We start from the raw sequence: 72,089 nt of genomic DNA, 5'->3' as shown, positions 1-72,089 counted from the left end.
GCATCACTCCCAATAGCGCTGCAAATGCTGCAAATGTGGCCACACTGCAGCGCTGGTAGCTGTGAGTGTGGCCACACACCAGCGCTTTCCCTACACAGCTGTACGACCAGCGCTGTAACTCCCAGCGTGGCAACTCTCAAGTGTAGCCAAGCCCTAAGGCTGCAGTCTTCACTCGGAATGAGGGATCAGACACTAACAGAGTATCCCAGCTTCCCAGCAGGTCCTGGTGCCATCCTGGAGGGCTGGTTGTCCACAGTCACCCAGTCTGCCCAGACCATTCTCAGCTCAAAGCAAGGAAGCGAAGGGTTTGGCACCCTTTTTGTGCCCCATTGCTACGTTCCTTCCCAGGGATGATCCTTGGTTAATCATCAGACCAGGCTCACTTCACGTGTGAATTGTTAAGAGTCCATTAGATGAACAAGACAGTTGTTGTGCCCCAGAGCCAGGTGATCTGGGGTATGGCACTACAGTCAACAGCCTTCCCAGAACTTGACAATGCTTGCTCTAGCCGTCTGAACTTCACATTGAATTTCTCTTTTTTTGGAAACGTCACGTTGAGTATAAACCTTCAGCTATCGGCAGTTCTTATCAGAGCGATGCTTTCTACCTTGGCTAAGAAAGACGGTAATGAATTGTTTCAATATCTCAGACATTTCTTTGGTTCTCAACTACGATGTAAAGCGTGCTTATGTTGACATGTTTTCTTTAATCCTGTCTGCACTGATAATTCACCTTTTAGAAGTTCTGCTTCCAACACTTGTCTCATTCTCTTGTTCCTTATCACCTCCACTGTCTCAATCAATGTTACCCTTCTCCCCAGAGATATTTGTGTTTCAATTCACTTTCCCCCGTGTATTAACTTGCATTATTCTGACATGAAACTCATTTCATTTTCTGCCTTCATTTCTCACTGCTTTTACATTTTTCATCATGGCTTTGTTTTCTCTAGCGATCATAGAATCATCAAATCATAGAATATCAGGATTGGAAGGGACCTCGGGAGGTCATCTAGTCCAACCCCCCGCTCAAAGCAGGGCACATCCCCAACTAAACCATCCCAGCCAGGGCTTTGTCAAGCCTGACCTTAAAAACTTCTAAGGAAGGAGATTCCACCACCTCCCTAGGTAACCCATTCCAGTGCTTCACCACCATCCTAGTGAAATAGTGTTTCCTAATATCCAACCATTACTCCTTGTTCTGTCATCTGCCACCATTGAGAACAGTCTAGATCCATTCCCTTTGAAACCCCCTTTCAGGTAGTTGAAAGCAGCTATCAAATCCCCCCTCATTCTTCTCTTCTCCAGTTCCCTCAGCCTCTCCTCGTAAGTCATGTGCTCCAGCCCCCTAATCATTTTTGTTGCCCTCCGCTGGACTTTTTCCAATTTTTCCACATCCTTCTTGTAGTGTGGGGCCCAGAACTGGACACAGTACTCGACGTGCTGTGTTGTATCTGCTGTTCCTTTAGCGAGTGTGGCCTAGAGTCACAAAGGTTACATCTGTGCCTATCCCCACTGGGCCAGGGAGAGAGAGAGAGAATGACTCTGTAGTCCAATGATTAGGACACCTACACAGGAGACCCAGGGCCCACGCTCCCTGCTCCAATTCTCCTTAAATTATTGATCCACAGTGGAACAGCTTCAACAGGAGAGACTGATGCAGCCTCCTATCACAATGTTCCACAGTTCAGTGGGGAGAGCACTCTCCTAAGAGGTGGGAGACCCCTGTTTGAATCTCTTCTCCCCCTTAGTCAGCCTGGGAGGGGAAAATTGAACCCTGGGATCCGGTGTCACAAGTGAATGCTCTAACCGCTGGGCTAAAAGTCAGAAGGTGGGCACCACCACTTCCTCAGGCTGCTTTGTGGGGGGTGAGGCTGGCGCCTAACTCATCGCTGAAAGAAACACCTTAGGCACCAAGACTGTCTACTTCTAGGAGAGGGGTTCCCACTGGTGGATCACTAAGCAGAGGTAGATGCCTCCCTGTAGCCTGGACTTAAGCACCTCTCTCGGTGAGAGGGAGAGGGCTTAGCACACACCTCTCTGGTCAACATCTCCCATTGGCTAGCTTAGCTGGCACCCTGCCTAGAGCACTGGCTTTTGTGGATCACACGCTAAGGTGTCTGTCTCCCCACATTCATGCTACAGGGAGCCAAATCACCTTGCTCAGGCTTTGCGGATCACAGTGTGGTCCTGTGATTTTCTAGGTGCCTACAACTTAGGTGCCATGACACTCCGCGTTGCAATGCCGAAGACCCTTTGTGGACCTTGGCCTACGCTCCTTAGACATGCTCTACACTCCGATTTTGTACTGATTGGTCGGTGAGTGGAATAATTTTCCTACCAATATAGTTATACTGGTATAAAAGTGTCTTATACGGGTATAGTTTTCCCTTTCCTATGTGGTAGTAACCCAGTATAACTGCATCTACATTAGGGTCCTTGCACCACTTTAGCTATCCTGGTGTAGCTTCTGTGTGTAGCCACAGCTAGGCCCGCTAGCTTGAGTGCGCTCAGCACCTTCCTTGCACAAAGCCTTGCTGACATGCTTCACGCACCTCTCACTGTGCATACTGATGGTGCGACGGGAAGGTGTAACAAACAGTGAACACGTCACACAAGACCAGATCCTTTCTAGCTCTGATCTCTGGGCCCTGCCATTAGAACCTACCCTACAACATGTGCCAGAGCTGTCTGCCTCTGCCCTGTGTTTAGATCCCACAGCCCATTCCAGGTCATGTGACAGGGGTCTAATGGGGATTCATTGTTCAGGTTGTTGCCTGATTTATGGATTGTGTTTTAATTATCTTGATCACTTAAGAATTCCCAGTTAACACGCTGAGGTTGGCTAGGTTCATGTCCCAAGCTCAAGCCCAGTATTATTAGAATTACTGTTCAAATGGGAACCCTAAGTTGTGCATGGCTGCAACATTCACACTTAGGAAAAACCGTCGGTGTTTGTAACAGCTTTATTCACGCGGTTGACAAAGTCACCAACACTCCAGCCCAGCAAGGTGGAGAGAGAGAAAATAGAAGGTGCATCTGAGCACCCCATATACTCATACCATCCCTTGCAGAATGATGGGAAGTGTTAGTCATTATCTTCCTCCTCATCCTCATCTCCATCACCAATGGTTTTCATCCTGGCCTCTCCCAAGAGCGACAACTCCAAAGCACACAGGCCAGGACACAGCTGTTATAATGTGGTATCCTGACACCACTCGGCCTAATGCCTATTCAGGAGGGGTTTCAGGCCTTTTCCTTATTTGTAGTTCCTCCCCCTATTGATATTGGGGTGCCCTTCTCCAATAGGTTACTAGTCTATTTATATCAAGCTTATTATCATATACATCAGTCAAGTATCAGGGGGTGGCCGTGTTAGTCTGGATCTGTAAAAGCAGCAAAGAATCCTGTGGCACCTTAGTCTTTGCTGCTTATACATCAGTCAGTTACCATGGCATATTTGTGGTCAGACATCTGCCGATGTTCCTAACTTTACAAACCCTAAGCTGGCATAAAGTAGCATCGTCTGGTTACCTGTCAGCAGTTTAGTCCCTACAGCACTCTGCCTTGTGCTGTCCTCTGATCTAGGGTTACTCCCGGTTAGCTACTCCTGGTAAGGCTTTTTGGGCAATGTGCTTCAATTAGTGTAGCTAAGCTATTGCCTTACAGGCCTTGAGGCTTGCAGGATCATTGCGTTACTGCCTTAACTTATACCAATGCCTCACCTACCAACTACCTACACCTGTAGACTACAAGGTCAATTTTTGTCAAGAATAAATTTTCCCCAGAAATAACGTGGTGGTGGGTTTTTTTTCAAAATTAATTGCAGGTGGGTCAGTCAGTTCGTCTATTAATTCCCCCGCAAACCCGCTCAGTTCCGACTACTCCCACTTTCCCAAGCGCCCCAGACCTGCCTGTTCTAAAGAGCTGCTTTTGCACGGTTGGCATTAATTCCTAATTGTCCAAACTTATTTTCTTTGTTTTTCTTGTTAAGGAGAGATTTCAAAGACCAGCCGCTATTTCAGCTCATTAGCGTCATCATTAATTTCATCAGCCCCACAGTCTGTAAAAAATAAAAAAATTTAAAAAACTACTGTTTTTTCAAGTATTTTTCCCTCAACATGTTTGTGAAAACCCTGCTTATTCCCCTCTATGTATTAACTCTTTCTGGGGTTTATTATTTGGTTGGAGGTGGGCACCTTCTGGAGGTATTTTATGGTTTGGCAACCCTCATCCCTTCCCTACAGTCCTCACCTGAGGATGTACAATCTAATTTAGTCCTTTCTCTTTTTTCAATTTCCAGGACTTTTTGCACTGTTCTGTCTTAGGTTACCTCACTCTCTTGCCTTGTGTTCCTGTTTCTCCGAGCGTTTATAGTCTGCTTTGCCTCTGGGCCTGGTATAAATCCACTGATTTCCATGAAGTTGTGCCAGGGCCGAGTTTGGCTTACACATCTGCAAAGCATCCCGTCTCCCTCTGTTCTGGTGAGGTGTACCACTCCCTGTCATTGTACCGTGTTCACATCATTTCGGATCTGCCTCCTGGATCTCCACCAGCACCCTAGCACCGCTGCGGACCATGAACCCTCTCGTGGAATTCAAGTGGGTGAACTGACATCTGCAGGCTGAAACTGAGCTGCCTCAGTATCCTAACGTTAGCTCTTCCCTGTATGGTGGCTCCTGGGTGATCTCCTCCTTGAGGGAAAGGCCTCAGTTTCTGGGCCATGATATTGTCATCTTTGTAGCTTTTCGGAACCTCTGAGGATGCACGAGTCACTGTTCCTTTTAATGCAACAGTTCCCATCTGTAAAGGGGATTGTTATGGCATGTCCTGCCATGCAGGAGTGTGTATGGATAAATCCATTAGAGATTGTGAGGCAATCAGTTACTATAGTTGTGATAAATGAATGTGGGGAGGGGAGAGCTCCCTTTTATGGACACCCAGACAGCCAGTTAGCTATAAAATCCCTCTTAGTAGCTGTTCTCTATTTGCTTTACCTGTAAAGAGTTAAAGTCTCCCTGCAATGCATAAGTAAAAGGAATGGAGTGGTCACCTGACCAAAAGAGTCAATGGGAAGGCTAGAACTTTCTAAAATTGGGGGAAAACTTCCCCTTTGTCAGTCTGTTGTTGTTCTCAGGGAGAGGGGACCAAGCAGCGATGCTGTAAGAAGCTTTGGGCCAGGTACGAAAAATCATCTGTACCATACCTAGAAACTACTCATTTAAAACCCCAGATATGTAAGTAGATCAGGAAATGTCAAGGAAGATGCCATTAGGTTTATCTCTTTTCATAGAATATTACTCCAACCCTCTGCTCAAAGCAGGACCAACACCAACTAAATCATCCCAGCCAAGACTTTGTCAAGCCAGGCCATAAAAACCTCTACAGATGGAGATTCCACCACCTCCCTAGGGAACCCATTCCAGTGCCTCACCACCCTTCCGGTGAAATAGTGTTTACTAATATCCAACCTAGACCTCCCACACTGTAACTTGAGACCATTGCTTCTTGTTCTGTCATCTGCCGCCACTTAGAACAGCCAAGATCCATCCTCTTTGGAACCCCCTTCAGATAATTGAAGACTGCTATCAAATCCCCCCTCACTCTTGTCTTCTGTAGACTAAATAAACCCAGTTCCCAGTTATGGCTTACGGATTCCTCTATGCTAACCCTAAATGCTTCTGATTTGCTTGTAAACTTTAAGGTGGACCTCCAGAGAGTCATTCTTGATGTTTAATCCTTGTGGGTTTTTTTAAATCTAGCAGTAGCCTGAGATTCCAAATGTATTTTCTTTCTTTTTGTTTTTAATAAAATTTACCTTTTTTAAGAACAGGATTGCATTTTTGTGTCCTAAGAAGTTTGTGCACATGTCGTTTAATTAGCTGGTGGCAACAGCTGATTTCCTTTGTTTTCTTTCGCAGCTCTTCCCCGGAGGGGGTGTGAAAGGGCTTGAGGGTACCTGTAGACGAGCGGACTCACCCCTGCGGTGTCTCCTGCTGGTGATTTCTGGGAATTAGCTCAGTTCCAGGTCCGGAGCGCCTTCTGCAGGCTGATGATCCACCTGTCCTCTGGCCCCCGTGTCCCTCCCTGGACCCGGTGCCCTTTTACCTGGGGTGTTGCCCCCTGGCAGTAACCCCTTTCTCTCAGGGTCTCCCCTCCCCGGGGAACCCCCATCCTCTATCCCCACCTTGCCTCAGTATATGGCTACTGCCAGTCATCGTCTCACCCCCATGCCCTGGGGCAGACTGCAGTATCAGCCACTCATCACTGGCAAGGAGGGTTTGGACCTGCTGCTTTGGCCTACCCCTGGGCTGCACTCTGCAACCCCCACTACCTTTTAGCCCAATGCTAGGCCGCAGCCTGGGGCTTTCCAGGCTAGAGCTCCCCAGCTCCTCTGCCTTTCCCCAGCCCTGCTTCACTCAGGTACCTTGTCTCCAGCTCCCTGCAGCCAGACCCATCTCCCTCTACAAACAGAGAGAGAGTGTTTTGGGCTTCTGGCTCACAGCCTCTTATAGGGGCCAGCTGGGCCTGATTGGAGCATGGCCCCAGCTGAGCCTGCTTTCCCCAATCAGCCCAGGCTTCTTGCCCCAGCCACAGCCCTCTCCCGGGCTGTTTTAAGCCTTTCAGGGCAGGAGCAGGGGACCACCCTGCTGCAGTGCTTCACGAGAAGGAATTCCCAAGTACACCTTCTCAAAGGGGTTTTTGCACTTGGGTGGTGGCAGCATCTACCCATCCAAAGTCAGAGGAAAGCTGTAACCTTAGGAGTTTAATACCAGTCTGGAGTGGCCAGTATTAATTTTTTTAATCCTTGTGGGCCCCCAACTTCTGCACTCGAAGTGCCAGAGTGGGGAATCAGCCTTGACAATAGTAAAGGAGGCCTTGAGAGAATGTGCACGCAAGAGGAAATGTCTCAACATAGGAGACTTCTCTTCTCCCTTTCCACAAGTATGCATGACGTCCAGCAGAAATCCAAGGTGGTTTCTTCCCTATATGATTGTCATTCCTTATTTATCCAGAGTTTAAGCTCCCCACGCTTCACTGTCACAATGTACGTCACTAGCATCCTGACACCCATATGGTGCATCTGCTCCGCTCACCTTCCCTTTCTGCCTCTTCTTCCTACACAGCCTGTAACCAGCTTCAGTGTGTGGACATCCCGGTGACGAGACTCATCCCACCGGAGTTCTGTTCTGCCCACTCCATCTTTCAGCAACATCATCAATCCTTCTGGCTTATTTCCCATACTCCTTGCATTTGTTTATGGCAGAGACGGGCCCAAGGCTCAGTGTTTGCAGATGTTTGGATCCAGGACTTTGGTTCAGCCCATTATAGAGATAAGGGACATTTCTTTAGTTCAAATTTAGATTATTTGTTCATCTCCCCAGTTTGAGCTCAGGGCTTTCAGATTGTGGCCCTCGCTAGTCTATAGACACTTCAAATTTATAGATTATCTTCCTTGGCAGAACATCTCCTGTGTTCCATGTCGGAAATACATGGCAGATTATGGGAGCGAGACTGAAAAATTCCCTTCCTTCATGGAAACCCACCTAAGTAACCCAGGCCCTTTGGAACCCGGGAAGCTACTTAAGTGGAAACACTTAGTATAACTGACCCTCCCTTATCCCAGAAGAGTTCAGGAGAGCAATGGGACGCTAGTGAGACCAGCTGTGTACAGATCCAGTTAATCATCTCCCTGGTACTTTCATTCAGTTTGACTAGAGAACTGAATATGAACCTTGGCTGCGGTCCTGTGGCACAGCGAATGATCTCAGAGTCAGTCACTGTCCTGTCTGTCTCAGAGCTCGTGTTACAGAATTAGGCAAGATCAGACCATTTGGAGGGTGTGGACGCTACTGCTGGGGGAAATCCCAATAGCTGGAGAGAGGAAGAATCTCCCTATGGCAGGTGATTCCAGAATGGGCCATTTTGGGAAATGCTGCCCCTTCATAGGGAACAGCTGGGCCTGCCCAGGGTCTGAGCTGGGACACCAGCCCTGGGAATGGAGCCCAGTCTGGCAGTTCCTGCATCCATGTGAGAGGAAGGGCTGCCAGACCCCCAGAGGCGGCAGCACCTGCAGCTGCACCTCCTTCAGAGGCAGCAGCCATCTCGTCTCCTTGCCCCAGCCTCTTGGGAACAGGAAGCCTCCGCCCTTGCAGATTGTGGCAGCTCCTCAAGGGGAAATGGGGGAAGTGACATTGCTTGAGACATTGAAAACCAGGCTGGTCAGAGCCCTAGGAAACATGTGGTAGGGAAGAACCCCACATCAGCCCCAGGAGACAGACTGGATGGTCTAACAGGGCCTTCCCGGCTCTGGGATCTGTGATCACCAAGATCACAGAGATTAGCTGAGATGGGGAAGGAGCCTCATCTACAGAGCTGGTTGGACCATCCTAGTGAGAGTATCCAGGGGAGAGAAATGGATTAAAAACTAGTTGACAAGCCTCAAAATATAATGGTTAATGGGGAACCATCACCCAATGGAGGTGTTTCTGGTGGGGTCCTGCAGGGATCGATTCTCAGCCCAATGCTATTCCGTGTCTTTATCAAAGAACTGGACATAAATACAAAATCAGTGCTTGTAAAAATTTGCATCTAAAACAAAGATTGACAGAGTGGTAAATAAAATGAGGAGAGTCACTGATCCACAGTGATCTGGATCATACAGTATGCATGGCACAATCAGACAAAATATTTAGACTTGGCAGAATTAGATATTTTTTTATAATCTTGACAGATGATGTTTATTTTAAAGCTTTTTTATTATGTTTATTAATTTAAATTTTCACAGTTGCGCAAAACTATGGGTTTTAACATTTATTTTTATTGATTTAAATTTTCACAGTTGTGGGAAATGATATGGGGGGCAGACAATGACAGTAGACGCTGAGATTGAAAAAGTTAAAGCTCTATAACCGTTAAAGCACAAATTGGCAACATCATATGTCAAAATATAGAAAGTAAATAGCCTTAAATTAAACTCTAAGAAGTTCTTAAGCAGCATTTTTCTTACTTTGCCTATCAATAAATTGCTATTATTACCAATGGGTTTTTTTATTTTTGTCGGTTTCTGTGTGTTCGGTGAAATCAAAGTTTATCAACATTTACGGATAAAAATCCAATCCTTCGAAGCCAAAACATATTTTAATGAAGCTAAATATGAGGTCACCCATCCAGGATGGGGGACTAGATCCTGGAAACCAGTGATTCTGAAAAGTACTTTGTAGTGACAGTGATAACCAACTGACCATGAACTTCCAGTGTGATCCTGTAGCTAAGAGTTTGGTGTTTACTGAGTGGATTACCTAGTACGCTGCACTAGTGAGACCACAACTGGATACTGTGTCCAGTTGTGATGTCCACACTTTCAAAAGGATGTTGAAAGATTGAAAAGGGTTCAGAAAAGAGCTAAGTATGATCTCAGAGGTCTAGAAAATAGAGACTAAAGGAGTTCAATCTATTTAGCTTAACAAAGAGAAGGTTAAGAGGTGACGGTTGATAAATCCCCACACAGTGAGAAGGTTTCTGATAGTCGAGGGTGCTTTAATCTAGCAGACAAAGGCAGAACAAGATCTAATGGCTGGAAGTGGAAGTCAGTATAAGTCAGTCTGGAACTAAGTCACAGCTTTTTAACAGTGAGGGTAATTAACCATTGGAGCAGGTTACCCAGGAACCTGGTGAGTCTCCAGCACTTGCAGTCTTTACATTGAGATCGGATATCTTTCAAAAAGAGCCTCTCTAGCTCAGTCACAGGATATGGGCTTGATGCAGGAATTGCTAGGTGAGATTCTCGTGGCCTGGGTGCTGCAGGAGGTCAGAGGAGGTGATCATAATTGTCCCTTGTAGCCTTAAAATGTATGAAACCCTGCATTGCTGCAGGAGCCCCAGAATCCAAAGGGAAGGGGTAGAACTGGCCAAATAGGGGAGTTCTTGACAATGAAGGACGTGGAATCTAAGGGCTAATGGCTTGCCCCTGTCCGCACTCTTTATCAGGCAGAATGATGAATGGCCAGGCACCCTCTCTGCAACAGGCCTTTGGGAATGGGCTGAGAAACTGCTCCGATGAAGATGACCCAAGTGCTGCCTCCAGCAGAAGTGAGGCATGACCGCAAAGCCGTTGAGAGCATCAGCATGCTCTTGGGCAGTGCCTGCCCGAGCGACTTCGCAAGGGGCAGAGCTCTGCCTGCCGCCAGTTTAACAGAGCGATGCTGTAGCCAAGGCGGGCTGTTGGAGTTTGTCTCGGTTTTGTTCTCCCGGGTGGATTTAAGAAGGAGCTTGACGTACTCACTATCGGTCAGGAGTGAAAACACCACTCTGGGTGTAATACGGAAAACAATATGGACATGAACGGTGGCCTAGCTCAGCGTGACTCATTGTGGGGAAGCAGAGCAGGATCTGGGCTCACAGTCTGCTTGTGAATTTCCAAGCCAATGGAAGCTTGCAACAGCTGAGATCTGAGAGCCTGAGAAATGGCCTCTATGGAGGAGAGGCAGGGAGAGCTGCGCTACATGGAGCAATGGAACAAAACTCCCGCTTTCTGATATGCCAATTAACCAGCCAGCCAAGCCTCGAATCCAAAGCCAAAGCCATTCTGTGCCAGTGCCGTGGGCTCGCACTGAGGGTAAGCCTGCACCGGAGGTGGAGGAGTAATTTGCAGCTCAAGGAAACATATTAACAGTCTCACTGATCAGGCGAGCGCTCTAGAAATAGAAGTGTAGCCACAGTGGCGCGAGCAGCAGGAGGAACTTGCAGCCCAAGTGTGATCCCCTCTGAGATCTTAGGCACGTCCTTGGGGCAGCCAGCCCCGCTTGCCACTCACACCGCCACGGCGGTGCTTCTAGTTTTAGCGTGCTGCTCAATCAGAGCTAGCGCGGGTCTGTAGCCAGCTCCAGCACAGACGTGCCCCAAATCACCCTGCGGCTTCGCACACAGCGACCCTACGGGAGGAGCCTTCTCCTGGCTGGTTGCAGTGGAGAGAGGGCTCTGCAGCTCCCACAGCTTGGAGTGTTTGTTACTATTTCAGGTCCTTAAAACCTGCCAGTCAGAGCGCTGGGCTCCCTCCACTCTTCACACAAACAGCAGCCAGGGCCAACGGCCAAACGCTCCCTCACTCCTACCCCGCTTAGCCAGAGAAATGAGAGAACACACTGGCCTGGCCAGGTGACCCGCATACAGGGCCATTCATTCAGCCCTTGGAAAACCAGCAAGGGAAATGCATTCCACAGTGGAGAGTCCCCTGGAGGACTCCCCACCTCGGGCCCCATCCCCGAAAAGTTCCTGCCTCCAACCCCCTTCCCCACCCTGCTGGAGAACTTCCTGCCTCCAGCCCCTTCCCATTTAAATGCAGAGCCGGAGCTCCTCCACTTCTCCCCCGATGCGCTGAGGGAGAGACAGGTCTCTGGGTAACTGAGATCCGGCCTAGTGAAGGCTTTATAAGTTGGTGCATTCATGGCAAACGACACCAGTAAACACAATGGAAGCCAGCGCAAGTCACAGATCAGAGGCGTGATGGGAGCTAGAAGTGGCCCCTAACAAACAGGCAGCCACACGCCAGGTCCGCGGAAGTTTAGGAATCGTTTTCAGAGACAGGCCCGGAAACTGGATGAGCCAACAAGGAAGATGTTGAGACGTTGCATCCAGTACCACGGCTGCATCTCCACTGCCGCCAACGCTGCCCTGTGCCCCGTCTGCAAGGAAAGGACGGAACACGTCAGGTCACTCCGTCATATTCCTCCGTTCTGCTCTGACCAGGGGTGACTCCAGACATCGCGTGCGGCTCCTCTCCTGCCCTACTGGCTAAGCAGTTGGAGCCTTCGCTTCCTCAGGCAGCGACACAGAGCCAGGCAGGCAGTTGATGAAATGGCATTTCTATTTCTTTCAGCTCCACGTTCAGTCAGGGCAATGTCTCCTCCCTTTTCGGCCTGTCTCTCCCACTTGCTGTATCAGCTGTGACAAACACGCATGGTGGCCTTTGAGAGCTGCCTGAAGCCCAGCATCTGGGATGGTATTGAAAGGTTTGGCCACCGGGGGCAGTGTCAGCTGGAGAGTGGTCTCAGCCCCAGCCAGCCCAGAGATAGATACAAAGCCCCCTGCATGGCAAGCCCAGGACCCCTGGAGCTACTTACTGCACTCCCTGCGAGGCCATTAGACGGGCTGTAGACTGCAGTTTGGCAGGCTTGGCTGCAGCCATGTGTCTGCAATAGGCTTTTATACTGTATTTGAGGATCTTTTTTTGTTTGTTTTCAATTTGAAAGCAAAGCCCTGGCTGCCAATTAAGGGGACTATGCCATTAGGAGCAGCTCTGCAGACATTAGGAGAGAACCGCTTTGGCAATTGATGTGCAAGGATTTGCTGAGACTAAGAATACAGGGAGACCAAATTAACACAGGCGAAAGAGCCTGAACAGGAGCTGAGGGGCATCCTAGCTCCCCACTACATGCAGTTTGGATCCAATTAGCTCTAATAACTGTTCCTGTTTCCCATGTCCGACATTGTGGAACGCCTCTGGAGCAATCCCCACTCCTGCTGGCTGCTTGCAGCACGCTCTGTCTGCTAAATGTTCATCTCTCGCAGGTCGCTGATTCAGAGCGATCTGGATCACTTGGCAAACTGCGTGCAAGCAAACAATAGGCATTTTGATATGGCTAGACGTATACATCTGGGAACAAAAAAGGAAGGCCTTATTTGCAGAATGGGGGACTCTATCCTAGGAAGCAGTGATTCTGAAAGAGATATTGGGGTCATGATGAAAAATCAGCTGAACATGAGCTCCCAGTGTGATGCTATGGCCAAAAAGGCTTATGCAGTCCTGCCATGCATCAACAGGGGAATCTTAAGTAGGAGTAGAGAGGTTATTTTACCTCTATTTGGTTCTGGTGTCCAAAGGATTTTGATAAATTGGAGAGAGTTCAGAGAAGAACCATGGGAATGATTAAAAGATTAGAAAACCTGCCTTATAGTGATAGACTCAAGGAGCTCAATCTTTACTTAACAAAGAGAAGGTTAATGGGTGACTTGATGACAATCTATGAGTACCTACATGGTGAACAAATATTTAATAATGGGATCTTCAGTCTAGCAGAGAAAGATTGAACATGATCCAATGGCTGGAAGATGAAGCTAGACAAATGCGGACTGGAAATAAGGTGTACGTTTTTGAACAATGAGAGTAATTAACTAGTGGAACAATGTTGCAAGGGTCGTGGTGGATTTTCCATCACTGACAATTTTTAAATCAAGCTCCTTTTTCTGAAAGATCTGCTCTAGGAATTATTCTGGGGAGGTTCTCTGGCCCATGTTATACAAGAGGCCAGATAATAATGGTCCCTTCTGGTCCTAAAATTATGAATCTTCATCCAGATAAAGCCCCCTCAAGATGAAAGGAAGGAACAATAAATTATATTTTTCACACACACACAACACCCCTACACCTCTGTGTGGCTCAAAAGCTTGTCTCTCTCACCAACAAAAGTTGGTCCAATAAAAGATATTACCTCACCCACCTTGTGTCACAAAAACAAAAGGACAGACAAAAGAATTCTTAGGTTCGAAATAAGACTCTAGTTGAGGCCAACGTGGGAATGCTACTGTCACGCAGTTTGAGCTTATGACCATGAAACTTGGGGCAGACACCCCAAGCTGGTGGTATGTTCAATAATTAGATTTCACCCAGCCAGTAACACATGCGAATTCCTGGATCACTATAACAGTCTCACCATGTAGCCACACACAGTCCCCTTCCACTCTTCAGTTTCTCTTGCCACCCAGACAAAACTGGACCAAAAAAATCACAAATATTCCAGGATATTCCCAGTCCCAAGAGATGAGTCACTCACCCAGGTCAAGTTGCATTCTAGATCTCCTACCAAAGACAACACTGGTAGCCAATTCTATAGTAAACAAACTAAAGGTTTATTAGCTAAGAAAAGGAAAAGAGAGTTATTGAGAGGTTAAAGCAGGTAAAATATATGCACAGGTGAATCACAGTCTATAATTCCAAATAGTGGCAATAGTAATAAACTGCCAGCACTAATAAATCTGGACGTCGGTCCCTATTTCCTCCAGCACTGGCTCCCTCCCATGGTGCAGATGCATCAGGGGAACAATGGCAGATTAATGTGCTCCTATAACCCTGCCTATTGGTGGATGCATCCAAAATCAAACCTCACTGCCAAGGCACAATTACGTGCCGTCCAGACGGTGTGATTCACCAGTCATACTCAGCATCCACAGAGCAGCGAGAGCTGCCATCTTACTGAACAGCAAAGGAGCCATCTCGAGTCAGCTACAACGGCATCACAATCACAGTGCACTTGATTCCTTGTACTCTTCTCTGGTAATGTTAGTCTGTGTACAAGAAAGCAGAAGTACAGAATGACAGGGATATGCAAACACACAATCATAGTCACGTGGGGTGGAAGGGGTCTCATCTGGTCCATCTGCCCTGTGCAGAGGCAGGACCCAATAAACCTGCACCATCCCTAAGAGATGTTTGTCCAACCTGTTCTTAAACACCTCCAGGGACAGGGGTTCCACAGCCTCCATAGGTTACCTGCTTCCTAACATCTAACCTAAATCTCCCACGCTTCAAACTAAGTAGAGTCCTTCTTTTCCTACCCATGGTTGACATAGAGAACAACAGATCATCGGCCTTCTTGTAACAATCTTTTATGTATTTGAAGACAGTTTTCAGGTCCCCCTCAGCCTTCTCCTCTTTTTAAGACAAAACATGCCTCATTCATTCAACTTTTCCTCATAGGTCATGTTTTCTAATCCTCTTATCATTTTTGTTGCTCTCCTTTGGACTCTCACTAATTTGTCCACATCATTGTTAAAATGTGCTGCTCAAAACTGTACACCATACTCCAACAGAGGCCACACCAATGCTGAGCAGAGCAGAAGAATTACTTCCCATGTCTTATATTGACAGTACTGTTAATACACCTGAGAATAATATTTGCTTTTTTTTTTTTTTTTGCAAAAATCCTGCCTATGCCTGTTGGTCCCCACAGAATCCAGTTTGACCTGGTATATGGGCACCTCTCCAGGGGTTGAGGGGGAGTTCTAAAGCAGATACCAAAGAAATGCCACCATAACACCTACACAATTGTATTTTAATACAATGGAACCCAAAGGTGTTAACCCTAATTCTGTAAGGTTTCACTTAATTGGGTAAAGTTTACCTAAGGTTTGTCCAGGATATTACAGGATATTGTCAATCTGTCACACATGTCTTCTCTGAGATAATCAAGTTCATAGAATCATAGAATCATAGAAACTCAGGGTTGGAAGGGACCTCAGGAGGTATCTAGTCCAACCCCCTTGCTCAAAGCAGGACCAAACCCAACTAAATCATCCCAGCCAGGGCTTTGTCAAGCCTGACCTTAAAAACCTCTAAGGAAGGAGATTCCACCACCTCCCTAGGTAACCCATTCCAGTTCTTCACCACCCTACTAGTGAAAGTTTTTCCTAATGTCCAACCTAAACCTCCCCCTCTGCAACTTGAGACCATTACTCCTTGTTCTGTCATCTTCTACCACTGAGAACAGTCTAGATCTAGTTGCAGTGGGGGAGGTCTAGGTTGGATATTAGGAAACACTATTTCACTAGGAGGGTGGTGAAGCACTGGAATGGGTTCCCTAGGGAGGTGGTGGAATCTCCTTCCTTAGAGGTTTTTAAAGCCCGGCTTGAGAAAGCCCTGGCTGGGATGATTTAGTTGGGAATTGGTCCTGCTTTGAACAGGGGGTTGGACTAGATACCTCCTGAGGTTCCTTCCAATCCTGATATTCTATGATTCTTTGAATCACTAATGGTTCAGAGATTACGTTGGCTAGTTCCTCAAGTACTCTAGGGTGAATCCATCAGGCCCTGCCGACTTAAGTACATCTAACTTATCTAAGTAACCTGTTCTTTCCCTATTCTAGCCCAAGATCCTCCCCTGGGGTGTTAATATAATTGTGTTACGCATAATGAACACTGAAGCAAAAAAGGAATTAAACACTTCAGTCTTCCAGTCATCCGCTATTTGCTCTCCTTCCCCAGCTAGTAAGAGACCTGCACTTTCCTTCATCTTTCTCTTACATCTAATGCAGTTATAGAACCTCTTATCAATTGATTGATCACATTGTCTTTTATATTGAATGACAGCACTTCATGGAGACTTCGGGAGGGAAGGTTACCACCTGCCCCATTACCTAGTGTGGATTTTCATAGCTCAGAAACCATCCAAACGTCCATTCTGCAATTCTTGTGTAAAAACAGCCACAAAATAAACCCTAATTCAACTATATAAAAAAGTGTGTTTCTTTAGCAGGGACAACAACCTTATTCCACGGAGCAATATACCCAGGTCTTGCGCTCTCTCTGCAATGATGCCTCCTCCCCCCACATGGGGCCTCCGGTGTCAAATGGTTTTTTTTAAAATTCAATCTTGTTGATTTGTTGCTGCTTCATATAAGCGGACGATTCTGCTGCTTTGTACCATGTGTTCCCAGCAGAGCGCTCTTCACAGTTACGACTGCACTGCAGAGTTCATCCCAATCCCCTGATCTCAGCCACTTGAGCCTTTCTGAAATGTTCCTGTTTGGGGATGAAACATCTGATTCTTGATCTCAGCTTGAAGGTGGGTTAGCAAAAATGGTTTAGCTGGTTGTGAGGGAGTGAAATAGGACAACTTCTCTAGTAAAAAAAAATTGTGATCTTTTTGGGCCAGCTTTGCAGCCAAAATGTCTGGTGAGGAAGGCCAATGTGTTCTTGGAGTTAGTTTGCTGAAGTGTCATGGTGAAGTTCGCTCCAATCTCACGGCATTCTTCACAGAATCATAGAAAGTGAAGGCTGGAAGGGATCTCGAGAGGTCATCTAGCCCAGCTTCCTGCATTGAGACAGGACCACGTAAACCTAGACCATCCCTGACAGGTGTTTGTCTAACCTGTTCTTAAAAGCCTCCAGTGACGGGGATTCCACAACCTCCCTTGGAAGCCTATTCCAGAGCTTAACGATCTTTATAGTTACAAAGTTTTTCCTAACATTTTCTTTGCTGCAGATTAAGCCAATTACGTCTTGTCCTAACTTCAGAGGATGTGGAGAACAATTGATCACAGTACTCTTTTTTGAGCAGCCCTTAATATATTTAAAGACTATTATCAGATCCTATCCCCCTCAGTGTTCTTTTCTCAAAACTAAACATGTCCAGTTTTTCATAGAATCATAGAATATCAGGGTTGGAAGGGACCTCAGGAGGTCATCTAGTCCAACCCCTGCTCAAAGTAGGACCAATCCCCAACTACATCATCTGAGCCAGGGCTTTGTCAAGCCAGGCCTTAGAAACCTCTAAGGATAGAAATTCCACCACCTCCCTAGGTAACCCATTCGAGTGCTTCACCACTCTCCTAGTGAAACAGATGTTAGGATATAGATATTCAGGCCTGTCTGTAAAGGCCTATACTTTAAGAATGTAGGTATATGTTTATTATTTAGCTAGTTATAGAGGTATAAAAGAAAGAATCAAAATCACTGTCTGTCTGTGTAAGGGCCTTTTTTTACTGTGACAGTCTGAGGCCCTGTTCTTAAGATAAGGCCTTTGGCTAAGCCGCAGAGGCAGCCATAAGCTGGGAAACATATGGTCACATCCTTATATTTCAAACTAGTCACATTGAATAAGGCAATCTGGGGCTGTTAGAAAGGTGATCCGATCTATCACCTTCAGATAAAAGGAAGAGCCTAGAAGTTGTAAAAGGAAATTTAGTCTGATAGCTTTCTGTTTGGTAAGAACTCACTTATCAATAGACATAGCTTGGAAACCCTTATGTCTTTATAGATGTTGTTGTGAAATCCTCACTTCTGTATTGTTTTGTCATTACTGTATAGTTCCCACTCTGATATTGTTTATTTGCACGGTCTCTGTCTGGTTCTCTGATTGTTTCTGTCTGCTGTATAATTAATTTTGCTGGGTGTAAACTAATTAAGGTGGTGGGATATAATTGGTCAGCTAATCAGGAGAATGATTGGTTAAGGTATAGCTAAGATTACTACGATATAAATTAGGGGCAAACAGGAAGTAAATTGGGATTTGAAAATAAGGAAAAAGGAACTTGGATTTAAGCTTGCTGGAAGTCCACCCCAATAAACATCCAATTGTTTGCACCTTCGGACTTCGGGTATTGTTGCTCTCTGTTCATTGAGAAGGACCAGGGAAGTGAGAGGGTGAAGGAATAAGCCCTCTAACAATAGTATTTCCTAATATCTAACCTAGACCTCCCCCATTGCAACTTGAGACCATTGCTCCTTGTTCTGTCATCTGTCACCACGGAGAACAGCCGAGCTCCATCCTCTTTGGAACCCCCCTTCAGGTAGTTGAAGGCTGCTATCAAATCACCCCTCACTCTTCTCTTCTGTGGATTAAACAAGCCCAGTTCCATCAGCCTCTCCTTGTAAGTCATGTGCTCCAGCCCCCTAATCATTTCCATTGCCCTCCGCTGGACTCTCTCCAATTTACCCACATCCTTTCTGTAGTGGGGGGCCCCAAACTGGACACAATACTCCCAGTGTTGAATAGAGGGGAATAATCACTTCCCTTGATCTGCTGGCAATGCTCCTACTTATACAGCCCAAAATGCCATTAGCCTTCTTGGCAACAAGGGCACACTGCTGACTCATATCCAGCTTCTCGTCCACTGTAACCCCCAGGTCCTTTTCTGCAGAACTGCCGCTTAGACAGTTAACCACAAAGGACAAGTTTTCTAAACACTGATAATTTTTGTTGCTCTCTTCCAGGCTCTCTCCAGTTTCGCCACATCTTTCATTTAGTCTGGCACCCAGAATTGGACACAATAGTCCAGCTGAGGCCTCATAAGTGCCAAGCCGAGCAGGATGATTATCTCCCATGTCTTACATAAGACACTCCTGTTACTACATTCAGCAGTGATATTAGCCTTTTTCACAACCACATCACATCACTTACTCATTCAATTTGTGATTCACTATAACCCCCAGATCCTTTTGAGCAGTACGACCACCTAGCCAGTTGTTCCCCATTTTGTGGCTGTGCATTCGATTTTTCCATCCTAAGTTAAGTACTTTGCACTCGTCTTTATTGATTTTCACCTAGCTGATTTCAGAACAATTCTCCAATTTATCAAGGTCATTTAAAATTCTAAACCTGTCCTCCAAAGTGCTTGCAACCCCATCCAGCTTGGAGTCATTTGCAAATTTTATAAGCATATTCTCCACTCCATTGTCCAAGTCATCAATAAAAATATTGAATAGTACCAGACTCAGGACTGACCTCTGTGGCATGCCAATAGATCCCCCATACCAGTTTGACAGTGAACCATTTATACACTTTGAGTATGGTCTTTCTACCGGTTTGCACCCATCTTATAGTAATTTCATCTAGACAACAGTTCCTTAGTATGCTCATGAGAATGTCACTTGGGACTGTGTCAAAAGCCTGACTAAATCCAAGATAAATCACATTTACTTCTTCCTCCCGATAGACTAGGTCAGTAACCCAGTCACGGATGGAAATTAAGTTGGTTTGGCATAATTTGTTCCTGATAAATCCATATTGCTATTCCTCATTACCTATCCTCTAGGGGCTAACTAACTGATTGTTCCAGTATCTTTCCACAGATTGATCTATAATTCCCTGGGTCCTCTTTGTTCTCCTTTTCATAGAATCTCAGGGTTGGAAGGGATCTCAGGAGGTCATCTAATCCAACCCCCTGCTCAAAGCAGGACCAATTCCCAACTAAATCATCCCAGACGGGTCTTTGTCAAGCCTGACCTTAAAAACCTCTTTAAAAAAGGAAGGAGATTCCAGCACCTCCCTAGGTAACCTATTCCAGGGCTTCATCACCCTCCCAGTGAAAAAGTTTTTCCTAATATCCATCCTAAACCTCCCCCACTGCAATTTGAGACCATTACTCCTTGTTCTGTCATCTGGTACCAATGAGAACAGTCTAGATCCATCCTCTTTTGAACCTCCCTTTCACGTAGTTGAAAGCAGCTATCAAATCCACCCTCATTCTTCTCTTCTGCAGACTAAATAAATCCCAGTTCCCTCAGCCTCTCCTTGTAATGTACTCCAGCCCCCTAATCATTTTTGTTGCCCTCTGCTGGACTCTTTACAAGGATGTGGAAAAATTGGAGTGTGGGGTCCAAAACTGGACACAGTACTCCAGATGAGGCCTCACTGATGTTGACTAGAGGGGACTAATCACATCCTTTTCTAGTCCTCTGGGATCTCACCCCTCCTTCATGAATTCTCAGAAATAATCACTAATGGTTCTGTGATTACTTCAGCTAGTTCCTGGAAGATGAATTTCATCAGGCCCTGATGACTTGAAGACATCCAACTTCTCTAAATGTTCATTAACTTGTTCTTTCCCTATTTTTGTTTGCCTTCCTTCCCCCTTATTGTCAATATTAATTGAGTTACGTATCAGGTCAAAATTAGCAAAGATATTTTTAGTGAAGACTGAAGCAAAATAAGCTTGATGCCATCTGTTATGTCTATGTGATGTTTTCTCCGCTTAGCGGAAGACCAACACTTTCCTTCATCTTCTCCTGTTCCTACTGTTTTTTATAGAAACGCTTCTTATTGCCTTTTATATCCCTTGTTAGGTGTAACTAATTTTTGTGCTTTAGCCTTTCTGATTCTGTCCCTACAGGCTTGTGGTTTTGTATTTATCCTTTGCAATTTGTCCATGTTTGAGACTCACACCTGGAACATGTGCAGTTGTTGATGTTTGCTGAGCTCATACTGTGTGCATGTAGGGACAGCAGCGGTGCACTGGCCTGCAAAACTAACTCCATGGCTCCACATGGGTGCAGAGCTTCAGTCACACAGAGCTCAGGAAGTAACCAGGGCCTGAGCAATCTACAGGGCCATATCCAAACTGGTCAGGGCCTGGTAAAAGGAATAATCCTCTGCCTCCTTTGGAAATGCTGGATATTTTTTTTTAAAGACATGCTATAGTTCAAAAAGAAATTTCAGGGTTGTTCTGTGGCCTGTGCTATACAGAGGTCAGACTGGGTGATCACAGTGGTCCCTTCTGGCATTGGAATCAATGAATATTGTATTAAGGTTGCCTGTGCAACCTTAATTCAGCCCTCTTGGGTGTATGCATTGTGATACTGTCTTCAGTTGCATGATCATGTGCTATTTTTTCCACAGGACTCCTGCCTCATTCATTGCACAGGATGGATGAGGCTCACTGAATGAACAGCTAACATACGCTACACAACATTTTGATAACTCAGAAGAAAATGATCTTGAATGCTCATGGATCAATGTCCTAACAGATAAAGCACAAGGTGGGGTATTAGTTGGTGGCTGATACAGGCCGCCAAATCACACTAGGGAACAGGATGACTACCTCTTTATGCACCTATCTGTAACGTACGGGGAGGAAATGTGTGCCCATGGGGGATTTCAGTTTGAGCAACATATGCTGGAAGTCACATGCTGGAAGTACTAAAACATCACTGGCTTTTCTAAACATTAAGATGACAATCTCCTAACTCCAAAAGTGTGGCAACCTACACAGGGGAATTCTGTAATAGACTTCGTCCTTACTGATAAAGAGGAAATGATCACAGATCACCTTGCTAAATGCCCCAAAAGCCACAATCCTACAATTGAGGAAGAATCCTTGCTGGTTAAAAAACAATCTGGTTTAGAGGAGAGGTGAAGACCTCTGTAAAAAAAAAAGACAACAAATGGAAAAAAGAGAAAGGGAAAGTTGACAGTAATGAATATAAATCAGAAGTTAGGAATTGTAGAAAAATGATAAGGGAAGCCAAAGGAGACAAGGAGACATCTACAGCCTGCAGAGTTAATGACAAAAAGAAGAAATTTTTAAAATATATTAGGAACAAAAAGAATCCTGACAATGGTACTGGTCCATTACTAGATGAAAATGATAGAATTATGAATAATAATGCAGAAAAGACAGAAGTGTTCAATAAATATTTCTGTTCTGTATCTGGGGAAGAAACAGATGATATAATTTCAACAGGTAGCCGGGAATCTAGTAGTTGGATGTGGTGTTGCTCAGCGTTGCCAAACTTGAGTCCCTCTGTGGATCCAACACTAAGTGACTTTCCACACTGGACATATGAAGCAGATATGGGAACTCTGATCTCCTGTGTCCCAGCCCTACCTCCTTGACTGTTCATTTTCCATCAGCGGATCCCTGCCTCATTCACCACCATCCAGCTTCTACTGTGAATGAGGCAGATGTGCTCCATACCTCAGACTAATTCACAGCACAGCCATGCCTCATTCATTGTCCAAGCTGGGCACTGAATGAGGCAGGGGTCATGCAGGAAATTACCATGCAGTCATGTCTTTTAGGTTGTAAGCTTTGCAGAGCAAGACTGTCTCTGTTACATGTTTGTACAGTGCCTAGCACAATGGGACTAGGGCCCAAGACACTGCCCTAGTACAAATAAAGAAGAATGTTGCCCCCTGCTGAGCAGTTGCAGATTTCTGGGACCTTGCAGGAGAAACCAGAGTCCGGGTATAGTCTTAGGATAACTGGTTTTATCTACAGTACTGGAACAATGGTGCTCAAGTAGCACACAAGGCAATCCCTTCTGCCAGGGAACTCAGCCCAGACGCCCAGCTCCTAGGGAGTAACTCTGCCTCCAGAAATGACTCCTGTCAGAGGCCAAGGCAGAGAGCAAACTCTCCTGCTCACAGCACAGCACCTTCTCCAGAAGTTGCCTCTGCACAGACCCCCAAACCAACAACAACACCACGTCTCCCTAGAATGAACATTCGTCCCACTCTAGGAACTCGTGTAACAGCGCCTTCTGCTGACACCCACCACATCAATTATAGCGTCACTACCTGAAAGCCCACGCTGTTGCGTGCATGTAATTCATAAAGCCATGTATGTAAAGGAGCCAAAATGACTGAAAACTTACAAATTGGACAGTAACAGAGCACGAATCCCAGTGAAGACTGAGCCTGGCGGTATTCTGAAAAAGAGCGCACTCAACCCTGCCAGTAGCTGCTTTCGTTGCTTCACACTGACTCGGCAGACGTTCTGCGTTTCAGAGTGACACACAGAATGACATTCCTGGAATCCTGTTATGTAGATTAAACAGTACATGGTAACACACATGCTCATGGGGCCAGAGCAGAGATGACCTGGACAAATTTACTAATTTCTGAGTGCATGACTTTGCAACTGTGAGATGCCCGTTGCATGGAATGGCATGCGGTTTTCTGTATGAATTCTAAATCTAGAAAGACACCGCCGGGACTACAGCTATATCTGGTGCGGAGAATTGTGAGTTTTAAATGTCAAATACAATCTAACCCCATGGAAAACCAATGACAGAAACGTGTTAGGCACACGATAAACAAAAGCATCCACAATGCCTTACATTGTCATTGGTCCCTTTGTCTGGATCTGGGATCTAAAAAGCTACATCAGAAGTGAGGCTGTATAATTCTTAGCAGCTGTAACACCAAATCCTCCCCTTATCTGCAGAAGAGGAGGCACAGAGAGGAGAATAATTGTTCCGCCTGGGAGTGTCAGTGAAGTAAGGCCAGGCTGCGAGGAATAGAAACGTTATCTGGCGTGATTAAACTCCAGCGTTAAAGTAGGGAGTAGAGTGAGTGACAAGAGTTTAATGCAATTTGATTCATGTAGGCAGAAGCACTCTACCGGGAATGGCAGAGTGAAGCATGAGGAGAGGCTCTATGCACATAATTCAAACCAAAGAGCCTGCTCTATAAAATCCCAGGGGGCAGTCACACAGGCTGATGCTGCATTTATAGCCACTAATTGCAATGATCAAGGTTCAAGCTTTCCCTGGAAAATCCTTAATTGGTCTGGGGGAGAGATACACACGGAGGAAAGGGGAGAACTGGCATGAAATTGAGAGACCACCAGAAGTTTCAGCCCTTGGTAACTAGCAAAATTTAATCAAGTTCCTAAACCCTGCTGTAGGATCAGCCTCAGTTCTGGCCAAGGTCCCTGGCTCTGGGCTACAGTGGAATGGAGAGGCAGCAGCTTTGGGTACATTTAACATTGGAAGGTTTTTTCAATGAAATAGGAAAACAAATCACAACCATTGCAGCATCCCTTGTATCTGGAATTGCAGGCAGCGGCTGTGCAGAGTGAATTACATGGGGAAGGTTTGATGGGCTGTAGAATTCTGTACAGAGGCCCAGGAAGGGGAAGGGCTTTGGCAGCTGGGGCGGGGGCAGCTGGGACTCTTGGCACCTGAAAGCTGGTTTGGGATTATGGGAGAAGCAGGTTAGCTGGATGCTTCTGCTAAACTGATGAGCAGTGAAATAGTTGGCACTGTGGCCTTAAATACAGCCCTGGCTCGGTGCTTGCATTTGGAGATGAGACTGGTGTGTACAAATGGTACCAGCCCAGTGAGACTGGCCTGAGAACGCTAAGTGCTGCCGACGGACAGCTGGCCACGCAGGGTTGCAAGTGCATTTTGCAAGCAGCCGATACCTTTACAGCCTCCTTAGGGTCTGATCCTGGCCCCAGCACACACGGACCAGTCCGTTAGGACCCCAGCACACCCCAGGTAGTACCTTAGGGCCCGAGGAAGGGAGGCAGTCTCTGGCCCTAGTGAGGAACTGATAGCATCATGCATGATAGCAAAGATGCCAGGGAAGAAGCTGCTGCCTTGCCACTCTTGGCGTGGGGTGTACTGTCGTGACAGCCTAAAAGACTTAACCCAGGCACCCGTGAACGGTCGCCCCCATGGCCAAGCCAGCACACTTCACTCAACAGGATGGTGAGTCTCTGCTCGGGGAAGGGCCTGTGCTATAGTGATCTGTGACGTGCCACCTGCATCAATGGCACCACTGCCATCACCCCTCAGAGGGAGCCCCGCTCCCGCCCCTTCCCTGGCCTTGCCGTGGAGCATCCAGACTAGGCTATATCAGGGCGAGCAACAAGGGACTCAGCGCTGCTCTGTCCTCCGCTCCCTGGACAAGTGCAAATATTCATTCACCAAACAATGGAAAATCAGTCGCGATCATGTGACGGGGCCTGGCATGACCCCTTTCCCAGAGAGCTCCGTCCCTGCTTCTCCCGCTGACACCCTCCCACCCCACCCCCAGCTGCTGTTCACCTGCTGAAGGACCCTGCTGGCTTCCACCATCCCTCTCCGAAAGGACCCAGAGGGGATGGGTGGCATCAGCTCTTATCTCCCCAGGTCCCCACAGCAGCCTTCCGCTGGGATCAGTACAGTCTCCCCTCCTCTTTGGTGTCTACATGAGACCCCTGGAGAGATGGCACATTGAGCTAATGGCATGTCCCTTAAAGGCCACCATAGTGTTGTAACTTGCGAGCCCCAGCATGGCATTCAGTGCACCAGCTGGCAGGCTCCAATCACAGTGATAAGCCCGGGCCTGTGTGTGGACCTGGATTTACCTTCCGCCAGATGGGGCCACTGCCAGCAATAACACACTGCTGCCCCCAAGTCTACATCTCCCTCCCATAGCCAGGGCCAAGGTTGTGGGCAGTGCCTAGGTGCCTGCAAGAGATCGACACCAGGGTGAAGAGCAATTGCCTCAAAATTAACCCAGACAAGAGTGAAATGATGCAGCAGTGTCCTTTGAGGAGCTAGACAAGAAATTTAGCCCTCTTTCCCCTCTGAGGGCATCTGCCCTCCATTCCTTCAGGGAAAATAAGTCTTACTGGAGTTATAGCTAATCCTGGATACTCAGGTGGTAAATCCAGTGAGAAAATCCCTACTATGTCTAAGGCAGTGGTCTCCTACCTTTTAAAGCCCAAGATCAGTTTCTGAATCTAAGGGCAACCCAGGATCTACCTGCCCCTTCCCCAAAGCCCCACCCCGCTCACTCCATCATTCGTTCTCCCTCACCCTCACTCACTTTCACCGGGTTGGGGCAGGGGTTTGGGGTTTGGGAGGGGGTGCGGGCTCTGAGCCAAACCCCACACCAGCACTGGCTGAATCTCCAGCTGCAGCACCAGCTCTCCCAAATGCTGGCAGATGGTGGCAGCTGAAGAGTTTCCAGACACCCACTGGGTCAGGAGTATAATAAACCCCTTTGCTTCCCTTTCATGTTCATCTATCTGTCCAAGTGCTGCTTGACTGATCAGTGAGACGTGCTTCGCACACAAGCACCTGATAAATGCTAGGGCCTAGGTGCCAGGGTGGGTAGGGGCAGCATTGGGCTAATTATTGAACCCACATGGGAAGGGTGCCAACGGTGACTGTTCCACACTGCTCTGAGGCTAGTGTGCATTGCACTGTTTTAAGAAGTCACACACACACATTCTGTGTGGTGTATCAGTGAAGGTTGCTCTGTTCATACTGTAGCTCAGCCGGCAGCCCTGCTAGGACAGGCATCAAGCTGGGATGTGTTAGTTTTGACAGACATTTCTGATCAGCCCTCTTTGGTATGGAAAATTGGGATTTTGACAAGATGGGTTGGTAGGAAGTGGCTGCTTTCCTTGAGAATTTCCACTTTTCCACCACAAAACAGAAAACCTAAAAAAACATTTTTTAACCTGAAAACCATAAGAATGGTCATTTAAGTCATATGGAATTTTCTGCCTCCCTGATTGGATATCTGAGACTTTTAAAACAGGAGAACAACTAACAAATGATGAATAGTGACTAGTGAGTTGGCCTCTTAGCACACAAATCCCCTGGGTTACATATGAATTTGGGATCAGAATGCCTCAAACTACTTCACTGAACGTTCATAGAATCATAGAATATCAGGATTGGCAGGGACCTCAGGAGGTCATCTGGTCCCATCCTCTGCTCAAAGCAGGACCAATTCCCAACTAAATCATCCCAGCCAGGGCTTTGTCAAGCCTGACCTTAAAAACCTCTTTAAAAAGGGAAGGAGATTCCAGCACCTCCCTAGGGAACTAATTCCAGTGCTCCACCACCCTCCTAGTGAAAAAGTTTTTCCTAATATCCAACCTAAACCTCCCCCACTGCAACTTGAGACCATTATTCCTCGTTCTGTCATCTGCTACCACTGAGAGCAGTCTAGATCCATCCTCTTTGGAACCCCCTTTCAGGTAGTTGAAAGCAGCTATCAAATCCCCCCTCATTCTTCTCTTCTGCAGACTAAACAATCCCAGTTCCCTCAGCCTCTCCTCATAAGTCCTGTGCTCCAGCCCCCTAATCATTTTTGTTGCCCTCCACAACACATTCAGATAATTCACACACAACCAGTGCACTGTGTGTCAGTAGAAGTTGCTCTGTGCATAACATACCAACAGAAACCCTACAAAGCAAGGAAATGGAAAGGGACACCTGCCCACAATACCCTCTACACCCCCCCCACCTAGAGACACACCCCCACTGCTAGAATGGAGCACACACACCATGAAAAGTGCACCACAGCCTTAACTCTGCCCCAGTAGACATGCCAGCAGAGTCTTGAACCTGGGTTTTCCACAGCCAGACCAGTGCCCTGCTTTCTGCTCAGCTCACGTTTCGATCCAAAATGGCAATTCAGTCCCAGAGTCAGTTCTAGCCCACTGGGGGCCCTATGCAGGAATATTTGAATGCTCCCCCATACTGAAACAGTCAAGTTCTTATAATAAATAGTGAATATGCTCCCCCAACCCAAGTAACTGCTTAGTCTGCTTATGCCTAGTGCCAGCTCTGTTCAAACACACCTATTTTCACAAAAATGATATAAAGTTGAGGGGAGGGGTTGTTTTGTTTAGTTTTGGGGGGGGGCGTGTAATTAGCACCAATATCGAAAGAAAAATGTCCAGATCTGGCACGTTGCCGTAAAATCAAACTGGCCTCTTGCAGTCAGCACCAGCACAGGGCCGGCCGGTTCTGGAGACTGCCTAGAGAAGACCTGGGCATCCCTATCCCCCCACCATCCCATGGATGTATCACGCCCTTCAACCATGAACAGCCTATGCCCCCAGGTGTCTTCACATCTCAGAACACTCCCCCTTCTCCCTTTGAACTTCCCACTAGCCTCTCAGCTGATCCAGCTTCTCCTGCTTTCCCGGTTTGTAATTCTTGGCAACGTTACAAATAAAAAGATCCCTGAAGGAATGTGAATGAATATTCATGGACCTTGTGTCTAGAGGGTGAATGGGAGCTCTCAGCACAGCCAAAGGTGACCAAAACATCCCTCATGAAATTTACATTCAGGGCTTTCCCCCATACAACATTAAATATTTAAGACTAGAACCTGCCAAGGCTGTTCACAGTGTTATTCTAGGTGGTGAGCCGCGATGCAGATGGTCCTCTTGAATTACTCACTAGCAGCCAGCAGGCCTTGCTTCAAATTACAGCCCACTTTCCTGAGCACTCTTGGGGGACGCTGCCAGGAAAATAGCAAAAGGAGACATTAGGATTCTGCAAAGAATGATGGAAAAGACAACGACAACTGCAATTCAAAGAGGTTACATGGGCCAGGCAGCTGCCTGGGAAATATAATATTAAAATGGATACCACGATAGATCCTAAAAAAAAAAAAAAAATCCTTGCTTCACCATGAGACTGATCAGTCTCAGAGATTTTAATATTGGAAAACTTGAGGTCACTGTCCAGGCTGATCATGCTAGGGAGTGGGTGTAACTTCCACATACAGCAGAGCTGAGATGGAGGCTGGACCCATGGGACCTGAGAGGAAATCTGGAATGAGCATGCCTGCATTTGACAATGAGACAAATAAACGGGTGTCTTGGATACCCTATCCAGTGTGACAAAGTTCCTCCTCTACCTTGGTGGGTCCTGTGCTTATTGGCGGATTTGCTCACCTCACAGATTCACCCTGTGGGTCGGGAAACAGCCCAGAGACCTTCCCCTCTGGTAGAAACCACAGTCCAGGTCAATTCCTCCTGTGTTTGATCAGGAGTTGGGAGGTTTGGGGGGAACCCAGGCCGGCCCTCTGCTCCAGGTTCCAGCCCAGGGCCCTGTGGACTGCAGCTGTCTAGAGTGCCTCCTGGAACAGCTGCACGACAGTTACAACTCCCTGGGCTACTTCCCCGTGGTCTCCTCCCAAAACCTTCTTTGTCCTCACCAACGGACCTTCCTCCTGATGTCTGATAACGTTTGTACGTCTCAGTCCTCCAGCAGGATGCCTACTTACTCTCAGCTTCTTGCACGCCTCTTGCTCCCAGTTCCTCGCTCACTCGCTCGCACGCACTTCCTCTCCTCTGGCTCCCTCTGGCCTGACTGGAGTGAGCCCTTTTAAAGCATCAGAGGGGCCTTAATTAGAGTCAGGTGCTTAACAGTCTCACCTGATTCTTAGCAGGTTAATAGGAGTCAGGTGTTCTCATTAGCCTGGAGCAGCCCCTGATCTGGTCACTCAGGGAACAGAAAACTGCTTATCCAGTGGCCAGTATATCTGCCTTCTACTACTCTGCTGTTCCCAACTGACCTGGGTCTGTCACACCAGTTACTGTGGGATAAAACTGACCGAACAAAGCACGTGTAATACCCCACCAGGGAAAGACAGATCCAGCCGCTTCCCTTTTGTTATTCATTCAGCCCATTAAGTATGTCACGAGAAAGAGGATGATGCCTATGCCAGGCTTGCTTGGGTCAGACTGGAGCTACCAAGGAAGAACATGATGCAAGTCTCTGTCCCACAACGCAGAGACCCAGGGAAAACAGAGCCAAGTTAAATGCGTCACCAGAGCAATGGAAGTAAAATATTAGGGTCTTTATTTTCTTAAGTAATGGTACCAAACCCAACACTGATCAGTCCCGAGCAACATGTAATGGAAAAGCTTATGAGGGATACAGTTGAAAATTAACTAAAGGACAGGAATATAATTAATAAAAGCCAACATGGCTTTATGGAAAAAAATCTCTTGTCAAACAAAGCTGATTTCATTCTTTGATGAGCTTACAAGTGTGATGGATGAAGGTAACTGTGTTGATGTAACAGATTTAGGCTTTTGTAAGGCATTTGATTTAGTACCGCCGACATTCTGATTAAAATATTACTATTGTTCAGTATCAAAAGAGGACACATTCAATAGATTAAGAACTAGCTAAATGACAGATCTCAAAAAAAGTGCCGGTAGTTTTCAACAGGGAATCAGCACTGAATGGGAGGGTTTCTAATGAGGCTCTGCAGGGACTGGTACTAGGCTACAAGTGTGTCATTTTCATTAGTGGTCTGGAAGTCAGGGCCGCCCAGAAGGGGAGGGGGGCAAGTGGGGCAATTTGCCCCAGGCCCCACAGGGGCCCCCATGAGAATATAGTATCTATAATATTGCAATTTTTTTTTATGGAAGGGCCCCCTGAAATTGCTTTGCCCCAGGCCCCCTGAATCCCTGCTGGAAGCAAATATAAAATCACTGCCGATAAAATCTGCGGCTGGCCCAAAGATTGGCCGCGTGGTAACAATGACGAGGACAGGGAGTCGGACAGAGCCAGCTGGATCACTTGGGAGGTTGGGACCATTCAAACGAATGCCTTTTAATACAGCCAGATGCAAAGCTATACACGTAGGAACCAAGAATGCCGGCCACACACACAGACTGGGGGCCTGTATTCTGGACAGCGCTGACTCCAAAAAACAGATTGAGGGGTCATAGCGAACAAACAACGGAACATGAGCTCCCAGTGTGATGCTGTGGCAAAAAGGACTGGTGTGATCCTTGGATATATAAACAGGGAAGCAGGAGCAGGGAGGGGATTTCATCTCTGTATACAGCCCTGGACACCTTTCTGGAAGATGCTTTAGCCAAACACAGGCTCAGTACAGGGGTAACTGGATGAAAGTCTATAGCCTGTGCTATATAGGTCAGATTAAGTGATCTCATAGGCCCTTGTCTTGAACTATGTATTAATCTATAAGTGAGGCCACCGAAAACCATGTTGCACTAGGAAACACACCCGGGCTAGTGATTTAGCTGCCATGTTTATACCGCACCTACCAGATGTTTGGGATTCTGCCTGCAGCGGCGCATGCAACGCAGCACACTGAGCTATGAATGCACAGAGAGCAGGGCAGGGGCGTGCCTCCAGACAAAGACCTGGCCTGCGCTGCTGCAGGCAGAGAAGACCATGCTTTATCCAGCACCCTCTCAAACAGCTACAGAATGGAACTATGCACAGATGATGGGGAAGTGTCTGGGGTAGACTTTGCCAGTGAGCACTTCCATCAATATGCCCATGGGAGGAAATGGACAGTGGAACCTGACCATCACCCGACCATGGCAGCTAGGAAAACCTCTTGTTACTGCAGAACCAATGCTGCAAGGAACAGTGTTGCACCTATAGAAATATGATATCGTTATTAAACCCAGACCAGAAAAAGATGCCAGATGCTGACACAGATTGTTTTCTCAGGTCATGTGGATTTAGGTACCTAACTTCAAGCACGAGGCATGAGAATATTGGCCTTTGACTCTTTGTTAATGGTCCCTTTGAGAAGTTTCCATTTATATAGAGGGGGAAAAGGAGAGTAACACTACTGGAAATTACAGATGGCGCAATTGCAGATGGTCATGCCAGTTTTGTTTATCCAAACGTCTTGGATCTTAGAGACGGGACTTGAAAAAGTGCCAGCTGAAATGATGACATTCTTGAAGCTGAATTTATCAACAATAAAGTCTGTTCTGCTGGAATGTCTCTCGAGACCTTCTGTGACTCCGAATCATTTTATTAGCTCCAGCTGCTGCCTACCCTTTACCCATGTAAGCAGCCAACATTACATAGTCCAAAACATTGCAGAGGTGGGGTGGGGATTGGTGAAGGTGGGGAGTAGGGTTGAGAGGATGAGTGAAGACAATACAGCCGGTGGGACCAGTCGAGAAGGGAAGGGGAAATGAAGATGCTGGGGGACGGGGGGAGGAGAAGCAGTGAAGGAGGAGGTGATGCAAGAATGCGTGTGGTGAGCATTATGGGAAAAGTACTGTGGGATGGAAGGGGGAAGAGAACAATTATTCACATCTATCACATGAAAGGACAAACATCCACAGATGTGTCAACCAACACTGAAGCAGCAGGATCCGCTCAGGCTACGTCTATACTACAAGATAGGGCTGAGTCCCAGCCTGAGCACCCAGGAAGAGTGGGGTAGCCACCAGAAACCCGCCTGCGTCCCTGGGTACATGGTTCACAAAATTAAGGGTTTGTCTACACTAAGCAATTAGGTCGATTTTATAGAAGTCGATTTTTAGAAATCGATTTTATACAGTCGATTGTGTATGTCCACACTAAGCGCATTAAATCGGCGGAGTGCGTCCTCACTACCGTGGCTAGCATCGACTTACAGAGCGGTGCACTGTGGGTAGCTATCCCACAGTGCCCACAGTCTCCGCCTCCATTGGAATTCTGGGTTAAGCTCCCAATGCCTGATGGGGCAAAAACATCATCCTGAGTGGTTTGGGGTACATGTCGTCAGTCCCCTCTCCCTCCTTGAAAGCTACGGCAGACAATCGTTTCATGCCTTTTTTCCTGGGTTACCCGTGTAGATGCCATACACCACCAAAAGCCCCAGAATGCCCTTCTCATTACTCTAGAGCTGAGACCCTGCCACTGTCTCTCCTCCTCGGCAGAGATGGGCCTGCGCCATGATCTTTGTATTCAGCTCTGGGGAATCTGAGCTTCTCCCATTGCCGGCTGTCTGCACAGGCCCACACTGGTATTTGTAATGAAGCTTGACCAGGGCTGCTCTTCTCCGCATGCGTATCCACAGCCCTCGCCTCTCTTGTTTTTCCTGAGCTCAGGACTGGACTCCGGTCTCCTCCATGAGATGCTAATCACCTTCTCTCTTGCTGGAGTTTCACCAGCCACCGAGCTCCCCAAATCACAGTCACTGTGATTGTTGTCACAGTCACTGCTTTGATCAAACCCCAATTGCACGCCTAAGCAAACCTCCGGTTAGCTCCCCATGCATGAGACTCCCCCCCCAATCCCATTGGCTCCTCGGTCACTGCTCAGACCCATCATTGCTCCCAGCCAGGCTAAGAACCTCTGCTTCCCTATGTCCCCAGGGTTGGCAGTAGATTTCACCATCACCGGTTTCCTGTTTTTTCAGCCTTTACCTCTTTACAGAGGTTTGGGGGGGGAGGGGGCGCTGCATACATTAATTACACAAACAGACTGACTAGGCTGCCCCATCGTTAACAGTTCTGCCCAAATCACTGCTCTGAAGGCCACTAAATTAGCCATTCCTGCTCCTTTGCACAGACTCCTCTCCACTCAGCACCTGCCTGCCCTTGCTTCGGTCTCAGTCTTTTGACAGCCCCAGTTGCATATTAGTGCTTAATTACCATCTCCCTTCCAACAGCCTGCAAGGCTCACTGTGGTCTGTGCCCTGCCCGCATTACGGTGAAAGCAGTTTAACAAATGTATCTGCATGTCTCACTTCATCATCATAAACACACGATCGCTATTCAGGGAAGAACTCACTAATGAATATTCATACGCTGCAGCCGGCACAGGAGGGAACGTGTTACCCTTCTCCGCACAGGGCACCAGGCCTTGGCTCCCTTGGTTTTCGAGGAAATGGAAATGTAGCTGGCCCTTTGGCACTCAGGGCATGGGGCAATGAGGCAAACTGCCCAATGCCCCCAGCATTCGCTCTTACCGTCCAGAGGTGGTGACCGGGGAAAGGACACTTTTACCAGCTATTGGCCAAGACTGTGCAGCCCCTGCGGAAGAGCCACGTCTCGGCACTTTGTACGGCGAGGGGCATGTTGCAGGGGTTTATTTCTTGCACCCATGTAATACACACCACAAACATCCTTCTGCTCAGGAGATCCCACATGCTGGGCCGGAGAGGCGACTGCAGATGAATAGGGTCAGACCCTCTGATCTGCTACTCTGGTAGGGCAAAGAAGCCATAAATCTAATCAGACCCCTGAGTATACCTTGGGGGTGTAGCAGTGGCATGGGCTTTTCCACACGACCCCCATCCTGGCTATTGGAACGGGGCTGTGACCAGGGCAGCCCCACACCCAGTGATGAGCCTAACTGATGTTAGCCCACAGCTACTGGTTTGGGAGCAGGGAGGTGTGCACCAATAAGCATGGATATATATATAGCATAGAGTATTTATGTAAATAAGAGAAGGCATATTCATGCATGCAAATTAGGTGTATTTGCATACATGCTCCAGACTCCTGGCCCGTAGGTTTTCTCGCCTATATTTCAGTGGGCTGTTTCTGCAGGATTAACAGGAGGAAAAGGCAGTAACATTTTGTTTGTCACCGAAGTAACAAATCTGTCTCTCCTATTCATAGGGCCTGATGCAGAGCCCATGGAAGTCAATGGAAAGGCCCCAGCGAACAGATCTATTGAGTGAGAAGAGGCTATTTCTACAGAATTGCTTTTCAGCATAGAATCACGTTCTGAAATGGATCTGCCAAGCAGGCTGCAGGGCAAACTGTCTCAGGCAACTTCTGGCAAAGTTCTCAGCAAACTGGCACCTCTTTGTACATTACTTCAGCCAAAGCGACAGAAATCTGTCATCATCCCCAGGTCTGAGCTTTCATTCCCCCCCATGCCGCCCTTCCCAGCACCTGTGAGGGGAAAGAGAATTAACAACTGCTACTTTCCTATATTCCTCATCCTGCTCTTTGCTCTTCTCTTTTTCTTTGTCTCTCCCTCCCTTCCCCACCCCAGGCCTGCAGTCGACTCCGCTGTGACTTTTGTTGTCCCCAAGTTGACAAAGTTTGTACCATCATAATTGAAAACTGGTTACGTCGCTGCAACTGCCCGTGGAAAAAGATGGAGTTTGGCCTGTGCACTTTGTGACTGTGCATCATGGTGAAACGAATAGACTTTAAAATGCTATTCTTGTAAATACATATACTACCAAAGCCAACTGCACAAAAATATAACATGCCATAAATAATCCTCTCAAGAAGAAAAAGTGGCTACTGTAGTAAACATTGCACATAATAAAATTTCTAAGTAGACAAGTACATGCAAATTGGAAACTGGAATTTTCCATAAAGAGATATAAAATTGTACATGTATTTGCTGATATTAAACAGCACTAAGGTATTTAACAGAAAGATGTAGCGACGAAGCACAACTGATGGCGACAGTTATTAACATATTTTTATGTTGCAATTTCATTGTAGAACCCCTGTCTAGGTCTGCAGTTAATGCTGGATTATTGAAGGCTCTTCGAGTATGTTTCATATATGGACTCTGTTTGCCTGGCACATGGACAGTAATAGTGAGGATTGATAGGAGATGAGGCACACGTGCAAACAACTATCTGACAGCATCTGACTGTTTGCTGTCTCAGACCAAGGTTCAGCTGACCACCCTCACTCAGCAAAGCATTTAAGCCATTAACGCTGAAGCAAAACAAAGGCATGGAGGAATGGACTGGGGGATTGTGAAGAGTCCTGGCCTGCTGCAGAAACTCCCTCTTGACATTTCCGTGGGTGTTCACTCACTTGCTTTTGTTTATTAAACAACTGCAACTAAACCCAGATTTTTTCAACATTTCTGGGTTCACCTCACACGTTGTCACTCGGTGTCAACTTCTGTAATCATGGACATGGCCCCACGCAGCTGAAAGGTGGCTCCGTGCTGGAGGTGCTAAATCTACAAGGAATTTTGCCCATACATGGGGGAATTGCTATAAAATAAACAAATGTGGGGCCGAAATTACAAAAAGGGAAGCCCCCTGGTGGTAACACTGATGTCACTGGGCAGCTGGCCAGAGTGCAAGGTGCTGAACTGAGACATACCTTTGGCTCAAGCCTTTACCAGACTATGGGCAGGCACCAGTTCATGGATGGAAGGTATGTGGGGGGGGATTGAGTGAGACAGGAATCTTTGCCCTGGCAACTGAGACCACTTGAAATCAGTATGATGCTGCATTTAGCATTAGAGGTACACAGGTTAAGTGTCATGTTTACAACACATTGGTAAAAGCAGCAAAGAATCCTGTGGCACCTTATAGCACAAATCCTAATGTCTGATTTGTGTCCATTTATCCTTTTCCTTAGAGAATGGCAATATACAAAAACCTGTAGGAGAACACTTCAACCTCCCTGGCCACACAATAGCAGATTTTAAGGTGGCCATCCTGCAGCAAAAAAACTTTAGGACCAGACTTCAAAGAGAAACTGCTGAGCTCCAGTTCATCTGCAAATTTAACACCATCAGCTCAGGACTAAACAAAGACTGTGAATGGCTTGCCAATTACAGAACCAGTTTCTCCTCCCTTGGTTTTCACACCTCAGCTGCTGGAACAGGGCCTCATCCTCCCTGATTGATCTAACCTCGTTATCTCTAGCTTGCTTCTTGCTTGCTTATATATACACCTGCCCCTGGAAATTTCCACTACTTGCATCCGAAGAAGTGGGTATTCACCCACGAAAGCTCATGCTGCAAAACGTCTGTTAGTCTATAAGGTGCCACAGGATTCTTTGCTGCTTCTACAGAACCAGACTAACACGGCTACCCCTCTGATACTTGACACATTGGTAAGTCGGTCAGTCAGCTGATAACTAAAATCATCATATCAGAATCCCAAGAGTATGGTCTGAGCTGTCCCCTGGGTCCATTGTTGGAGTCTGGATAAAAATGGTACAGCTATTAGACAGCAGCGCCATTTGAAGCCTGGCAGGGAGGGCCAACCCCATGCCTGTTCCCCCAGTGTGGGGCACTCTGGCCTTGCCTGGAGAGCAGGATGCAGGCTGGTAAGGGAGAGGAGCAGCTCTGCTGTGCTTCCAAGACAGCTTGGCAGGCAGAGGGAAGGTGGCCCTGCAAACAGCAGTCAGAGCAGGGGAGAGGCAAGGCCGGACACCAGCTGCAGGAACCTTCACTCCTGCATCCCAGTCCCATAGACACCATGGACCAGCCACATGCTCCGATGAAGGCGTTCTAGGGTTTGGGGCTCCAGATTAGATTAAAGTGACATTTAAAGATGCACCCAGCTGATTTGTTCATTGCTTCTCTTCCTGGTGCCACAGCCAGGCAGAGTTAAGATGTCTGCTGAAGGCAAAATTTTCCGTTTGGAATAACAATGGGAGAAGTGAGTATTAATCCTAAACAATAGCCCCTGCCCATGATGTCAGGGAGGTTTCACTCTATGGGCGGTTGGAGGCATCTGTGACAGGGCAGATGTAAGGCTGTTTGGGTGCCAGAACTTTGCATTTCCAGCCCTTAGCACGTGTGGAGCTCACTCTCTTTAACCTTAAGGTGGAGTTACTGGGTATACAGTGCCTGCTTTGGGGATAATCACAGCATCCGTGTCATGGATTTTTACCCTAAATTAATGATACCGACTCTCAGCTTAACTCCACCTTAATATCTCACGTAGGTTCCTGACCCAGCCCTGGTGCCATCAGCTAGTTTTGCTGCCCATGCCCAGAGCCAGCTGCTGAGGGGTAAAACTGAGTTGCCCCTTGTGGGCAGCCAGCTCACTGCAGTGATGTCTGAGACAGAGCCCCTGGGGGTACAGCAGAGAATTAAGGTTTTCAACACTGGGTCTGTTCGGGGTCAGTGCTGTCTCTGCTCCTCATTTGGCTACAGAGCGAATAGCCAGGCCCTTGTAACGTGGCTGCACAAGTCGCTACAGACAGTGCCACATCCTGCCCCCAGTTACACTGACTCAGTCTGGGAGGGGCTTGGCTCAAAATGTTCACACACCGCCCCACGCCGTGCTCTCATTGACAATCCATTCATGCTGCACTGTGCGCTCAAAGGTAATGAACTATTTCTGACTGACTTAAATGCTCGTTGCATTGGCCATGCCACTCCGGTGTAATTAATGTATAGAAATTAGCAGTGGGTTTTATAGGTGGGGAAGGTAGAACTGCCTATAGTTATGTTTCCCTAATGCTTCCCATTATAAGATCCTATATTCAGTTGCTTATAACTTAACTATCCTTTAGCCACTCAGACGGAGATTTTTTCCTCCCAGGTGTCTGCTTCAGGCTGAATGTTTTTTGGAAAGTTTCAAAGAAAGTTCAGTAGTTTCTCAGGATTCAAATAGGGAAAAATATGTTGTTCTGCCGAGGTTAAAACTATTCTTATAATACTTTTGCTGAGAAGCTGTAGCACATCCAGACTGTAGCAAGGACTCGAAATTGGTGTGGGGGGAAAGGGGAGAAGGGGGTCACCCTGATATTAGAGATGTGCCTTTTGCAGATCTTATGAAAAGCTGCCCAAACTGTAATTTTTTTTGGCAAAATTACACATGCTCAGTAGAGATGTGTTACAGATCAAATTCTCCAAAGAGTCCATCTGCACTGAGCATGCTCCATCCCCTCACAGCTCCTACCTGTGGCTAAATTGCACGGGTCATCCCAGTGTTTTCCCCATGAATTGAAATTGGGTTGGGGAGGTGTTTGAATTTACGGGGGTGTGGGGGGGAGGGTCAGGGCCAATGAGGGGTGAGATCGTGAGGGTGAAGGGGGGGCTGTATCGCACCATAGTAAAAACTGAAAAACATTTAATGACCATTTTGTTAGATTTAACTCGTGTTTTAAAACCATCTCACAAATTAAGGTTGGCTACTCAAGCCTTCTATAAAGCACTACATCTACATCCTTCTTGGTTTCTTGTTATACTTTTACACAAGTCTGTTAATGAACTTCTTGAATGCAACACGTTCATCTTTGGTGGCTTCTCCTGTGTCTGGTACTTCCAGTCCTTCAACTGATATCCTCATTAGTTCATTCACATGATCAAGTAGAAGGCGACTTCTTTCAGAACACAAAATTCTATTCAGTGAGGCAAAAGAGTGCGCAACTATAGCTGTTGTGACTGGGAGTAGCAAGAGATGAATTCCTACTTCTTTCATCCCTGGAAACGTAGCACAAAGATCCCGTCGAGCCACTAGTGATGATAAAAAAAGAAGTTGAAGTCAAATCTTCATTCATTCATCGTATGATATTCCACTCTGTGTTCAAATACTCTATTCTATCCTGAGCACATGGCAGCCCCATTGCTGGGAGTGCCTCACTCCACTCAACTGTTGGTGTTTTATAGGACAGGGATCTGTAAAAGCTACATAGAGTTTGAGTAGAAACTAGTAGTCACTGTTGTAGAATTTTAAGAATCAAGTCTGTGTACTTTTTCAGTTGTCTTAACAAATACATCTTGTCCTCTTCACTTAAGGATTCAATATAAATACCTTCATTAGTCAACATCTGGACTGAAGTGTTTGCTTCTTCCAGTACTTTTTCAATGGATAGCTCTGATTGTCCAGCACTAGAAGCTACATTTGGATCAAAGATCTAATACTGTTGTAGCAGATGCCTGGCTGGCATTGTTTAATGACCCAAGTGGTTTCAACGGTAGACTTACAAGAGGGAGAATGGCAATTGTCTTCTCTGAACGTAGTAGCAAAAGTAATCCACCAGCCTCACTACGTAGATCCATCCCATCTTGGTAGATACTTTCCAAAGCCAGTAATAACGGCTGGAGTAATTTTAAGACAACAGCCAAGGATCGCTCAGGAGAAAGCCAGAGGGTTTTCCCAGGTTGGACTAATTTGAACTTCAGTCCCAGTGTATCTTCTATATTTTCCAAGATATTCAGTCTTTTTGGACTCTTGCTGAAAAAAGAATATAATGAAGACATTAAATTTATAGCTTTTTAAATGTCTTTTGAAGAGTCTGCAGCTCGTATTAGTGCTAGTTGGAGTAGATAGCCTCTGCAGTCTGTATAGGAGAGATTAGGGTTACACTTTTCTCTGAGCAAAGCTTTTACTCCACCATGTCTTCCAGAGAAGTTTGCAGCTCCATCAAATGCACAAGCAGCCATCTCTTTGGGGTCCAATTGACAAGCATTTAACTCTTCTAAGATGTGGGTTGTCACAGATGCAGCCAATGTGTCTTCTATAACTTGAACATCTAAAAATGCATCTACTGGCCTATCACTGACATCAAGATAACGTACAAATGACTTAATACTTGATGCCTATTTGCATTGGTGCATTCATCAGCTATGTATGCAATTTTTTTTGAATGTGGTGAGAGAGTTCTTCACTTTTTCAACTGTTGAGTCTTTTACTGTTGCACCACATGCTTCTAACACCATTAGAAGCCAGTCAGCTGAGTTTCTTGCTGGTTTTGTTTGGAACCAGTGTTCAGCTTCAGGATGAACAAGTGACAATGCACTTAACATTGGCCTCCAGTTTGTAGTGTGTGGTATCTCTTGCTTAAATAGAAAGTAGGATGCCACAGCCATGTTTGTTTGCATGAACGGTGTTGTGTCTCCAGCATTCTTAACAGCCTCATTAACACTCACTGGTGTTGTCCTTGGTCAGTGGAGACTCAGAGTTCAGAGGTGCTTTCACATGAGTTAACCTCCCAGGTGGGGAGCAAGACGGCACCTTGCTCATTCCTTCAGCTGCTCACTGTTTGCTCTGGCCACTGTTGTTTGTTGTGCCACTGTTCACTCCATCGCTCTGTTCCCAATGGCCCTATGCCATCAACTTCTGCTGCCACCTGCCACTGTGACCTCTGCAAGTTGGTTTCTTGAGGTTCCATCCAGCTCTCAGTGATTTCAGCTGAGCTCTCAGTGGAGGAACCTCACTGCTAGTGCGGACTGGGCCATCTCTTCCACAGAAACACTGTCCCACAGCAAGTCCAAGCACTTAGACCTGATTATCAGTGATTTCAGCTGTGGTGGTTACTTAACAAAACAAAAGCCTCTCTAGGGAGCCTAATCAGCTCTGTCTTTAAACAGTGGAGAGGGGCAGGTCAAATAGTACTTGTGACTCAGGCAGACCATCAAGCAAAACACTTGTCCCCACCCTCTCTCTTGATGCCCTCAATCAGCACAGGCTAAGTACAGTTCTACTGCCCTTTTCTCATACAACAACAACATTTCATCCCCATCCCCCTCCCCCCCAACCCAACCCCAGCCAAAATCTATCACTTGGGCTACACAGCTCTGTTTGCTGGATACCTAGGTAGATTAGGTGTGAATGTAAATACAGCCTGGTCCTGAAGCCTTTCCCCCCAGCCCCCAGCTCATCACTGGCTGTCAGGGAGAGCTCATTTAGACTTTGCTTACAAATCATCATTTGAAATTATTAGGTTGGCCAGCATCACTGAAATGAATGCACTGACATCGTCATAAAAACAACAGCTGTATAAGGAAGCTAATCTATGTTCCTACTTTCCAGATACATGTATTTTATCATACACCGTATATGCTTTTAAAGGGTGTATTAATGTTTCAATTTCAATTCAAATTTCCAAACAATCACTAAATTGGCAACACTGCATGTAATTAGTTCACAAAACTGGGGGCGGGGTGTTAGGGAAATTGAGGTGGGGTAGGGAAATCCCTGTGCCATCCGCAGAGTGACAGCATGTTCCAGCCCAGGGTTGCAGCAGCTGAGCACGACTTGCCTTGCAACTGCTGCTTTGGGCACCAGAGCTGAGAGCATGGAGCCTGTCTCCCCCGTGCTCTCAGTGCTTCTGCTGATGCTCAAATGCAGCTGAGAAGGAGAAAGCTGCCTGACAGTAATGGGGGGGGATGGGTGATGACAGGGAAGTCTGGAACAGGGAGACGGGGGGCCAGGATTACAAGCCCATGGGGATGGGGAGCTTGCATGGGTGGGAAACGGGGAATGGGACAAGATAAGGTGGTGGAGAGAAATTGGTCCTGGGATAAGGAGGGGCTGGAGGGCACAGGGTTGAAAGAATTAGGCTGTGGATGGGGAGAACAAGGGCAGAAGGGTCTGTGCCCACTGGAGCACACTTCCCTCCGAGCCTGGAATGGAACTCCCGATGCCTGAGTCTCACCATTGCTCTGCTGTCCACAATTATCTGTGAAACCCACTGAAAAAATCATGTGCTGAATCTCCCTCTAGTGTTGCTCCACAGAGGATGACAACCTACTACTGCTATCAGTTACGCCATTAGCTCAAGTGACAGAGGTCTGTGCAGTGGATCTAAAGGTTTCTACACTGCTGATTACCCATGGTATGGTTCCACATGATAAAATTTCTGTTTTGGGTTTTTTTCCAGTTTCCTTTTTTAATAACCTAGAAAATTACAGCATAAAAGCTACATTACAACAAGCTTAAGGTTGCAAAGTCAAGCAGTCAAAAGTTGGGAAATGCCCAACCAGGGCCAGCTCCAGGCACCAGCTAAAGAAGCAGGTTCTTGGGGCAGGCAATACCAAGGTGGCAGGTCCGGGTCTTCGGTGGTGGGTCCCTCGCTCCCTCTCGGAGCGAAGGACCAGCTGTTGAATTGCCACTGAAGAGTGGAGTGGAGTGATTGCACTGCCATGGCTTTTTTTTTGGCGCTGCTTGGGGCAGCAGAAAACCTGGAGCCGGCCCTGTGCCCAACATTCCCAGAGCAGGCCTAGTCTGTGAAGTGAATGAGGCAGGATCCTGCGAGAAGAAAAAAGAAAAAAAAGAAAGAAAAGAAAAAAACTTTCATGGGAAAACTTAATTCTAGCTTTTCCTAACTTCTGAGTGTTTGACTTTGCAATCTTAACATTCCTTTACTATTGTTTTGTGTGTGTAATAGTGTATCAAAGGGCTTATCTTCACTACGGGCTAAATCAGCACCACTGCAATTGATGCAGAATCGTCAGTTTAGCGGGTCTGGTGAAGACGCAGTAAGTTGATGGGAGAGCGCTCTCCCATTGCCTTCAGTACGCCTCAACGAGAGGTGGAAGCTATGTTGACAGGAGAGGGTCTCCCGTTGACATACAGCTGTGTCTACACTGTGCTAAGTCAATCTAAGCTATATCAACTTAAGTTATGTAACTTAACTAGAGTAACTTAGATTTAGGCCTTGTCTACACTAACAAGGTGAGTCAGAGTCTAAGCATGTATCTGTTGTGTAACTACATTATATAATGAAAGCACAAGAGTGTTTGAGTCTGAGGCTATGTCTACACTACCGCGATAAGTCAACCTATGCTACACAACTCCAGCTATGTGAACAATGTAGCTGGATTCGACGTACCTCCAGTCGAGTTACCGCCGGGGGCAGAGGGGAGTCGATGGGAGAATTAATAATAATTATGAGATAATCAATCTCCTAGAACTGGGAGGGACCTTGGTCATTCATTGAGTCCCCCCCCTGCTTTCACTCACTAGACCCATTTTTTGGCCCAAATCCCTAGCCCCCCCCCAATTGAAACTCACACAACCCTGGGTTTAGCAGGCCAATGTTCAAACCACTAAGCTATCCCCATCTCTCCTGTCTACTTACCTTAGTCTTCTCATCGGGGGTAGAGTACAGGGGTCGACTGGAGAGCGATCTGCTGTCAATTTGGCTGGTCTTCACTAGACCCGCTAAATCAACCGCCAGTGGATCGATCTCAGAACGTCGATCCCGGCTGTAGTATAGATGTAGCCTGAGTAGTCACAATGGTAACAGAGTAAGTTCAAATGTGACAAGAACCTGACTGAAATCATTGGTTACTCTCCATCAATCTTCCTGATGAGAACTCAGTAATAAGGGATCAGCCAGTCAAACCTCTCACCATTCCACCCCAGCAACCTCTCTTAGGAAGAGCTGTTATCATTTCTGGTTAAATGTAGCTGTCTGACAATTCCTTCATCCTGATGGCCCTATTGTTAAACTGCTAACCCATGAAGAGAACTGCAATAAAAATGACAAAGAAGCGTTATGGAGACTGGTGCACAGCTGAGCATGCTCGGTGCAATATTTTCAAAAGGTCATAACTTTGTTATTTATGACATGACTTTCTCCCAACTTATCAAAGGTTCTTATCCTGTTTGAAGACTAAGTGTAGGTTTAAAGTCTGGAAACAGAGAAGGATTTGAGTTATGTGACATAGCAGAAGGTCACAATCTACTGTGAAAAACAGAAAAAGCCAGTTGGTTCATTGTTGCATAAGCCAAAAATTGCTGGACAGATTCTGGTAAAACTTTCCCAAAAATCTCCTTAGGTGAAAACTAGGCATAAGACATTTCAGCTCCAAAGGAGGTTTTTGTGAAAGTTGGCAGGAACTGAAAATAGAGGTCAGCCCAGGGTAATCATGGAGTCATAGCCATGCCTCCATCATTACTGTTGTTCTTGGCCAGATGCTTGACATATAGCTTTGGGAAAAAAGCTCCACAGAGATGAGCTGCAGTAATGTAGAGGAGGAAGGATATACTTCAAAGCTCCTAATGGTTTTGTTAACTTTGCTCTTTCTCGTTGTCTAGAAGATATCTATTTTTCTCTTTTTCTGATGAGCCAGGAGGTTACCTGCCTGTCAGTTCATATTTGCATCCTGCATATGTCTTCAGGACAATGGAATTTATGTACCTCTTATTTTTGATATAGAAAAGTTGAAGGGAAAGGTGATGGATTCGGATATGGCTCACTGGGGGTGTTCGGTCTGGCCTGGACTCCACCTCTCTCTGAAGGCCCATGTAGGCTGAGAACAAGGCAAGACACAAGCAAGGCAGAGAATGGGCTTACCCAGCTGTGTCCGGAGCAGCAGGATATTCTCAGTAGGGACAATATAGGTGAGAGTTCGAGTCATTCGTGCACCACCCTGGTTCCTGACAACAGAACTGTTATCTATAAAGATTTTACACAGCTTGGGTCCGAGTCATTGTCAGCCCATATGTTACAGCATGCTGGTCATATCGGCTCTCTGCTGAGCATTATGGGGGTGCCATGACTGCACCCCCAAGTCATTGTTACTGCTTCCTGCATGCCTGACTGAAATGTCTTAAAAGGAGCCTAATGAGTAGAAAACAGTGGCCAGTGAATCTCCAGTGCAACATTTGGGGTGAAAAGATAAATGCATGGAACCTGCAGGACGCACTAGCATTTCCACAAACCATCTCCAGCCAGGGCCGCCCAGAGGGGGGGGCAAGAGGGGCAATTTGCCCCAGGCCCCGCGTCCCGCAGGGGCCCCCACGAGTGTTTTCCGGGGCCCCTGGAGTGTTTCCCGTCTTCCCGCGGCTCCGGTTGAGCTCCTGCAGGCATGCCTGCGGCAGGTCGACCGGAGCCCGGGAGGAGTGGACCTGCAGGCATGACTGCGGCAGGTCAACCGGAACCGCGGGACCACGGCACCCGCCGCAGTCATGCCTGTGGCAGGTCCGCTCGTCGCGCGCTCCGGAGCCGCGGGAAGACGCCCCCCAGGGAAAGGGCCGCCCCACGCGCCTGCTTGGCGCGCTGGGGTCTAGAGCCGCCCCTGAGCGGGGGCCCCCCGCCGCCGAAGACCCCGGGCCCCCGGAATTCTCTGGCCGGCCCTGTCTCCAGCTGCCTGAATATCCATCGATAGGTGAGCTCCACAAATTGTAGTGAGCCCAGCTTAGTGCCTTGATTCCCCAAATTATTTGCAAATCAATTGACTATTCAAGCAGCGGTAAGTAATGCCCCCTTTCCAACACCTTCCTTGGACATGCCCACCACCATGGGTGAGCATACAGAGACTTTCAGGTACAGCAAGCATTTGACCACTTGCCAGGCCAAACTCAGGTCACATTCTGGGCCTACTTTTGTGGGGCAGGTTTGATGACAGTGAGGGTGGGGTGCAGAGAAATATCGGCTAAGCAGAGAGTCACTGCGCAGTCCTATCTGAGCAAGATGGTTCAAACGCATGTGTCACAATCTGGAGTATTTCTTACTGCAGCACCAAACGGGAAAAAGCTAGTCCTGCTGTCAAAGGAAAGCTCTGTCACTCCCTAGAGACAGTAGAGGAGTCTGGGTGATGAATGGGAAGACAGGGGGACTCCAAGGGGCACATGCAGAAACCCACCAGGATGAGTCAGAAGATCCAGGTTCTCAATAAGATTAGTCAGCAGCTCATTTAGAGGGTTCGAGGGTGGGGGCAGAAAACAGTGCTGATTTCAACACCTGGATGGCGTTGCCTTGCTTTTCCACCACAGGCGTCTGATGTCGATGTAAAGATAGCAACATAAATGAGGGATGGGAATGCCTCCTTCTCAGGTGCTGCTAAAACAGAGAGGAAGATCTTGAAGTTGGGAAATGAAACATCTGGGGCAAATTAGGAAAAATTCTCAATGCAGGAGATTCCTGAGCTCCTAAGAGAGCCTCTACCGCAGTAGAGATTCCAGAGTCAGGAATCAGTAACAATAATTAACAGCTGGAGGGAGCCAGCCCATAAAATGCAGTGGTCAGCTGGAAGGAGGCCCACCTGGCTCTGGGGCCCTCACCCAGAGTGAGAGCTCAATGACTCAACGTATTGTTTGTCCGGAGTCACTTCCCGCTGTTTCCATAAGGGCTGAGAACAGAACCTTCCCTTCCTGCTTGCACGGAGGATACATCTGGGGAAAGAAAATAGCTTACTGGGGTCTGGTACAGAAAACATTCGGTACTGAAATCTGGAGAGCCCACAAAGAGCCTTGAGTTGGCATCTGAGCTCCAAGCAAAGCTAAAAGCCCAGCAACCCGCTTTCAGCAAGAAAGAAAAAAAAGTTGCTCTCTCTTTCTGTCTTCTTCCTCCTCATCTTTTTTTTTTTTAAGCTTCATTTTCAGTTCAGTGAAACTGGAGAGGCTGGAAATAATACAAAGGCTCTTTACAAAGCTTGACGTCTTTCTTCTGCAGCATCTGTGCTGAAATATCTGCTATGGTAACAGCCCTTGTTCTCTCTTCACAGAACTCAGCCTCATCAAATATTCGCTCTTTTAAGGTTGTGCTGTTAGACTGTGGAATTCCCTGCCTTGGCTCCATTACATCTCTAAATGGCTGTGAGCGTGATTAGAAAACTTGGGCAAAGAAGAGCTCTGTTATGCTGCTCTATTCTTACGCTCTCCGTTTGAAAGAAGCCTTTTGATGGCGGCATAGCTCCATCCTGAGCCTGTGCCGACGTCTGGGAAGGTCTGAACTTGTGTCGAATGCGAACTCGGCTGGAATCCTGGGTCTCAAGGCTGGCCAGGGGCTGGGTTTATGGCACCTCTCAAGCCAGAGGGGGCCATGGTGACGCTACCTGCTGGCTGACAGATCCATTCTGTACATCCCTGGCTGTTGGGCATATTTTAATTCCTCCAAAGAGGTTCATGCAAAGCTAAATAATCTGTTTTGTTTCTTTTTTTTATAGAATGTTGCTGATGAGCTTTGTGCGCTCCTGAGTGATGGACTGAAAATAGTGGCCACGCCCAGCAGGTGACGTACCACACTGCACAGCTCTGCCAGTGCACCTCAGCCCTGCCCCGGAGCACCCTCTGCTGGCCAGTCTTAAACACCTGCCCCAGGAACTCTGTCCTGACCTGCACGCGTCTCCTATAAATACACTGCACTTACTAGGGACTCTAATGGGATGAGACCAGTTAGTTCACCTTCTTTTGTGACCAAGATCAGGTTGAACACAGGGCTGTAGAGGCGAAGGTCCCATTGCCCCACCAACTCCTCCTCCCGCACTGAACTGTGGACATCATACAGTTAAATGACTCTACTACAATTTCCACTGGGGCATCCTTTCTCCAACAGGATAACCTGTTCATATAATGTGGCTAGTAAAATTAGAGAAAGGCTCTTGTTCACAGCAGTGTAGCTCTACAGTCACCCCCAAAGCCAAGGACATTGCTCTGCATTTCCTTGGCAAACCGGAGACCGACACTTGCATCTCTGTATGTAAATCCCTTTGTTAATGAGAATAGAAAAACAGTTTGGCCAAGCAGGGACATACTTGGTTTGAATGGACTATGACACCTTTGTGTGGCTCTTCATCTTTGCTACATGGGCCAGGCCAATGAGGTTCCAACACTAGATGAGCAGAAGCCATTGGCAACATGCTACAGCCCTCACTAAAGCATGAATCACAGAACCTTAGCATTAGACAGGACCGCTAGGGTCATCTAGTCTAACCCCTGCCGAGATGCAGGATTTGTCATTTCTAAGCCATCCCAGACAGATGGCTCCAGCCTCTTTTTGAAAACCTCCAGTGAAGGAGCATCCACAACCGCCTGAGGCATCTGTTCCATCTCTTACAGTTAGGAAGTTTTTCCCTGAGAGTCAATCTAAATCTGCTATGCTGTCGTTTGAACACAGGGCCTCTTGTCCTGCCCTCCATGGCAAGAGAAAACAACTTTTCTCCATTTTTTATTATGGCAGCCCTTCAAGTATTTGTAAATCACTATAATGTCCCCCCTTAATCTCCTCTTTTCCAAACTAAACAGACCCAGTTCCTTCAACCTTTGCTCGTATGGCTTGTATTCTATCCCTTTCATCATTTTTGTCACTCTGGATCCTTTCTAGTTTCTTTACATCCTTTCTAGACATTGGTGACCAAAGTTGGACACACTAATCCAGCTGAGGTTTAGCAAGCACTGAGTATAATGGTACTATCACCTCCCATGACTTGCATGCTATACCTCTGTTAATGTAACCCAAAATTGTATTTGCTTTTATTTGCAACAGTAGTGCATTGTTGACTCGTGTGGAGGTCGTGATCCACCATGACTTCCAGATCCTTCTCAGCCAGCAGATGATAGATTCCCCAAAACACACACATTTTTTTCCCTTTTGTTCTCTCTTTGTGCAGTAAGGTGGTGTGGCCCTTTAAGGACGCAAACTGGTGTTGCTGTGCATTTAGCCTTAGCTTCAAAGTCCCTTCCTCACACCATGTTGCAGCCTGGACTCCCCTTAGCAATCCTCTCTGGGGCCTCTGTTTTTAGGCTCTTGTCTGCCCATTTTGCTGCTGGCTCTGTGCAGCTTTTTGGCTATTCTGGCTAGGCTGGAGGGCTTGTTTGTCTGTTTCACCTTCCCCTTTCCCCATGGGAGTTCTGTGGGCTGTTGGGTCTTCACTGAACCCATGGAGAGATTGCAAAGACCCAGGACACTGTGGTTGGGGGTGAACGCAAAATTATCTTCATTTGCTCCATGGCTGCTAGTGGCCACCTCAACTAGCCGTTCTAACTAGCACCACACGGACAATACAAGCTTGCTCCTTTATCGAGGGTCCTGCAGGAGGCACGGTTCTGCCCCACTTCTCAGTGACAGTTCTATATGAATCCATTTTGGAATGAACACAGCCTCTGGGGCGCTCTCTCCCACTCGTCACAGAGAAAGCTGCAGGCACAGCCTGGAGCCGAGCTGAGCCCAGGGGCTGTTCAGCGTGCCCTTGTGACGGACTGCTGGTAATGCTCTGGCTACAACTGCTCTCAGAATGCTTCTCTGCCCATCCCGGCAATGACCCCCAGCTCCGCCAGGGAGATTAGTTTAGAGCAGGTGATTTCCTGTCACAATTATTTTCACAAGAAAGCAGTGCCATGCTCAGCTCTCCCTGGTGCAAACCTGCGCCGTTCACAGCTCACGTTTTAATTGTCTCAACCGCCTGAAGGACTTTGGAGAAAGAAAAGCCTGTTTCCGAAACATGTCTGCCCCGAAACCAGACCCCGAACCCACACTGGGGTGGTTTCCCCCTCTGAGCAGGGAGGAGGAAGGAAGCCCCCAGTGGAATTCCCCCACCTCTAGGAGCTTCCGACAGTCTCCCGCCTCCTTGAATGTGCCCCGCTGCACGTGAACTAAGGATCACAGCTGCTCACCAGGTCAGAAACAACTCAGGCAACAGTTCAGCAGCAGAAAGGCAGAGGACACCTGCATTCGCAGACCATCATGTTTCCAACCTGCCGCAGGGGAGAGCACCTCAGCTGTTAAAGGCAGGTGTGGGGCGACCAAGCTAATCAAACCTCATGTTTCAGCTCAGACATTGATCACGGTAGGTGTCAGGACGAAACCCTCGCTCAGCCCCCTCTCCTACTGGCGCAATGCGGCACAGTGAGCTGCAAGCGCTGCGGTTCATTTGATGGTTGGTTTTCTTGTCCATCCTCTCAAGCTAAATCTGTCTGACTTAGTGATGGCTCAAGCAGGGGCATGCTAACAACACCTGTGGGGCATTTACACCATGGAGAGAGAAGGGATACTTAGCGAGTGGGATACACAGGGAACAATGGGATTATAATGGGGTGGCACCCTCCTCTCATGAGCGCCCCCTGGCTGAGTGCATGTGCCTGCCCTCTCTGCTTGTGGTAGGTCTTCAGTGACTCAGCCCTCTGGCCACATCTCTCACAGTCTGTATGTAACACCACACAAACAAATCACTTCGGGGGAAACAAGTCCAACAGGGACCTATCCCAGTATCCCTTGGTTGGTGTCAGCCTGCAGCCCTCCCTGGGTTCAGGTTCTTAGTTCCTCAGCCCCTCCTGGGATAGCCTTGGCCCTGATATGAGACCATGCCCCCAGAGCTTCATCCCTGGAGACTCTTTGCCTTTCTGGGACACTGAACAGTTCCCCTTCCGGGGGTATATCCCAGTTCAGTATTCAGCTCACTTCCCCAATGGCTAATAGGGGAGGGGGAAACTAGGCCTGCCCACACCTCAGAGTCCCAGCCCAGGGACCCTACCAATAGCAGCCACCTGCTATGTCCCTTTACTGCTCACTACATTGATGCTACTGTTCCCTGGGCCACTTCTGCACAACCCCAACACCTTCATGAATGCTTCATCCTTACCGTAGGGCTGAAGTCTTGGGCTCAATCCCAGCAGCCAGACAAGAGCTTCTTCTCTGCTCCCCCAGTCCCTGCCAACAACTGCTCTGTCTGAGATACTGCAGTCCCTTCAGCCAGCTAGCCAGCCAGGAATACCATCCTCATTCCTCTGGCTCCAGGCAGCAACTGACTGTCTTTAGTACTGCACCTCCTTTTATATGGTCCTGCTGGGTCCTGATTGGCTGCTCCTTGCAGACTCTCTGATTGGCTGCTTCCCCTGCAGCCACTCTAGGCAGCCTGGAGAACTTCTCTACTGTGCCTTTCTGATACCGGGTGTGGTAGGACCCTGAGGCCTCCAGCAGGGGGCCTCAAAGGGCCTAGTAGACCCTGTCACAAGGATGAAATTAAGAAAAGGAGAATTTATGAAAATATCAATGAAGTTTTCCATCAGCGAGAAGTGTGAAGCAGGTGGCAGTCTCTCTGGAGTAGGGAGTGGAGTGGCAGCCGCATTGTTGGGGACTGTTAAAACCAGGTTGGATCAAACTCTAGAAAATGCCCTAAAGGAACAATCCTGCCCTGGGCCTCGGGACATGGGCTGGACGTGAGTCTGCAAAAGCGAAGACATCGTGCCCCCTGTTCCTGCTATCTCTTGTGATGGGCAGCGGGTGTATGGCCACAGCTCGACTTGAGTCCCCATCAGTCCTAAGGGCTCTGAAATGCTCCTGCTGGCTTGGAGCTCTCTGTCCAGCTCTCATCCTACTGATATTACCCACGCAGAGGAATCACTTTTTACCTGAGCCATCCTAGAGCTTTAAGCATGGCCTCTGGTCCCGCCTCACTCCTGTTCCTCTTGGGGTCCATTTTCCAGGTGTTCTCTGGCTTTTCCAGCCACTAACTTTTTATGTGGCCCCTTCTTTGGTTATTCCGGTGAGGTTTTGCACCAGCAGTGTGTGCATTCAGATCTCCTCTGCATGTCCTCCCGCCAGCCAGAACTGAAGCTGGACAAATTCAGAGTGGAAATGAGGCAGACATTTCTAACAGGGAGAGTAATTAGCCATTGGAACAGTTTGCTATGGGCCGCGGCAGATTCTCCATCCCTGACAACTTTTAAATCAAGACTGGATGTTTTTCTAAAGGTTCTGCTCTTGGAATGATTTGGGGGGCAGTTCTCTGGGCTGTGTTACACAGGTCAGCCTAGATGATCAAAAGGATCCCTTCTGGCCTTGGAATCTCTGAATCTACTAGATCACGGTGTGTGCAAATCACCAATCAGCATCTAACACCAGCCACTACAAACCAACTCTCCGCATGGTGGCACGAGGCACAGCCCAGCACTCGGTGGGTAAGAGGTGACAACACACGCAGTGGGGGTTGCTCCAATTGTATGCGTTTTTGCAGCTGTTAGGCAAGCCCATGCACAGAGATAATCAGCGCCCACAGACGACTTACAGCTACCTCTGATTAGGGATTTCATTTTTTAGGAGCAATCAGCGGCATCAGGCAGTGACCACTAGTGCTCTCTAGCAATACACTCCGCACTTAGGGAGGGAATTGTTTGGCATTATTTTGGGCTTAGGCAGGACTGGGCCTCCTCCCTCACTGCACGGGTTGCCCAATGTGGGATGAGGGAATAAGAAGCGTCCTTCAGTGTTGTGTAAGCTGCATAGAACCAGCCAGAGCTGCAGAGCTGGGGCAGGGCTGATTGCGAGAGGAGCCCCACAGTGCCCTGGAAAAGGCGAGAAGGACTGGGAAATACACGGAGTCATGGCCCCACAGCCCATGCAACAGGCTGGCCATGTGGCAGGGAGTATGTCCCTTAAAGCAGCAGCATGGTTTTTGGTCCTCCCCCATGCAGCAGGACGCTCCCAGGATGCCCTGTGTCTCTGCTGCAGGCTGCCTTCTGGTGCTCCCCCTGTCCTGCAGCTCCACAGCACCCCCCGTGCAGGCCTGTGCCCCTCTGCCCTGACCCTGAATGCAATCATTTACCACCCTGCTGCCATTGCAGGCCTGACCTTGAAGACCCTTGTACACACAAAGAACTTTACTCACATGAGTAACTGCATTGTGCCTAATGGAACTGCTCACACAAGTGCATTTACTCCCATGAGAAAGTGTCTTCAGGGCCAGGTGCTTCCCCGTCGGCTGTGACAAATGGCCAAGAATGAGCCAAAGGAACAACCTCAGCCACAACCCTCCCCCCTGCTGCCCTTGCACATGGAGCATTCCCCGCACCAGCCCGTAAAGTCCCATCTCCCCCCTCCCCCGCCTTCTTCCATGGCACCTTCCAGGACTGGGACCATGGATAATGGACAGGCTGGGGGGCTGTATAGAAAAAGTCTATAGAAACTAGTCTATAATGTGTATCCCTCCCCTATGCTGACCTAGCCCACAGTGTAGCCTCAGTTAGGTCGATGGAAGAATGCCTCCCTCAACTTATCTACCATGTCAAGGTTCCTTCACCACTCTGAACTCTAGGCTACAGATGTGGGGACCCGCATGAAAGCCCCCTAAGCTTATTGACCAGCTTAGGTTAACAGTAAGCAGCCACCACCAAGCGTGTTTCAAATCTTAGGGGAGAGCCACTTGGAACTCTGCCTTTTCCCAAAGATTTCCCAAGTCTCCAACCGCCCCCCATTTCCTGGGCAGATTTGAGACTAATTCCCCCCACCCAAGTCCTTACACCCCTTTTGCTGGGTAGGCTTAAGAGTATACCCTCACCAATTAGTCCTGGTGAACACAGATCCAAAACCCTTGGATTTTAAACCAATGAAAAATCAATCAGGTTTTTAAAAGAAGAATTTTAATTAAAGAAAAAGGTAAAAATTATCTCTGTAAAATTAGGATGCAAAATAACTTTACAGGGTAATTAAATTCAAAGAGCCCAGAGGAACCCCCTCTAGCCCTAGATTCAAAGTTACAGCAAACAGAGGTAAACCCTCTAGCAAAAGGAACATTTACAAGTTGAGAAAACAAAGATAAAACTAACACGCCTTGCCTGGCTGTTACCTACAAGTTTGAAATATGAGAGACTGGTTCAGAAAGATTTGGAGCGCATGGATTGATGTCCTGTCCCTCTTAGTCCCAAGAGCGAACAACCCCCAAAACAAAGAGCACACAAACAAAAGCCTCCCCACCCACCCCAAGATTTGAAAGTATCTTGTTCCCTTATTGGTCCTTTGGGTCAGGTGTCAGCCAGGTTACCTGAGCTTCTTAACCCTTTACAGGTAAAAGGATTTTGGTGTCTTTGGCCAGGAGGGATTTTATAGTATTGTACACAGGAGGGTTGTTACCCTTCCCTTTCTAGTTATGACATCCCATCATTTGGGAAGGTGGCATTCCTACAATCAGGGACAAATTTTTCCGTCGGTTTAGGCTGCATCTACAAGACAGTGTTATGCCAGCATAGTGACTGTGCCACAGCTCTGCTGCTATAGTCCTTGCTCTTGGTGAATCTCTGGTGCGAGGCCAGCAAAGCAGTGGATTTTAGTAGAGTTCCAGGAATGACCACGCATACCATCAAAGAGCAAAGAAATGGGCAGCGTAGGAAATGTACTGGACCCATGCAAGGAGCAGTTTAAGAGGCTCAAGACTGAGTACTGGAAAAACCAGGGACCAGAACTGCACCCTGAGCAACTCGTTGACAACGTGCCCATTTTATGGTGAATTTGACTGGATGCTGGACTCGGCACTGAGCACGAAGTCCACGGTGGTGCACAATGACCTGGCAACCTGCTGACCCCAGAATCCAGCATGGGAAATAATAGGAGCCAGCAGCAGGTGCCAAATGAGTCCAGTGAAGTGACGCTACTGCTGACACTGGTCCCAGAGGAGGCTTTGCCACAGGAGCAGCTGCAGCACATCCTGGGGCCATACACAGAGGAGTTTTTTGATGCCCTCCAAGGGACAGCCTGCTGTGGAACTGGCAGTGGAAATGGATGAGGAAGAAGCTGCCTCAGAGCCTGGTCAATTTCTGGAATGGGAGGGATTTCCATTCTGTGAACCAATGCAAAAGTTATGACAAGCCCCAGATAGCAGCATGTATCCACTGATGGCAGATTGCATGTCCTGGTGTCCCCTACCCCCGTCCCCCACCACTGAATCATAGACATGTAGGGCTGGAAGGGATCTCAAGAGGTCATCTAGTCCAGTCCCCTGCACTGGGGCAGGACTAAATGTTATCTAGACCTTCCCTGATCCAGTGATGGAGTTTCCACAACCTCTTTAGGTAATTTGTTCTGGTGCTTAACTACGCTGACAGTTAGGAAGTTTTTCTTAATATCTAACCTGAATCTCCCGTGCTGCAATTTAAATACATTACTTCTTTTCCTGTCCTCATCGGTTAAGAAGAACAATTTATCATCTGCCTCTTTATAACAATCCTTTACGTACTTGAAGACTTATTATCATGTCTCCCCTCAGTTTTCTCTTCTCCAGACCAAACAAACACAATGTTTTCAATTTTTCCTGATAGGTCATGTTTTCTAGACCTTTAATCATTTTTGTTGCTCTTCTCTGGACTTTCTCTAATTTGTCTGCATCCTTCCCAAAGTGTGGTGCCCAGAACTGAACACAATACTCCATCCCTTGTTTTGCAATAGTATTACATTATTGACTCATATTTAGTTTGTGATCCACTATAACCCTCAGATTCTTTTCCTTCCTGATCCACTATAACCCTCAGATTCTTTTCCTTCCTAGACAGTCATTTCCCATTTTGTATTTGAGCAATTGATTATTCCTTCCTAAACACCGTACTTTGCATTTGTCCTTATTGAATTTCATCCTATTTATTTCAGACCCTTTCTCCAGTTTGTCCAGATCATTTTGAATTCTAATCTTGTCCTCCAAAGCACTTGTAACTCCTCTCAGGTTGGTGTTGTCTGCAGACTTAACAAGTGCACTCTGTACACCATTTTCCAAATCATTAATGAAGATTTTGAATAGAACCAGACCTCTGGCTTCACACACTGTGTGAAGAGCACAGCAAGCCGCAGTGATGCAGACAGCATTGATGGCACTGGCACCCAAACGGGTCTGTAGACATCTTCAGCAGGATTTGAGTCTCCCAAAAGCACATTCAACAGCCGTTCTCTGTCTGCTGAGAGTGTAATTACCCCTTCTTTTGCCAGGGCCTCTGATATCAGGGTACAGTTTCGCAAGCCAAAGCAAAAGGGGGTATATGTGGGGTTCCCCCAGAATAATGGTGGAGATAGTAACTGTGTTTATAACAATGCTATTTGGGGGGAAGAGTGGAGCTGCTTTAGCCACAAGGCACTGGCGGCTCAAGTTCCCAGGCAGCGATTTATGACGCTTTGATTTGCTCCTGAAACATTTACAAGAACCTGAAGTTTTGGCCTTCTAGCCCAGTTGCTCTCCCCGGATTTTCCTGATGGGGGTAGCGGAGAGGCTGATCATGCTGGGCAGGGGAGAGACACTGGGATTGGGATTTGATCATGTGGCCTTGTGCCCTGGGCCCCAGATGGGCCCGCGGTGACCAGAACAGTGTGTGCAGGCACAGGGAGGAGGCACTGAAATGTCCCCGCCACCCTGACTCCAGAGCAGGATGCCAGCCACCTTCTGCTCCAGGGCCCATGGAGAGGGCTGCACTGGAGCTGTGGGGGAGGCCTCCAGCCTGTGCTCCCCTATGGTCCTGGATGGCGGCAGGACCCCGCCCAGGGCTGAGTTGTCACTGAAAGGAACTGGGAGTAAAAACCCCAGTGGAAGCTGTTCCAGGCTGAAGCATCCGTGCTCCCCGGTGAATCCTGCAGGAGTGTCCAGGTAATCCTCCTCTCAGCGAGTGGGGCTCAGGGGATGGGGAGAAAAGTGGGGGGGCTGGGATTTGCAAGGACTGGAATCCCCAGATGGGTGAAGGCAGGAGGGCTGCTCTCCCAGCACTGCCCCAGCGACCCCTCTCCACCCGTGGGCCACACTGCCATTAGGCCAGTGCTTTGAGCAGCCCCCGGGTGAATCCTCCATCAGCACCCAGTGCATGAGGACAACTGCAGCTCCACCCCTCCTGCCTGAAGATCCTCGGCGCCTGGTTCACACACTTCACCCTATGTGTGGTATCCCCATGAGAAGGAGGGTTTCAGAGGGGGCAGAACTTCCCCTTTGTGCCCCTAGGGGGCACTCCACCTCCCATGGGTCACTACTGCTCACAGCCTGAGCCCAGCGCTGTAGAACTAGTCTGAGCACTGGGTGGTGCATGAATTCCTAGAGACACAGACTGAGATACTGATCCAGGGATCAGAAGCAAAGACCGAGGAATTGTTTTGCTGGGGATAGATAATAAACAGTGACAAAGTATTCACCTGCATCAACGAGGTGATCCGGGCAATCACTAGTGCACAGCAAGCCATTGTCCTGCTGATTTGCACTAATGAAAAATGTCAGGCTTTGAATCCGTCCCGGGTTCACAATGGCTCCAGTGGCGCCATGGAGCCAGGCCCATGCCCAGAAGGGGCCCCTGCCTGCTCCACTTGCACTGCATCCTGAGACCCCCTGGCTCCCCCCGCCCTGTTGGCCAGCCCGCTGGCTGCCTCCTCAGCCTCACCCCCTGCTCCTCTCTGCCCCCTGGCCAGACCCCAGGGCACCTCCGGCCCCAGGCAGTCTCTGTTTCCCCCACCTGTGGGGCCCCGCCTGTCGCCTGGGCCTGGTGCAGAAGCGCGGGGGTGGGGGGAAGGGAACAGTGCGGGGAGCTTGGCTGGGCCCCTCCAGGCAAGTGGGTCCTGATGGAGCCCAGCCGGGGCAGGCTCTGGCCTGGCTGATCGCACCACTCCCGAGGGGCCGGAGCAATTCCCCACCCCGGGACCAGCTCTGGCTGCACTGGCGGCTCAGCCCAGCAGACACAGTCGCCTCCCAGCAGGGCCAGGGAGTGCGGCCGGGAGGCAGAGAATGGGGGAGTGGGTCTCGGGGGGGGGCGTGTTCTGGGCTGTGAGGAGGCAGGGAAGATCTGTGTGTTGGGGCACTTGGGAGTGGGGAATCGGGGGGGTGATGGGCAGTTGTGGTGGGGCTGTGGGCAGCGGGGCACTGGGCAGGGATGCTGTTGTGCAGGGTGTTGTGCATTTGTGTGGAGGGGCCTGTGGGGGGGCGCTGGGCATAGTGGGTCTGAGGGGGGCTCTGGCCATAAGGAGTCGGGAGGATGTTGGGTGGGGGCGCTGTGTGGCATGGCATGGGCCCGCCCCCGAGGGGACAGGACATACTGGCAGCACAGGGCCGGGCAGGCCACTGTGTGTCCGGCAACTGCCGGTGTGTAAATAGTGCCCTGTGCTGGGCTGGGCAGAGCTGGGCCACCCCTGCCATGCCATGGCCCATTGCCCCCGGCTGGCCCCTCGCTCTCCCCTCCCCGTGCCATGGCCCATTGCCCCCGGCTGGCCCCTCGCTCTGCCCTCCCGGCGCCATGGCCCGTCGCCCCCGGCTGGCCCCTCGCTCTCCCCTCGCCGAGCCAAGGCCCATGGCCCCAGGCTGGCCCTCGCTCTCCCCACCCCGCGCCAAGGCCCGTCGCCCCCGGCCGGCCCCTCGCTCTCCCCTCCCCGCGCCATGGCCCGTCACCCCCGGCCGGCCCCTCGCTCTCCCCTCCCCGCGCCATGGCCCATCGCCCCCGGCTGGCCCCTCGCTCTCCCCTCTCCGTGCCATGGCCCATTGCCCCTGGCTGGCCCCTCGCTCTCCATGGCCCATTGCTCCCATGGGGGCCCACAAATGTGTTTGGCTTTGGGCCCACAAAAAGTTTATCCGGCCCTGGGCTTTGTCTTCTTGTGGAGGGAAGATGGAGAGGCCAGGAGGGTGACTGGTGACCCTGGCCTGGAAACAGAGCATGCTGCTATCTGCAAGGCCGTTTGTAAGGACCGTGGGGCTTGGTAGCTGGCAGCGAGGGTGACCAGATATGCCGATTTTAAAGGGACAGTCCTGATATTCAGGACTTTGTCTTATATAGTTGCCACCCACCCCATCCTGATTTTTCAGATCTGCTATCTGGTCACCCTACAGCCCAGCCTGTGAGGAAATCACAGGAGACCAGAGGCTGAAGACGAGTTTGGAGCAGGTTAGAAGAAGAGAGGGGCATATGGCACGGAGATGCCAACCCCCAACACCTGAAGGACAGTGTGGGTGAAAAGGGGCTTAGAGGACAGACCCCACCAGGATGATTCCTGTCCTGTAAGCAGTAAGGGGAAGGAAGGTGAGAGAAGGTGGTGGATTTCCCAGTGCCCACAGCAATGGACCCGCCTGAAGCAGTGAGGTTCTGGGTGCTAGTGAGTGCGTTGTGCTGTGTATTGCAGATGGCTCTGAGCAGGATGTAGGGAGGACAAGCTCCCAGAAGCACACAAATCTGGGTGTGTCAGAGGGAAGCAGGGACTCTTTGGGGGGAAGTTCAAGCTGCTTGTTAGCTGGGTTGGAGAGCTGAGCCATTGTGCATTCCTGACACAGCCACCTGAGCCTAAGCACCGGCCCGCTGATCCAGAGCCGAAGCACCGGCCCTGGTTCCTTTGCAATTACCTACTGCAACAGTGTCACCCGTTATTTACATATTTATGGACTATTTACATAAAAAAGCATAATACTACAAAACTGATCACACGCTCTGTAATTTAAATGAAAAATTGTTATTCAGACGTTTCCATCGTAATGTCACATGCCACAAAATAGAACGCGTTCAGCAGCAGCCGGAGCCCTGATATTAATAATTAGAATACATTACCGCCTTGATGAGGCATTTACAGAAAACGGCGGCTCTGTCTCCAAACTGCAGAGATGTTCCCAACATCCCAATTAGAATATGTCACCGGCTTTTATTTATTCTGCAGATCACCCAGCATCAATCGCAGCATTTACTTCATTCCAACTCTTTTACAATGCCCCAATATGTGCCATCCATTGCCTCCCTCCACGGCCCCGTTTATTCCCTACACGCCAGTGGATCCTAGTGTGTGAAACACAAAGGACAGCACTACCCTGGCCAACTCAAACCCCACAAAGGGAGAGGAAACCTGGCAAGAAGGGTTAAAACACGTCCTCCGACAGTTTAATTCTCACCCTACCTAGGGACACTATGGATGAGCAGGGGAGGTCACCCAATGCAGCAGGTGTGCCGGCGACTCCCAGGATTGTTTCACAACTCAGAGCAGGAAAAATGCAGGAAAATAAAATGACCACCAAGGCCTTCCCGATCCAGAGGGGCCGGGGTGCGCATGCAGATCCCAGCCCGGAGCCGTGCAGATGAGCTAGAGCGAGGCAGGTCTTGTCTAGTGGATGGTCACAGCTACGGTGCAAAGGCGCTACAAAGGGCTAACGAGACAACGGTTAATAGAGCTTGTCTCATGTACATCTCCCCTCCCATCACCTGCACCCGCTGTGTCTCCTCTTCCCTCTCCCCTCGTCCCTATCACCCAGTCCCAGCTCTCCCCTTCTCCCAGCCTCCACTCCCCTCCTGGCCCCACCCATTCAGGGTTGCAGAACATCCCTGTTTGTGGCAGCCCCCGCAGTCTGCCCCTGGAGACATCCTGATGTGTCTGTGACTCTCCTAAATGCGATTGAGTGGGACAACGATGAGTCTCAGGCTCTCCCCTTGCTGTCCACTTCATTCCCCTTCCCGTCTCCTCCGTGCCTGTTTCCCTTTGCTCCTGCCTCCCTGCCACCTGGTCTCCTTCTCCACTTCCTGCTCATGCTCCCCCACTCTCCCCCTGCCATGGGGCTCCTCACTCCCTAGGACCATTCTCTCCCACTAACGGCTGGCAACTCTGGTTTCACTGGTGGGACAAGTCCCTAGAGGAGTGCCCGTTTTCCCCTTTGCAGCATCAATCCACAGTTGAGACAGCTGGGCTGGCTCCTCTTCATTCTTTCCAGCTGCTTTTACTGGCAGGAAGCCGTCTGGACGCTGGTGGAAGGAGGAGATCCAGCACCATGGTCCTGGTCCTGCAAGGTGCCTAGACCTCTTAGCACCCATTCAAGTTCTTGGCCATTGGTGGGGCTGGATATCTTCCAGGAGTTGCTCAGCACCTGGCAGGACTGATTCCCAATATGCCCATGCTCTTGGCAGACCATCAGCAGGTGCTGTTCAGGTCACCACAGAGCACAGCGTGGGGATCACTACTCTGATTTATACTCTGGAATCTCTGCTGGCAAAATGAGCTGCCAATCTGACCCCAGCTCCAACCGCATTTGAGGATTTGACCCAGGAGCGAGCTGGAACAACAAGGGTTATTTTCTAAGATCTATATAACTCTGCCTGAAAGAGCCGTTGATAAGAAAATAACCCAGATGAAAAGATGGCAGAGGGATTTGGACAAAGAAATTGATCTGGATGAATGGGTCTCAATATGGGAAAAGGGATATACAGCTTCAATTTGTATAGCTCATAAAGACATTTTTATAAATCACAGTGTAGATGGGATTTGAGTCCAGTTAAGATGTATCATATTTTTGCTACGAGGGAGGTGCTCTGTTGGAAGGGTTTCAGGGATGGGGGAAAATACTTGCACATGTGCTGTGTCCAGGAATTACACAGTTTGGGGAGGAAATTATTGAAGAGATTTATCTTATGACAAAATGCTGACGGCTTGGAGATCCCCAGACCTGCTTAATGTTCCAATAAAGGATCTTGATTTTAAACAGAACAAATTACAAATTATTTTTTTTTATCATTAGCGGCTGTGCTGTGTGTTGCACTTTATTAAAAAAACGTGACCTTCCTGCCTCCCTCTTCCTATGCGATTGTGGGTATAGTAAAGCATGGATTGGCCTTGTACTGGAAAAGCTTTCACACAAGTGCGTCCACAGGAGAGGGGCCAAAAAGAGGACAGGCATTTAGAAATGTGGGCGCTCCAGCCAACAAGCCGGGTTCCTTGAAGATGAACCCGATCCTGAATAAGGAGTGAAGTGTGATTTGTCACTGTACCTTAATGACAAGGTTTTAAAAAAAGAGAAAAGGAGCAGAAGGCCAACCTTTCATGTTAGCCGTGACTGTCCTACTGGGCACCTCTCAGCCTATACAGACTCTTCTGCCCTGGGCTGTGGGTCATGGCCCCTAACCTTGCAATGGAAGCTGGGTTTCAGTTTAGTGCAAGGCAAATCATAGACTCATAGAATATCAAGGTTGGAAGGGACCTCAGGAGGTATCTAGTCCAACCCCCTGCTCAAAGCAGGACCAATTCCCAACTAAATCATCCCAGCCAGGGCTTTGTCAAGCCAGACCTTAAAAACCTCGAAGGAAGGAGATTCCACCACCTCCCTAGGGAACCCATTCCAGTGCTTCACCACCCTCCTAGTGAAAAAGTTTTTCCTAATATCCAACCTAAACCTCCCCCACTGCAACTTGAGACCATTACTCCTTGTTCTGTCATCTGCTACCACTGAGAACAGTCTAGGTCCATCCTCTTTGGAACCCCCTTTCAGGTAGTTGAAAGCAGCTATCAAATCCCCCCTCATTCTTCTCTTCTGCAGACTTAACAATCCCAGTTCCCTCAGCCTCTCCTCATAAGTCATGTGCTCCAGCCCCCTAATCATTTTTGTTGCCCTCCACTGGACTCTTTCCAAGTTTTCCACATCCTTCTTGTAGTGTGGGGCCCAAAACTGGACACAGTACTCCAGATGAGGCCTCACCAATGTCAAATAGAGGGGAATGATCACATCCTTCGATCTGCTGGCAATACCCCTACTTATACAGCCCAAAATGTCATTAGCTTTCTTGGCAACAAGGGCACACTGCTGACTCATATCCAGCTTCTCGTCCACTGTAACCCCTAGGTCCTTTTCTGCAGAACTGCTTCCTAGCCATTCGGTCCCTAGTCTGTAACAGTGAATGGGATTCTTCCGTCCTAAATGCAGGACTCTGCACTTGTCCTTGTTGAACCTCATCAGGTTTCTTTTGGCCCAGTCCTCTAATTTGTCTAGGTAAATGAATAAATGCTGCCTGACACAGCGCTTCTGAACAACCCTACAATAACAAACCTGGCCGCGCAGCCAGCCACCCTAAAATAATGCTTAATGGAGAAGTCAAACATTTCATAAGGAAACAGATTTAAGGGTCACACATTCAAGGAGTAATTATGGAAAAGAGCAACTACTACCATGATCTGTGAAGTTATGACAAATACCCCTGTAGCACCCTGCTAACAAATAACTGGGAGGAGAAATCGCAGCGAGAAACGCCGGCTGAATGAGAAGACAGTGATAATGTCACTGGAAATCATCCTTGTTGCTGCAGAGTTCATTACAACCGGGGCTTTTCCTTGTGCCATTAGGAGCCATTAGCGCTGGCTCTCGGGAGCTGCACATCACTGATAACGGGCTGATAGAGCTGGAGAGACTTGGGATGGATTCCTGTCTCGGCTCTCATCTCATTAATGCCCATGTTAGAAAAGCAGCATCATGGAGATTCTAATCCGGAAGGGATCACATCGCCGCACTGAGCGTCCAGGCCGAAATGACTGGTGGTGCCTCCGGGACGGGGCCAGGTCGGGCACTGTTTCCATTATAAGCAGAGTAGCTGCATGTAACCCTAACTCTCTTCCTAGATCCCACCTTACAGCCTGCAGAATGTACCTGGAAGGTGCTAACGCTAACCCGAAATCTTCTCTGTGGGAGACCTCTTGGAATGGTGTCTGGTTCTACCCAGCCCGCAGCACTTGGACTGACACAGCAGCCAGGTTTGGGTTTGGTGACACACAGACAGTGCTGGGTTTGATCCAGCCTCCTGAGAGTGGGTGGGGAAAGGGGCTTGGGGAGCCTCCTGGCATCACCCTCCCCAGTAGGTTTGGTTGGTTTGGTTCTAGACGTTCATTTGCCCCTTTCAGGGCAGTCTCAGGGGTGTCACAGAAGTCATAGGTACAAACGATGATCCGGCCTGGCTGAAAGACATTAGCAGGAAACAAGCCGTGGGGAGAATCCCTCTAGCTGCCAGGATGGATGCTGCCCCATCGTCTCCCATGGCAGCGCCACACTCTGGGGGTGGTGGCCTGGATCACTGAGAAAGGGTCTCTGCCTGAGAAGACAGCCAGGCCCACTGCTATGGGGAGGCACCGGGGCACCCTCTCCCTGGCTCACTCTCTCGCAGCATCCCCACAGACTCCCCTCCCACCAGGAGCAGGTGCCGCTCTGGGCAGTGTCCGCAGCAGAGCAGGCGGCTCCATCTCAGCTGCCTGCCCCTTGCTGACTGGCTCCTCTCCCTGCTCTGAGCCCAGAGGTGGGGACAACGTCACAGACGCTTGCTCCCTGACCTCTCTGGGGGCTCCGAGGGGAGGGGAGAGTCACACAGTGTAGGCCTGAGGGTTCAGTGGGGGTGGGGGGGATAAAGGGCTGGGGGCTGAATGGCTGGAGGGCTGAATGAGGAACTGTTGCCTGATCTACTGATTGTATATCGATCATATTACTGATTTAAAAAGAACAGGAGTACTTGTGGCACTTTAGAGACTAACAAATTTATTTGAGCATAAGCTTTTGTGGGCTACAGCTCACTTCATCGGATGCATGTAGTGGAAGTGGGCTGTAGCCCATGAAAGCTTATGCTCGAATACATTTGTTAGTCTCTAAGGTGTCACAAGGATTCCTCATTCTTTTTGCTGATACAGACTAACATGGCTGCTACTCTGAAACCTGGTACTGATTTAGTTTCCCCGGTGAGCACTCTGAAATGTGGTAGGTTCTTGTCCCGAGATTAAGCCCAGGATTATCAGAATTCCTGTTCAGAGGGGAGACCTGATGGGCACAGCAACGACAAAGCTCACACACAAGAAAAAGCCTTTTGTAATTGTAACGGATTTAATAACCCAGTTTGCAAAGTCACCAACATTCCAGCCCAGCCAAGCAGCTCGAGATGGCACAGAATGAGCTGAGCATCCCTAGACCTCCACAGCCCCTGCAGAACAACACAAAGCGTTAGTTCATCTTCCCCTTCACCAGTCTCAGTCATCATCAGCCTGGCATCTCCCCAGGCACACAGGCCGGGATACAGCTGTATAATGTGTTACACCAACACCGCTAGGCCTAATGCATATTCTGGAGGGGTTTCAGCCCCTTTCCCTTCTTCGTCGTTCTTCCCCCTACTAACGTTGGGGTGCCCTTCTCCCATAGCTTATTAACCCTTTTACCTCACGTTCATTAGCATATACATCCAAGTTACCATGGCTCTCTTGTGGTCAGACATCTGCGGACTTAAAATACCCCAAGCTGGTATCAAGTAGCATGTTGTGGTTACCTGTCAGCAGTTGTGCTGCCTTATGATCTAGGGTTACTCCCGGTTAGCTACTCCTGGTAAGGCTTTTTAGGCCTTGGGCCTTGATTGGTTTAGCTAAGCTACTGTCTTACAGGCCTTGAGGCTTGCAGACTCATTGCATTACTGCCCAGGGCCACCCAGAGGATTCCGGGGGCCTGGGGTCTTCGGAGGCGGGGGGCCCTTCCATTCCGGGACCCACCGCCTAAGTGCCCCGAAGACCCGCAGCGGGGGCCCCCCGCCGGCGAATTACCGCCGAAGCGGGACCCGCCGCCGAAGTGCAGCCGAGTCTTCTGTGGTAATTCGGCGGCAGGGTGCCCCGCCGTGGGTCTTTGGGGCACTTCGGCGGCGGGTCCCGTAATGGAAGGGCCCCCCACCGCCGAATTACCACCAAAGACCCGGCTGCACTTCGGCAGTAATTCACTGGTGGGGGGTCCTTCCACCCCGGAGCGGAAGGACCCTCTGCTGGCGAAGACCGGGAGCGGAAGAAGCTCCAGGACCCACAAGAGTTTTCTGGGGCCCCCAGAGCAAGTGAAGGACCCCGCTCCAGGGACTCCGAAAAACTCTCGTGGGGGCCCCTGTGTGGCCTGGGGCAAAGGGCAAATTGCCCCTCTTGCCCCCCCGGGTGACCCTGTTACTGCCTTAACTTATACCAATGCCTCACCTAGCAATTACCTATAGATATCTGCTACAGAATGAGCACCGAGGAACCACAGTGTCAATGGCCAGGGACTGCAAAATCCAGCCACGCTTTCAACGAAACCCTGATGATGAAAACTTTGTCAACCACAATCTTGCATTTAACTGCAGGACTCACTGAGCGAGGTCCCTGCCAGCCACCACCCTGCCCAGTTCATGAGCAGAGACACTGAGTGAGGCCATTGGCACTGCTATGAAATGGCACACACTTTGCCTGCAACTGCCCATGGCTTTTTCCCCTCCCCTCCCAGCTCCAAGAGACACACTGCAGGGAGTAAGGGGCTGGGTCCAGGTAATAGACCTTCCGGTGCCCCAAGATGTCCAGGAGCTTTCTGTGTCTGTGGGGTGGGGGTGTCTGTGAGAGCTCACACATTTAACTCTTCCTCATATGTAGTGCCCTACCAAATTCACAGTCCATTTCAGGATCATAGAATCTCAGGGTTGGAAGGGACCTCAGGAGGTCATCTAGTCCAACCCCCGCTCAAAGCAGGACCGATCCCCAGACAGATTTTTGCCACAGATCCCTAAGTGGCCCCCTCAAGGATTGAGCTTACAACCCTGGGTTTAGCAGGCCAATGCTCAAACCACTGAGCTATCCCTCCCATCCCGCCTGCCCAACTCTTAAAAGTCTTAAATTTCATCTTTTCAGCTATTTAACTCTGAAATTTCATGGTGTTGTACTTGTAGGGGTCCTGACCCATAAAGGAGTTGGTGGGAGGGGGGTTGCGGTACTGCTACCCTTACTTCTGAGCTGCTGCTGATGGCAGCACTGCCTTCAGAGCTGGGCAGCTGGAGAGCAGCGGCTGCTGGTCGGAAGCCCAGCTCTGAAGGCAGAGGCACTGCCAGCAGCAGTGCAGAAGTATGGCATGGTATGGTATTGCCAATCTTACTTCTGTGCTGCTGCCTGCAGAGCTGGGCCCTTGTCAGCAACTGGCATTCTCCAACCACCAGCTCCGAAGGTAGGAGCGCAGAAGTAAGGGTGGCATGGTATGGTATTGCCATCCTTACTTCTGCATTGCTGATGGCGGGGTGCTGCCTTCAGAGTTGGGTGCTCTCCAGCCACCCAGCTCTGAAGACTATGCAATGCCACAACCCTCCCCCTAAAATAACCTTCTGACCCCCCTGCAACTTCCTTTTGGGTCAGGACCCCTAATTTGAGAAACGCTGGTCTCCCCCGTGAAATCTGTATAGTATAGGATAGAGTAAAAGCACACAAATGACCAGATTGCACAAGGGGAGACCAGATGTCACGGTCCGTAATGTGTTTTTCATGGCCGTGAATTTGGTAGGGTCCTACTCATAAATCAGGTTTTCTAAACTTTTTATAATTTGTGTTGCTCTCCTCTGGACTCTCTCCAATTTGCCCCATCTTTCCCAAAGTGTGGCACCCAGAACTGGACAAAGAACTCCCGTAGCAGCCTCACCAGTGCTGAGTAGCATGGAACAATTGCCTCCTATGTCTTACACACAACACTCCTGTTAATACATCCCAGAATGATACGAGCTTTTTTTGTAACTGCAGCATGTTGTTGGCGTTTATTCAATTTGCGATCCAGATCCTTTTCATTTGCTACTCCCCATTTTGTAGTTGTGCATTTGATTTTTCCTTCCTAACTGAAGAACTTTGCACTCGTTTTAATGAATTTCATCTTGCTGATTTCAGGCCAATTCTCTAATTGGTCAAGGTCATTTTGAATTCTAATCCTGTCCTCCTCAGTGCTCCCAGCATGGTGTCATCTGCAATTTTTATAAGTATATTCTCCACTCCATTATCCAAGTCATTAATGAAAATATTGAATAGTACAGGACCCAGGACTGACCCCTGCTGAACCCCACTAGAGACACCACCCCAGTTTGTCAGCAAACCATTGATAGCTACTCTTTGAGGATGGTCTTTCAACCAAGTGTGCACCCACCTTATAGTAATTTCATCTAGATCACATGTCCCTATTTTGCTTATGACAATATCATGTGGAACTCTGCCAAAAGCCTTCTAAAATCAAGGTACACCTCTACCTCGATATAACGCTGTCCTCGAGAGTCAAAAAATCTTACCACATTATAGGTGAAACTGCATTATATCGAACTTGATTTGATCCACCAGAGTGTGCAGCCCTTCTCCCTCCCCCCACCCCCGGAGCACTGCTTTACCGCGTTATATCTGAATTTGTGTTATATCGGGCGGCATTATACCGAGGTAGAGGTGTATTTCATTTTCATTCTATCCCCCCTATCCATAAGGCCAGTAACCCTGTCAAAGAAGGAAGTTAGGTTGGTTTGGCATGATTTGTCTTGACAAATCCATGCTGGCTGCTCCTTATAACCCTATTATCCTCTAGGTGCTTTCAACGTCATTGTTTAATCATTTGTTCTGGGACCTTTCCAGGTACTGAAGTTAGGCTGACTGGTTTATAATTCACTGGGTCCTCTTCGTTCCCCTGTTTAAAGATAGATTTTGAGTTTACCTTTCTCCAGTCATCTGGGACACCTGGCCTCCAGGAGCTCTTAAAGAATGAATGGTTCCAGATTGCTTCGGCGCATTCCTTAAATTCCTTAGAATGAATTTCATGAGGCCCTGCCAAATTATATCCAGCTAACTTATCTAACTATTCTTTAGCAGGGTCTTTCCCTGTTTTGGCTTCTATCCCTCCCCCCTTGTTGTTAATATTAATTGTGTTGGGTATCTGGACACCATTAAATTTTTTAGTAAAGATTGAAGCAAACAGGCTTTAAACACCTCAGCTTTCTTGATGTCCTCAGTTATTATTAGCTCTCCTTCATCTTTCTCTTGCTCTTAATGTATTTAAACAAACCTCTTCTTCTTGCCATTTATGTCCCTTGTTTGTTGTAACACATTTTGTACTTTAGCCTTTCTGATTTTATCCCTACATGCTTGCAGTAGTCTTTTGTACTCCTCCTTAGCAATTCGTCCAGGTTTCCACTTTCTGTAGGATTGCTTTTTGATTTTCAGGTCATTAAAGAGCTCCTGATGGAGCTATAGAATCATAGAATACCAGGGTTGGAAGTCATCTCAGGAGGTCATCTAGTCCCACCCCCTGCTCAAAGCAGGACCAATCCCCAGACAGATTTTTGCCCCAAATGTCCCCCTCAAGGATTGAATTCACAATGCTGGGTTTAGCAAGGCAATGCTCAAACCACTGAGCTATCCCTCCCCCCAACATGTGGGGGGAAGGGATCCTTGAGGGGGCCGTTTAGAGATCTGGGGCAAAATCAGTACTTAGTCGTGCTAGTGAAGGCAGGGAACTGGACTCAATGACCTTTCAAGGTCCCTTCCAGCTCTATGAGATAGGTATAACATATTGACCTCTTCCTATCTTTCCGTCATGCTAGAATAATTCCCCTCCCTGTGAAGGATTGGGAACATACAAGTGCTGTAGATGGTATTGTTTCTTAAGATTTATTCTTCACTGGGATGTTGTATTAGGGTTAGCAGGTGGTTTCTCTGAGTTGGGCACCTATTTATTTCCCTGAGCTGAGAGGGTGAACGTGATATCTGGTTCTAGACAGTAAGAAGTGCTAAGTCTGAGTTTGTTGGAAGTACTGAGAAGAGATGTATGTTTGTGTCATGTCAGTACATGTTGCTGAACTATGGGGCACTATATAGATTGGTGGGCATTGAGGGGGCTGAGCAATATAGAGCTGGTACCTTGTAAAGCTTAGGGAGGGTTACGGTTGGCCAGTGACCTTTGAGATGCTCTGTTCAGCCCACCCAGTCTTCTCTCAAAGTTGGACTCAGAGCAGCCTGAAAAAACCATCTCTGCAACTTGCTTGTTCTGGGCTGACTAGGGAATCGATCATCTCTTGTGACTTGTCTTCTGTGTACTGCACCTTTCAGGGGAGAATTAAGCTCCCCTCACTACTCTGGAGGTACTTGCACCGAAACCTTCACACCACACGCTCTCCTGGAAACATGGCCTTTGCTCTCTGCTCCCGTGGTTTTGCTAATACAAAACAAAGATGATTCTGACAGAGTGGTGGGGTCAGGCTCTGTGTTTGGAAACAGCGTGGTCTCAGTGAAACCCGGCCCCTGGTATCCAGGAGACAGCCGAGGTCAACGAGTCACACAGACACAGGACCCTCCCCTGCATCCCCCAGCCAGAGAATGTCACTGCTCTTTGCATGGTGCCTAAGCAAATACCAGTCCCAGTCTCCGCCCTGGCTGTGCCTTGGTGCACATCCCTTAAATGGCTGGGGTGTGGCTTCTGTGCAGCCTCCTCTGCTCCAGTCTGCGGTGGGCTGCATCTGCCTGTGCATCATCCCTGTACATCAGGCCCCCGGGCCGTCCTGAAGACACAGTCTGTGCTGGCGCTCCCCTTGGGGTGGCCACTGCCTAGACAGCCCAGGTCACTTCACAAGCTCATTTGGGAGCTGAGAACTGGAACATCCTGGCCAGATATGTACATGGGCATGGAGCCAGTGGGGGGCTCCCAGTGTAAGTGTTCCTTTCCCCAGGCTGCCCTGTCATCGTGGCAGAGCTGGAGACGTAAAATGCAGCCTAGTACCAAATCCCCTCCGATAGCCCCTCCCTCCCTTTCCGCATGGGCGCAGAATGGCCCCACGCCCTGCAGAGCCAGGGGAACTGTTCGTTCTCAGGGACAGGTGTGATGGGAATCACCCCGTTCCTGCGTAGTAGATTCTGTGGGGAAAGCTCTGGCTTGGCGCTTCATAAGGAACTGCTGGGTTCAGCCTATGGCATGTTTACAGACTGCTTCAGCTGTATGGGGTTGGTCAGTAGTTACACGGCATTGTTTCTGCTGCCTGAGTGGAGGATGCCCGAACCACTTTCAACAAGACTCTAATGAATAACAAATCACATGGTTCCCCCAGCAGATTTCCAGGGACATATCGGATCTGTGAAACGCCGGAAATTCATGACCATTGTCAGTGAATTCTCCCAGATAAAACAACCCCATGAACCAAAACAAACCTACCTAGGAGATTTTCAACCAGCTCCAAACTCCACCATCTGACAGACTGAGCCATGTGCCTGAGGAGACAGGACTCTATTCTGTAGCGTTTGCACAACATCGGCAGTGAGGACTGAATCTATGACTTCAGGATCTAAAGCCATTAGCAGCCGCTGCCTGAGCAGAAAGACCCAGTACCATACGCTTACTGCCCGTAGCCAACTCATTAACCTCTCTGTGGTCCAGCCACTAGCTGGGACTCGAGCACCCACAGAGTTAACCTGGCTGATGTTTGGATCCAAATGTTAATGTGCACAGCCCCGCGGAAGGGATGGGCTAGGGTAGGAGTGAGGGAAGCTGGGGCTCCACCCACTGGCTCCAGGCCTAGTGTGCATGAATGAGGGGTGGGGACTGCAAGACAGGGGCCAGAATTATGTCTGGCCTCAGAGTGGGTGGAAGTGGCCTGTGGCCCGCCCTTGGGGATGGGTGGCTGGGCAAGTTTGCTGGTTGTTGAAATGGTTTTATTTAATACACAGAAAAATCTCCTGCCTGAGATCACATCTTTGTTTAGTTAGTTTGTGACAATACAATACAGTCCCTATAATACATCAAGCAATGGAAAAGTAGAGTCTAAATAACAGCGTTTAAACATAAACACACTGCATATTTCAGTCTGCATCTGAGCCAGGGCAGAGCGTGGTTCAGTGGTTCGTTGCCAGGAATATTAGACCAGAGGAATCACAAAGGGAGCATGACATTGCTGAAGCTCCCCCTCTCCGACTCACACACTTCCATTGCCCAGACACAAATCAGCTGGAACATGGGAATATAAAACCCAAAAGCTCTGAGCACGGATGGTTATTTCCTCTGGTCTTTGCACTGCTCCCAGTCTCTTGCCAGCCAAGACCGATTCGGCAGCAGAGAGATAAATGAACTGTTTGTGCTTTGTTTACAGGTGTATAATTGTTTGTTTGGATGACAGACAGATGGGCCATTCTCTCACATTTAAGACCAGTCTGTTATTTTATACTTAGTTTAACAATATTCTGTTAAATAATAGCATTTGTGTAGGCCCTCATGAAAATGAAGAATGTTGAAAAATTGGAGAGGGTGTACAAAAGAGCCACAAAAATTATTTGAGGGATAAAGCAAATGCCATGCAGTGAGAGACATAATGAGCTCAATCTGTCGAAAAGAAAAGAGACTGAGAGATGGTTGATTACAATGTCTAAGTAACTTCTGGGACAGATATTGCAACTCCATGCAGTACCTTGGAGGGGCACGGTATTAACTTTATAATGGTTTATGTACGATTGTGTTGCACTCCCTGGGGGACGGGGGAGGTCCTGCAGTTCATCCAGGAACTAAAAATGGAAGGGGGGTGATTAAGGTGAGTCACTGAAACTAACCCCTCCAGAGAGGTACCACCCCCTGGAATGGTTTGCATATACTCATTTAATTGAGTTTTCCAGGGATTAGGAGACAAAGAAATGGCTATTGGTATAAAAGGGCTGCATTTAAACTGATTCAGGGCTTTCCTTCTGATCCAGCTACTGGGCAGGACCTTCTGCCCAGTGGGTCCCCAATCCTTGTAGAAGGGTTGGAAATACTTTGACCATAAGACTGATGGGTGACTCCTGCTATGTTTAGTGTGTGTTTAAAGCGGTTTAATGTGACCATTATGTTTTCTTTGTAATGCTTTTACCTTAAGAATAAATGTACTTGCTTAGAAAGAGCTGTGTGGTAATGTGTAGCTGCTGGCCCTTGGAAAGAAAGCAAAGTCCTGGCACTGGCGGATAGGCAGACAGGCTTGCTGGGGATACCACTGTGTAAGGCAGGGAGCTATGCAGCTTTAAAACCCCTTGTCAGAAAGGAGTAGGATAAGGGTCCCCGCCCCCCGCAAGAGAGGTGATGGCTGGAGACCTGACCAGGCATTCCTGGAAT

The 72,089-nt window shown here is 48.4% G+C and overlaps 1 long non-coding RNA gene across 1 annotated transcript; it reads right to left on the bottom strand.

Annotated features, from left to right (window-relative positions):
* Positions 1 to 14,324: 14,324 nt before the first annotated feature.
* Positions 14,325 to 50,476, bottom strand: LOC120386343. Its single transcript, XR_005589669.1, has 3 exons — positions 50,340 to 50,476; positions 28,180 to 28,311; positions 14,325 to 14,339 (listed from the first exon to the last, which is right to left on the bottom strand). It is a non-coding gene; the product is annotated as an uncharacterized LOC120386343 (long non-coding RNA).
* Between the last annotated feature and the right edge of the window lie 21,613 nt (positions 50,477 to 72,089).

Source organism: Mauremys reevesii, linkage group 18 (assembly GCF_016161935.1).
Source record: "Mauremys reevesii isolate NIE-2019 linkage group 18, ASM1616193v1, whole genome shotgun sequence".
NCBI lineage: Eukaryota > Metazoa > Chordata > Testudines > Geoemydidae > Mauremys > Mauremys reevesii.
This window is presented reverse-complemented; position numbering and strand designations above follow the sequence as displayed.